The sequence below is a fragment of the Dama dama genome, chromosome 9, assembly GCF_033118175.1.
Source record: "Dama dama isolate Ldn47 chromosome 9, ASM3311817v1, whole genome shotgun sequence".
NCBI classification, from domain to species: Eukaryota; Metazoa; Chordata; class Mammalia; order Artiodactyla; family Cervidae; genus Dama; species Dama dama.
The window spans coordinates 24871381-24942162 of NC_083689.1; the positions used below are offsets into that span (position 1 = coordinate 24871381).

A 70782-nucleotide genomic window follows, 5' to 3' on the forward strand; every position below is an offset into this window, starting at 1 on the left:
TAGCACATGAGTTTACCCCAGACACCTCTTCTATGCAAAATATGGGATTGTGTTAGTTACTCTCAGGGGTCCTGGAGCCAACAGAGCGGTCTTACAAGCAGCTCTGGTTCCGGTGGATTCCAGCCTGGTGTGTGGCTTCCTTCCCCTAGAGGGCGTGCAGTCTCCATCGCACGGAGAGAGTGTCTTCAGGGAACTCCTGGTCACTTGGAAATAAATACCTTCTAATGAAGCCTGTGTTTCCTTACCCCTGGATTTTGCAAATGCACCACAGAGACTTCCAGGACCAGTTTAAAGTCTGGGGAGCTATTACCGTTATTTGGAACAGCCCCTAAAGTTGTCCTTGTCCTGGTCCTGGTACCTGTGAACATGTCACCTCAGTGGGCAGAGGAGACTTTGCAGGAGGTGTTAAGTATAGGCCCCTGAGACGCTGGATTCTTGGAGTCCCAGTGTCATCACAGGGTCCTTATAAGAGGGAGGGGGAGGGTGAGAGGCAGAGAGGAGATGCTGTGCTGCTGGCTGTGAGGATGGAGGGAGAGGCCGCGAGCCAGGGATAAGGCGCCTCTAGAACCTGGGAAAGGCAGAAACCGGTGCTCCCTGGAGCCTCCAGAGGGACCAACCCTGCCCACGCCTGGATTTAGCCCCTTGAGGCCCAAGTTGGACTTCGGACCTCCAGGACTTTAAGGAAATAAGTTAGTGTTATTTAAGCCAATGAGTTTGCTGACTTGTTAGGGCTGCCACGGGTAACTCATGCACCCTTTGGAAGGAAGTGTTTTGTACACCAAACTCCTGGGACCCGCTGACTTGGGCTGCCTGGAATGCAAAGATTAGCCCGGCTAGCTTCTGGGCAACCCTTCCCTCCACAGGCCTGGTAATCACTCATCCTAACAGGACGGTTCACCCCAAAACTTGTTCAACCAGGAGAGGTTGTGGGAGGTAGGAAGCAGTGTCTGGAAGTCTGGCCAGACAGGGCAGTGGCAAAAGGAACCAGCTGTGTTTCTTGGACAAAACCAGCTGGCCCTGTTCTCTCCTGGCCACCACTGAGGCATGACTGTGGAACTGAGTCATCACAATGGACATGACGAAGAAGGCAGAATAACCCAGAAAGGGTGTTCTTCCAGAAAGTGGAGAAGAAAGTGGGGTTACAGTAGGGCCATCTCGGAAGATCAGGAGCCCCCTTGCTACTGGAAACTTCCAAACTGGGGGAGGCATCGTCCTAGACTGGTGCTATTCAATATGGCAGCCACTCGCCGCAGGGGCTATTGAAATTCTAATTCAAGATCAGCTAAACAGAAAACATCCTCAGCTCTTTCATACTAGCCCTTGTCAGTGGTCTCCACGGCTGCCATTTTCTACTACGTTGGTTGTCGCTGCTTCTAGAAGTTGTTCCTGAGTCAGAACAAAGGTCAAGGTAGAGACAATTTTTTTTTAAGGTAGAGACAATTTGAATCCTTTTCCAGTTCATAAAGATTGACAGTGAAGTCTGGAATTTGATAAGTGGTTTGCATCTTGACCACCAAAAGGAGGGACCATGTGGGGTTGAAGAGGGCAAGAAGTAGCTCTGGAGACAGATGGAGGACTTGGAAAAGCCCAGACAGGGATTTCCCTGGCAGTCCACTGGTTAAGACATTGCCTTCCAATGTAGAGTGTACAGGTTCCATCCCTGGTTGGGGAGTTAAGATCCCACACACCTCTCGGCCAAAAAAAACAAAACATAAAACAGAAGAGGTATTGTAACAAATTCAGTAAAGACTTTAAGAATGGTACACATCAAAAAGAAAGAAAAGAAAAAGCCCAAATAGATTCATTCCTCTGTTGAGCATGCATTTATAGGTGCCTCCAAGTTAACAAAGCCCCTCTGGGTTGTTGCCACTATTTATGGCTACAATAATATTCCTCTAGTTGAATCTTTATAAACAGCCTCAGTTTTTTTTCAATTTTATGTATTTTTTTTTTTTTTTTTTTGGCCACGCCACACAGTATGTGGGATCTTGGTTTCCTGACCAGGGATGGAACCAGTGCCCCCTGCAATGGAAGCATGGCATCCTAACCATTGGATCATCCGGGAAATCCCTAGATGCTGTTTCATAGATGATGGTAATTGGCAAAATTAAGTTTGCTCTGTCAATATATATATTAACACATAATTATGTATTATGTGTTAATATATGATTGTGTATTAACAATATGATATATATTAATATAATAATATATGGTAATATATATTAACAGTGAACTTAATTTCACCAATTATCACGATATATATATATACATATACATATATATATGACTAACCACTAGTAAAATGTAAAATAATATGCATCCTTTGAAATTAACTGGAGGGGCAAAGACAGGAACAACAGCAGCTACAAAAGATAGAAAATACAATAAACAGCAAAGATGAATATTTTAAAGCATCACATGGGATTAGTTCATGGAAAACCAAGGCAGCAGTCATAGACCAGGCTTGGCTATATGGAGTCCCCACCTGGTTTTATAAATAAGGTTTTATTGGTACCTGACCCTGCACGTTCACCTGTATATCACCTATATAACACAAGGGGCAGTTGTCACACAGAAGTGGAAAACAGCCACTCTCGGGCCTTTATGGAAAAAGCTGGCTAACCCCTGAAATTGAGGTTGATTCTCCTAGTAAAACATGAGAATGTCACAGAAGTAAAACCATGATCTGAGCACTTTATTCTTTTCACACAGACCTAGACAGTTCTGTGTATGCTAACCCCTGGGCTGTATGCTTTCCTTGGGAGAATCTCATGTGACTTCTATCCCAATGAAGTTCTTATATAAGTGGCATGGCACAGTTCAGAGTAGATAAGGCCAAGTTAAATCTAAGCAAAGCCAACCATGAAAAAGCAGCGGTTGCAATATTAATACATTCAGGAAACAGTATGCTTATTTTGACCATGTTTCCTGATTAATATCACTATAGGGAAAATATATTAGTTAGAAAACTTTATGTATTGAAATACATTAAATGAAATAGAAATTCAAGGAAGACTTAGAAAATTATACAAGTGAACTTATTTACAAAACAGAAATAGACCCACAGGCATAGTAAACAAAGTTATGGTTACCAAAGGGGAAATGGGAAGAGGGATAAATTAGAAGTATGGGATTAACAGATACACACTACTATATATAAAATAGATAATCAGGGACTTCCCTGGTGGTCCACTGGCTAAGACTCAGTAATCCAAATGCAGGGGGCCTGGGTTTCATCCCTGGTCAGGGAATGAGATCCCACATGCTGAAATTGAGTCCACAACTAAAGATCCTCAGTGCCATAACTGAAGATTCATATGCTGCAACTAAGACTCAGTGCAGCCAAATAAGTAAATATATATTTTTTTTAATTAAAAAAAAAATCTCTATTGAATTTGTTACAATACTGTTTCTGTTTTATTTTTTGGCCCCAAAGAATGTGGGATCTTAGTTCTCCGACCAGGAATTGAACCCACATCCCCTGCATTGGAAGGCAAAGTCTTTAACCACTGGACTGCCAGGGAAGTCCCTATATTTTTTTAAATTAATGACAAGGACTTACTATACAGCAAAGGGAACTATACTTGGGAGTTCCCTGGTGGCCCAATGGTTAGGGCTGTTCACTTTCACTGCCAAGGGCGCAGGTTCAGTCCTTGGTCAGAGAATTAAGATCCTGCAAGACACGCAGCATGGCCAGGAAAGAAAAAAAAGGGAACTATACTCAACATTTTGTCATAAGCTTTAAGGAAAAAGAATCAGAACACACACACACACACACACACATAACTGAATCAATTTGCTATACACCTGAAATGAACACAACTTTGTAAATCAACTATAGTTCAATAAAAAGAAATTCAAGGAAAACATGGCAGAATGATTTATTAAACATTTACAGTTATTTCCCTTGCCAACTAAGAAAATGTATTAATTTAGTGATATATCAATATATCGCTCCTGTATTCTTGACTGGGAAATCCAATGGACAGAGGAGCCTGGCAGGCTACAGTCCAGGGGATCGGAAAAGAGCCAGGCACAGTTTTGCAACTAAACAACAACAACATATCAGTATATAAATTTATGGATAGGTTAACTATAAAATGATATATTGATTTCTTAACATATTACTTTGTATCCTATAATTCATTTACAAATTAATATATTAAATATTATTGAAAGTAAGATGTTTTATACAAATGTCATTTATTAAGGTTTATTTGCTATCAGTGTTTTAAATTTAAACTGGAGAACCTCTATTTTTGCCAGACTATCTTCAAAGCATTTGTAAAAACTGATTTTCTTTTTTCATTGATGATCTCTTTGACTATAGGAAAAATGTCAGGTTCCAAAAAAACATGAGACAATACCCCAAACTGTACAGGCTGTCACCTCTAATCAGAAGGTGATTGTTGTGTGTGGGTTTCAGCTTCTTGATAACCAGTGTTGTGGCTGGACCAGCCTCTGTGGGTCTTACTACGATTGCAGGACGACCTGCAATAACTATCAAGAAACTTTTAGGAAAAAAAAAAAAAGTTTATTACTTACAGGACCTGGGCCCACACAGCGAGGTCTCGGGTAGAGAGCGAGCTGGGGAGCCTGGTTCTGGTTTTATTGGGGTTGAGGGTGGGGGCCTAGGTTCCATGGGCTCACTCTTTTTTGGTGAATTCAAAACATAAGAGCAGGAGTTTAAAGTGTGAGAAGACAAAAAGCAAGCAGTCCAAATGGTCAGTTATGCAAACCAACCGAGATCTCTAACTCAGTGGGGGAGGTCACCTGTTTTTTAACTTTGACAGAGTAACAAGCCACATTGTTGGCTGCAAGGTGTTTATTCCAGATGCCATCTTTGAAGTGGGTACCTTGGCAATCGAAGCATGTAAGTCAGGCACTTGTGTTATGAAAAAAAGAAAAGAAAAAATCAACTGTCAGGGCTTACAGGACAGCAGTGAAACTAGAAATTAATAGCCCGAGGTTAAGTAACTCTCAGACAATAGAAATATACTAAACTTTCTCTAGAATGGATACCTCTACATGAGGGGGAAAGGCCCAGCTATTTTTTTATTAAAAAAAAGTTTTGACCCTATTGTGCAGGATGCAGAATTTTACTTCCCCGATCAGGAATCAAATCCACCCCCCCTTCAGTGGAAACTCAGAGTCTTAACCACTGGACCACCAGGAAAGCCCAAGAGCCCAGATTTTTTTTAATTAATTAATTTTTTATTGAAGGATAATTGCTTTACATAATTTTACTGTTTTCTGTCAAATCTCAACATGAATCAGTCATAGGTATACATATATCCCCTCCTTTCTGAAACTCCCTCCCATCTCCCTCCCCATCCCACCCCTCTAGGTAGATACAGAGCCCCTGTTTGAGTTTCCTAAGACATACAGCAAATTCTCATTGGCTATCTATTTTACATAGAGTAATGTAAGTTTCCATGTTACTCTTTCCATATGTCTCACCCTCTCCTCCCCTCTCCCCATGTCCATAAGTCTATTCTCTATGTCTATTTCTCCACTGTTGCCCTGTAAATAAATTCTTCGGTACCATTTTTCTAGATTCTGTATATATGTGTTAGAATACAGTATTTATCTTTCTCTGTCTGACTCACTTCACTCTGTATATTAGGTTCTAGGTTCATCCACCTCATTAGAACTGACCCAAAGGCATTCCTTTTTATGGCTGAGTAATATTCCATTGCGGATAGCTGCCACAACTTCTATATCCATTCATCTGTTGATGCACATCTAGGTTGCTTCCATGTTCTAGCTATTGTAAATAGTGCTGCAGTGAACATTGGGATACATGTGTCTCTTTCAATTTTGGTTTCCTCAGGGTATATGCCTAGGAGTGGGATTGCTGAGTCATATGGTGATTTTATTCCTAGTTTTTAAAGGAATCTCCATACCATCTTCCATAGTGGCTGTATCAATTTACATTCCCACCAACAGTGCAAGAGCATTCCCTTTTCTCCACACCCTCTGCAGCATTGATTGTTTGCAGACTTTTTAATGATGTCCATTCTGACTGGTGTGAGGTGATATCTCTTTGTAGTTTTATTTGCATTTTTCTAATAATGAGCTATTTTAAGCATCTTTTTATATGTTTGTTAGCCATCTATATGTCTCCTTTGGAGAAATGTCTGTTTAGGTCTTTTTCCCACTTTTTGATTGGGTTGTTTGTTTTTCTGGTACTGAGTTTTTTGAGCTGCCTATATATTTTGGAAATTAATCCTTTGTTAGTTGTTTCATTTGCAATTATTTTCTCCCATTCTGAGGGTTGTCTTTTCACCTTACTTATAGTTGCCTTTGCTGTGCAAAAACTTTTAGGTTTAATCAGGTCCCACTTGTTTACTTTTGTTTTTATTTCCCTTACTCTAGAAGGTGAGTCACAGAGGACCTTGCTTTGATTTATGTCATCGAGTGTTCTGCCTACGTTTTCCTCTAAGAATTTTATAGTTTCTGGTCTTACATTTAGATCTTTAATCCATTTTGAGTTTATCTTTGTGTATGGTGTTAGGAAGTGTTCTAATTTCATTCTTTTACATGTAGCTGTCCAGTTTTCCCAGCACCATTTATTGAAGAGGCTGTCTTCGCCCCATTGTATATTCTTGCCTTCTTTGTCAAAAATAAGGTACCCATAGGTGCATGGGTTTATTTAAGAGCCCAGATTTTAAGGGAAGTGTCCTGACTGTAGGGTCAGATAAACCAAACAAGAAATATAAGCTCTGTAAACATTAGCCTTCATGAGTAGAGATTGCATGTATTAATGAGTCTTTAAGAGAAGCCGTTAGTTAGTTAATAATAATGAAATCACTATATTAGTCAGCTAGTGCTATATAACAAAACACCACACACAGAACAACTTGAGATAGTGCACATTTGCAATCTCGCAGTTCCCGTGGGGCAGGAGTCCAGGCCCTGTCCAGCTGCATCCCCCTGACTGGGCTGCAGTTAAGGTGGCAGCGAGGCTCGGTTTAGAGGGGGCGTGTCTCACCCAGAAGCCCAACTATGGAGAGATCCTACTCTATTTGAAGCTCTCATGGTTGCTGGCAGAGTTCAGCTCCTGACAGTTGCAGTACTGAGGGCCTCAGTTTCTTACTGGCCATCAACCAGAGGCCACCCTCAGGCCCCTGCCACGCAGGCCACCCCAGCATGGCCACGTGCTTCATCAGAGCCAATAAGAGAGACAGTGAGCCAGACAGGCATTAAAACCCAATATAACTATTGCCCCACTCATTGGTGCTGCTCACACTTGGGAGGGAATGGCACCAGGGCATGACCATCAGGAAGTGGGAATGCAGTGGCCACCTGAGAGCCGTCCAACTTTTTTTCATTAAGTGGACGTGAGTCCCACCATTGAAATACTGGGTCACTCCATCACGTGACAGGAACACAGATGGTGGCTATTGGATGACATGAAGGCCATCAGTTATTCATCTCTAGAGAGGTCTTCCCAGGTGGATCTTCCTGGGTGGCCCAGATGGTAAAGAATTCACCTGCAGTGCAGGAGACCTGGGTTCAATCCCTGGGTTGGGAAGATCCTCTGGAGAGGGGAATGGACACCCACATGGTATTCTTGCCTGGAGAATTCCATGGACAGAGGAGTATGGTGGGCTATAGTCCATGGGGTTGAAAAGAGTCAGACACAACTGAGCAATTAACACTTTACATACAGAGACATTCCTGATGCTTCCTCCTGCTCCCTCCTGGGAAGGCTCTCTGGACCAGGTTGTCCCCCTTAGTGCTGCTGGCACTGGGGTTGATCATCCTCTGTGGGGGGCATCCTGGGTGCTGTGGGGTATGGAGCTGCCTCCCTGGCACCACCCCCTCGATATCAGGAGCCCCCCACCATCATCCCAGTGTCCCCTGGGGGCAGGACCCTCACATGTGTGAAGGCTCCAGGGCACGCTCCTGGCACAGGAAGTTGACACCTTTCTTGATCCACCGGGTAGCATCCGGGGGCGCTGCCGACCTCATGACCCCACCAGCACCACCTCTGAGCCATGTCCTCTCTCACATACACTGAACTTTCTTGCAAGAAAGAGCAGGTGTTTTCCCAATGGCTGTTCCCCAGCATGGATGTTTTTGGAAAGTGCAGTCTTCAGCACACAGCTCCTGACCTGCAGCGGATACTCGCTGGTTTCCTCCTCTTTGTCCACCCAGACCCTTTCCTTCCACACCCCGTCACAGCCAGGAAACATGAACTGTGTGGATGTTTACTTCACGTCCAACCTCAGTTAACAGGACAGCAGAGCTCTCTCCGTGCGCACCTGGCACTGTCACCACAGTCACCAGCCGCCACTAGGTCGTGCAACGTCTCTTGTTGACAAGCATCTCGGTGAGCCATCGCCAACACACTCTGCAGTCTGTCCGTTTACAGTGGACAGTTCTGGGCTTTCAGTCCACTCACAGGTCGTCCAGCTGTCACCTCTTTCCAGTGCCAAAACATTCTCACCCCTGTAAAAGTAGTCCCATGTCCACTAGCAGTCACCGCCCCTCTCCATTCCCCACTTTCTCTGTGGATTTGCTTGTTCTGGATGTTTCAAATACCAGCGACTCTGCTCTAGGCTCCCCTGCCTGCCCCCTACCCCTACTGAGGGCCTTGAATACCCCCTGCTCCAGGAAGGCCACCTGGGAAACAGATGAGGGGGAGAGGCCACTCCCTACACCCACCAGGCTTTCAGGGTCCCCCCACTGCCCACCTCTCACGGGTCTGTCTGAGCACCTAGCCCATGATGTCCCACGGGGACACTTGACCCTTTCAGCACTTTGCTGGAGAGTAGAACTGGAGTCAGGTGGTCCCCGCCAAGCCTCCCAGCCCAGGACCCCCAGCCCAAGTGACTGGAAACTTCTCCCTCTGGCCAAGTACTGGGCCCTAGTCCTGACCTCAGTGAGCAAGGCACCTGGTTGGCCATGAGTCAGGGAGGCGGCCTCGAGATGCCTGGCATGTGCTGGCCCCACCATCCTTCCACCACCATCTGGCCTGTTTCCTCACTTTGTGTGAGCCTATCTCCCTGCCTGTCCCTCTGGCTCCGCTCTGGGGCCTCCGCGAGTCCCCACAGGGCCTCTCTCAAGTGAATGTGCTCTTCCTTCAGTCCAGGCCCCCAGCACCAGTACAGGAGCAGCTTCAGTTTGTTAGAGCAGCAACAGCCAGTCAGCCCTGCATGTTCAACCCTTAGGCTGAGGTTGTTGGTTTCTCGTGACTGCTACGACAAATCATCAAAACTTGGAGGCTTAAAACCACACGTTTGGGACGTCCCCGGTGGTCCAGTGATTAGGATCAGTGCTTCCACTGCAGGAGGCATGGGTTCGATTCCTGGCCAAGGAACTAAGATCTTCCGAAAGATGCAAGATACAGCCAAAAAAAAAAAAACCACACACATTTGTCATCTCACTGTTCTGGAGGTCAGGAATCCCACATGGGTTCCACTGGGCTAAAATCCAGGAATGGGTAGGGCTAGTCTCTCTGGAGGCTCTGGGGAGCACTGGTCCTGCCTTTTCCAGCTTCTAGAGGCACCACCTCCCTGGCTTATGGCCCCTCCTTCCATTCTCAAAGCCAGCAGCACAGCATGCTAGCCCCCTGGAAACAGACAGCCCACCCCAGTGGTACCTTCGTAAACCTCAAAGAATCCTGAACATGTGATGAGCTTCCTGCTGGCTGGGGTGTCCCTGGAGAGTATGGACATCATAGACAGCCCACCAGAAGGGTCTCAGGGGGCTGGGTGCCAATGGTCCTCCCCGCTCTACAGACCAAAGCCAGCCCTCCAAGAACAGGGCCTGCTTGGAAGCAGGAAAGGTCCTTTCAGAACAGCTGGAGACCGTGGCTCTTCTGGAACATGTCCGGCTGCACATCTTGAAGGGCTGTGACACACCTGCAGGCATCTGTTATGGGTCAGTGGTGGGGGGCAGGCAGCAACAAAGTATTTAGAGATTACTTAACACTAGTGGTGTGCTTTCAGAGAAGGCAATGGCACCCCACTCCAGTACTCTTGCCTGGAAAATCCCATGGGCAGAGGAGCCTGGTAGGCTGCAGTCCATGGGGTCGCTAAGAGTTGGACATGACTGAGTGACTTCACTTTCATTTTTCACTTTCATGCATTGGAGAAGGAAATGGCAACCCACTCCAGTGTTCTTGCCTGGAGAATCCCAGGGACGGCGGAGCCTGGTGGGCTGCTGTCTATGGGGTTGCACAGAGTCGGACATGACTGAAGTGACTTAGCAGTAGCAGTGGTGTGCTTTATCATTTCTGCTTTGTGTTGAACTAGTTTCAGATTCACAGAAAAGTTGCAAAAATGGTACCACGAGATCCCAGATGCCTTCCACCCAGTTCCCACTAAAACTAACATCTCACAAGGCCAGAGGACAAAGACCAAAGCAGGACACCTCAGGTTAGTGGTTTTCTGGGGTGCTGGGGTGAGGGGTGATGGAGGGACAGGAAAGAGGACCACCAGGGGGAAGCTGGGTCCACATCTCAAAGCCTGACATGGACCAGGGACCCTAACCAGCTCTTTGTCCCTCTCCTCCCCAGATCTCTGGGCCCAGCCACCCCTCTCTATTTTTTGGGACCAGCCATGACAGAAGCCTGGGACTTGGGCATCTCTAGGCCCCATAGGCCACCCCTGGGGGCACTCCAGGTGTGGGACACAGAAGGTGCAAGTGAATGTGTTTTTTTCTGGGTGGAGGGGTCACTTCTGGCTGCTCTCTGCACCCAGGATCTGCCAATGTCACTTCTTACTCCTAATTTGTCTTTCATTGACACGGACCACCAGACAGCAGACAGGAGGGCCTGTCCAGAGTGAGGGGACGTTGCTCCCAGAGTCCACAGGAAACAGACCCACATCACCGACCCCCTTTGCTTTCCTCTGCGGGAACTGAGAAGGGAGTGGGGGGGATGGTGCGGGGGCATGAGACTTGGGCACAAAGGGGTCAACCTCCCGGACCTACGGGTGGAGACGGGGTCCTTGTGAGCGATGTTTCCTGGCCCTCAAGGAATAGGGATGGATGCAGGGACCCAGGCCTGGGGACAAATCTGATTCCCCAGCTGCAGCAGGGTCTTGGCGAGGGCAGGGGTGCGAGGGATTCGCCCTAAACCCCTGGGGCGTAACTGATCCTTCGGGCGGGTTTGGGCGGGGAGCGCAGCATGGTGAGCAGGGGGCACCTTCTGGGGAGCTGCGGGCTCCGTATGCACTGCCCCCCGCGCCCTTGCTATGCTCACCTGGGGAGCAGACCCCTAACCCCAAGCCACGTCGTGCTCCCTGAACTCCGAGGCAAACCCGACGCAGTGAGATTCGCGCGGTCCCTTTAAAGGGGCGTGGCCCTCCTAGCACGACCTAGACAACAGCAATCCTATTGGCCCGAGGCAGGCCTCGGTCACGCCCCTTGAGTTCAACCCCTGGAATTCTATTGGCCTAACGCCAGGGCCCCGCCTCCCAATCAAAGGGAGCTCCGGCTCAGAGCCAGGTTCGTTGACGCAAACGCGTTGCCCCGGCAACCGGTCCCGTTGCGGGGCCCAGGGACCCCGCGCCAGAGCCAACGCGCAGGCGTGGCCTTCCAGGCCCCCGGGGCACCTAGTCTTACAGTTCACGCCCGCCCCCCACTCCCCCCGCCATCGCCCCAGGCAGACCGCCACGTCAGGGCAGCTAGCGAGGGGCGCCCCAGGAGACCCCGTACGAGAATGAGGAGGAGGCGTCTGGGGAGGGCACGCCTGGTGCTGGTCATGGCGTGGGAACCGGCTGGCCGCTACTGGCGTCCCGCTGCAGATTGCGGGGAGGGTTCAGAGAGGCCGGGTCACACGCCAGGCAGCAGATCGGCCCGAGCATTTAGCAGTACAAGCAAATCCAACACCGGGGGAGGACATTCCTGGAACCTGGTCCCTGCGCCAGCCCTGGGGTCATGCAGAAGCCCCGCCTCCGGCCATAGCGGCTTCTGGGGCCTTTGGCGGGTCAGCAGACACTGGGCCCAGGTGTCCAGGTTGGAAGGGCCACTGAAGACATTGCCCCTGTCCCCAGTCCCTATTCCTGGCCGGGAAGCCAGATCGGTTGGCCTTCTCCAGGTCTGGCTGGACTTGCCTCATTTTGCTCATCTGCTAAATGGGGACTCTGGGGACTCTGGGATGCTGCCGGGGTTAGTGCCTGTATGAGCCTCCTAGGGCCGCTGTAATAAAACACCACAGATTTAGGGGCTCAAAACTGACAGAAATTTATTTTCTGACAGTTCTGAAGATCAGGAGTCTTCTGGTCTCATGAGGCTAAATCCAGGCATGGGCAGGGCCGGTCCCTCCAGAGACTCCAGGGGAGCACCGGCTCCTGCCTTTCCCATGTTCTAGAGGGGCCGCCTCCCTGGATCGGGGCCCCTCCCTCCATCCTAACAGCCAGCAAGGCAACATCTCCTGTCTCTCTCTGCCTCTGACCTCCCCCTCCCTCTTATAAGGACCCTGTGATGACACTGCCTGACCCCGTAATCCAGGATCATCCCCATCTCTTGGCCCTTGATCTCATCTGTAAAGTCCCTTCTGCCTTGTAAGGTTTCATATCCACAGGTTCCTGGGAAAGCCCCTCACCCTCCTTAAAACCAAGGGCTCCTGTAGGTGATGCCCAGATCACTGCTGGGGGGCAGGGGAGCTGAGAGTGGGAGACCTGACTCCCCTGAGAGCCACCAGGATGACACTGCCTGAGACCCAGAGAGAAAGTGGGACTACAAGCCAAAAGACCCATCTCAGTGGCAGAGTGTAGCCTTTGGCCAGCTGTTAGGGCAGCACTGCTCAGCCCCCAACCCCACCCCCGCACCCCCTAGGGAACTTTCAGTGCCTGACCCCTGAGAGGCCACACAACCACCGCAGCAGAGCAGGCTCCACAGCTGCAGAGACACCCACAGCCAGGCTGGCAAGCCAGCTTATGACTCCTGGCCACACCCGCCCCTGCTTTCCCTTTTCCCTGCCCTCTCCCCACCCCCACTGAGGACAGCGGGCCTGGCTCCCTCCCCAGGACTGCTGAGCCACTGGTATGGAGCGGGCTGTGAGTCAGCCAGCAGGAAGGGACACTTACAGCCACTTGCATCAGATGTTCCTGCCACCGGGCCTCACGTCCAGAGGCCCCAGTCCAGTGAGGGCCCAGTGATGACCCTAACCATGACCCTCACTTACCTGGGGATCTGGTAAGACCAGAGACTGGTGGTTCCTGTCCCTGGAGGTCCAGACAGGTGGGAACAAGAAGAGCAGGCGCCTGAGCTGAGGAGGGAGGGGCCCAGCACTCCACACAAAGGCAGGGGCTTATGAGGGTACTGCAGTGGTCCCAGCACCCCCATCCCCCACCAAGCACAGGCACCTACTGCTCTCTCGTGTGTATGCACCCTCTCCATCCACTTCCACCTGCGCACAGTCTGCCCCACACGGACGCAGGCTTAGTGCTTCTCTAAACGTGTACAGACACATGCACACCCTAGTCCAGTCACACTCGCACACACTCGCACCCAACGAGTTCTGCTTTTATTTTTTGGCCTCACTACGAGTGGCATGTGGGATCTTAGTTCCCTGACCAGGGATCAAACCTGTGCCCCATGCAGTGAGGCACTGGAAGCTCAGAGTCCTAACCACTGGACAACCAGGGAAGTCCGGGTGCTTCTTTTTAGCACTGGAAGACAAAAGTCTTTACCATTACCCCTTGGTAGGATTGCTGATTAAAATAGAGGATACGCATTTAAATTTGAATTTCAGGCAAACAATGAATAATTATTTTGGATATACTAATGCATGGGGTATACATGAGAATGATACTGAAAGGTTATTCATTATCTGAAATTCAAGTGGCAATCAAATTTAATCAAATCAAATTTAAAGTGGCATCCTGTATTTTTATTTGCTAAATCTGGGGGCTCTCCCTGCTGAGTCTGGAGGTCCTGAGCTGTCCTTGGGTCCCCTGGCTGCTGTCTGGGAGGTGATCTCTGCATGCACATGACTGAGGCCCCAGGATCCCAGGGCTCAGCTACCCTGCCAGGCCTAGGAGGAGGTGGTCAGAGTGGACCCCACCCAGCCAACCAGTCTGCCTCCTCAGGCCCACAGAGGGCAGGGGGAGCAGAGGCCCGGGGATTCAGGACCTGCCTGCTGTATCCTCTAGGCTTTGGGGGAGATGCCCACATACAACAGGGGTAGAGTCACCTTGTAGAATCTGCCTCTCAGAGAGCTGGTTCCCTGCACCTTTGGCCTGAGTCCTGCCAAGCCTCATCCATGACTGAGGTGGAAGATGGAGGCCAGACCCCTCTCCTCTTGGCCACCTAGGATGCCACAAAGGAAGCTGGGATGGATCTGCAGTTGGGGAGGGGAGGGAAAAGCTGTGTAGCCCTGGAACTGCTCCAATTGATGCAAGAGACTTGTCCTCCTTGATCAGACCAGAGCCTCCCGACTCCTGCTCCTCTGCGAGGGCAATCCTGAGACCCCTTCCCCAGCTGGCTGCCTCTCTGCCATCCTTTGGGTGGGGGGAGTATCCTTGTTCCAGAGTCTGTCTGTCCTGCCCACAGTTCTGTGTCATCCTTCCCCCTGCTGGACTGGCCCCTGACTAAGCCTCACTGCCCCAACCCCGACAGTGCCCCAAAGGGGGACATTGGCCGGCGGGAGGGGAGGGAGGCAGGGCCCAGGCTTTCTGCTTCACCTTCTTGGCAGGTGGCATCTCCTAGAGGCAGGCGAGTCTCCTTGGGTCCCAGGGTGAGGCGGGCAGGGTGGCCAGCTCCCCAGGTACCTCCCAGCCCCTGGGCACCTAGCACCTCTGGGAGTTTGGCCTGTAAACAGGGCTGTCCTCAAGGAAGATGGCAGCAATAGGCTGTCCAGAGCTGGCCACCAGTCTGTGGCAGGACAGGACTGAGGCCTCTGTGCCAGGAGCTCAGGCTCAGAGGTCCCTCTCCCTGCCTCATTCCCATTGCCAGCACCGGCCCTCCAGTGCAGACTGAGCTGGGGCTGGGCCTGGCTGTCTTGCCCTGGCCAGCACAACCCAGGCTCCCACAACAACCAGCACTCAGACCAATTCTGCTGCTCAGTCCTGGGACTCAAGTGTCCCATTCCAGGGGATCTGCAGTGGTTGTTTGCATATACCTGTATTTACCCGTGGATACGCACACACATGCATGGCCCCTACCCTTGTTGAATAGCCCATGTGTGCACCAGGACCCCCTCCCAGCACCCAACCAAGTGCTCGCTCCTCAAGCACAGGAGGGGGACTGCAGGATTCAGGGCACCCAGAGGGCATAAGCAGTCGGGGTGGGGGAGTGATCCTGCTCTCCAGGAGATGCCCGGAGGTGTCTGGTTGTCATGACTGGTAGGGGGTGAGGCTCCCGGCATTGAATGGGTAGGAGCCAGGGAGGCTGTTCAGCTGGGTTGAGGAGAGGAGATCTGGGTGGAAGGACCTCAAAGGCGGGGGCTATCTTCCCATCTCTGTTTCCTGCTTCCCAACCCGTGGTACTGGGCTCACCAAGGGACCACCTGTCCACACTGTGTGAGAGTATGAGAGCTCCTCTGAGCAGTGCCCAGTGCTGGACCTGGCTTCTGGTTTAAGGGAAAAACTCTGCCCCCACCAGCCGGACTCCCAAATCAGGCTGCACAGGACTGGAGCTCCACTGGACCTAGGAAGATAGCCCTGCAAGACCTTAGTTGATTTCTATTCCCTGAGGTCAGCGGCATGCAAGTTCTTTGTTGCGGCACGTGGAATTTCGTTCCCTGACAGGGATCAAACCTGGGCCCCTGCATTGGGAGCACAGTCTTAGCCACCAGACCAGCAGGGAAGTCTCCAGGTGTGATCAAATTAAAATAAGGTTGTACCAGACTAAGGTGGCCTTAATGCAATTACTGGTGTCCTTAGCAGAGAGAGGAAACACAGAGAGACAGAAAAGATGGTCACAGGAAGACAGACAGAGATCAGGTGATGTGGCTACCAGTCAAGGAGTACTGGGGATTGCCAACAACTACAAGAAGCTGGAAGAAGTAGGAAGGATCCTACCCTGGGGCCTTCGGAGAGGGTGTGGCCTTACTGATGACACCTGGAATTCAGACTTCTGGGCTCCAGAAGCAGCCTCTGGAAGCCCACATCTTATCCCACCTCTCTATGCATGCACATAGACATGCACGCATGCACGTATGCTTCAGTGGACAGGCTGAGGCCTGGAGGAGAGGGAGGACAGTCTACTCTGCAGACGTGAGACACCAAGTGTCCAGATATGGGCTCTGAGGATCATGCACGGCAGGGCTGCGGGGATGGAGAGAGCTGGCTCATTCTCTCAGAGCCTGGGTCAAGGGCTCCAGCCAAAATGGGGCTGTGTTTTGCCTCCTGTCCTGGTCACCCCTACCTCTTGGGTTTTTTCTCCATCAGTCAAGGGAAATGTTCCTTTCTGCAGGACTGAGAGATTGTTCTTCACAGATCTGTCGCTAACCGCTACTGCGTCCCCTTTCCCAGTCAACAATTGGATGAACTCTTGGGGAGCAACCTGGGGAAGCAGCTGGGCCTATAAGCCTATTGGGGTGCACCTGAACGACACAGCTAGTGCGCCTGCACGACAGCTGGGGCCAGGATCCGGGAGCTGAAAAAGAGAGCCACGGCAGATCCTAGAGCCGAGAGATCCAAGTGGGAGCTATAGCAGGTTCTAGAGCAGGCGTGTTGCCCATAGAAATCAGTACATCCTAGGCCCTGACCGGTAGACTAGGGCTGTTGCCAGAGGGCAGAGCCGGGCTCCAGCTCAGAATCAGGGTCCCGCGGGTCTCCCCGAGCCTCCGGCAGACTTGTCCGAGCAAGCCAAGATCCTTCCCAGGTCCCGCGCCCCGAGACCCGCGCCACGCACGGCGCAGGCGCGCAGACACGCCCCGTAGCCGGAGGGGCCTTCCAGCCCCGCCCCTGCCGTGTGCGCATGGGCGGAGCCCAGAGGGGTGGGGTCTGCGTCGGGGCGGGGCCGAGCCTGGTCTATAAAGGCGGCGGCGACGCGACGCGCCCGGCTCCTCTCGGCGGTGGCGGCCCAGGCCGAGGAGTCCGCGGTGGTGGCAGCGGCGGTGGCGGCGCTGTTCCCCGCGCGGTCCGCGCAGCGGGGTCCGGGCTGCGCGTCTCGGGCGGCGGCACTGCGGCCCCGGCCCGAGCCCGACCCCGGTGAGTGTGGCCCTGCGACTCCGGCCCGGCCCGGCTCCCCGGCCCGGGTGCGGGGATCGGGCCCCACGGAGCCTGGCCGCCCTGGCCCGGGCTCCTGGCGCAGGCGGCCGCGGCCACTCAACGCCCTCCTTTGTCTGCTCCCGCCTTCAGGGTCCCCTCCCCTGCCGCCCCCCTCCCACGGGCCGCCCCCCCGGGCCCCACGTCCCTTCCCCCGCTGGCGGGGCCCGGACAGAAGATGGTGCAGAAGAAAACAGCCGAACTTCAGGGCTTCCACCGTTCCTTCAAGGTGAGGGTCAGGTCGGTTTGGGGGCGCCCAGGGCTGGACCACCGGAAAGGCCGATGGTGGGACTCGGAGCCCGCCCCCAGGTCCCGCGGCTCATGCCAACCTCACCCTTTGCCTGGGGCTGCCCCAGCCTGGTATGCATTGGAGGGGAGGTGATCTTGGGCCACAGTCCAGTCTCAAGCACCCTGGGACCTATGAGGTCTTTCTTCCAGGAGCTCCCCAGTCTGTGGGGCCCCTACCCATGTGTACCCCTGAAGACCCCAGCCAGGCATGTGCTGGTATGGGGAGGGGTTCAGTAGGCCACAGTCAGTTCCATGTGCCCTGGGGCCTCTGGGGTCTTTACTCCAAGAACCCCAGGCAGAACTGGGGGGCCCCTGCCCATGAGGGCCCCTGGCTGTGTGTCCCCTGCAGACCCCAGCTGAGTGTGCACTGCTGGGGCAGTCAGCAGCCACAGTCCTGTCCCCAGCGTCATGGGAGGGTCTGGGAGGGTCTGTTAGGTCCTTCCTCCAGGAGCCCCAGACAGGGCTGCAGTCCCCAGGATACCCTCCTGGGTGGTCTACAGAATGGGGCAGTGGATTGAATGCCTTCCCAGCTCTGCACCTCCCAGACACCCCAGGCCCAAGTGCTATTTCCTGTCGGAGCAGGAAGTTTCTGCCGCGGCCCCATGGCTGTGGCAGCTGAGTTCTGGTCTCAGATGAGCGAGTCTGGGGGGGCGGGCAGGTGTTAGGCAGGGGCCCCAGAGGGCCTGGCCCTGGGGAGGCAGTGATGTCAATGGCCACCCCACCCCACTGACCGGGTTATGTAATGGCTTCCCTGGGCCTCCTTGGGCAAGGACCTGTTGCCCTGTAGAGAAGGCAGGACCTGGGTGTGTGTGTGTCTGTGTCTGTGTATGTGTATGCTTGAGCTCCAGTGCCTACAGGTGAACTGCAACCAGGGTAGGAGGAGCAAGCTGAGACTAGGTTAAAATTCCCAGCCCATCCAGGCAGCGTCCCAGGCCAGCGCCCCACCCCTGCCCACACGCCTGTCATCCTGGCTTCCCCCTGCCTCCCAGAGCAGCTCCAGCCTTGGCATATCCAAGTGTTTGGGGCTGGGGCGGGAGTAGGGTGGACGAGAGACGTCCCTGGTAGTGGTCTGTCCCCTCTGGGGGCTGGGCGGGAGCCAAGATGGGGTCAGCGTGTGGGGCCAGCACAGTGGCCAGAGCACACTTGAACTTTCTGGATGGTTCCAGCCACCTCCTGCCAAGGCCTGCTGACTGGAGGCCTGCAGCCAGCCCTGGGCCTGGTCTGGCCACACTGCCTGGTAGCACGGACTGGCCTCTGCAGGCCACACTACAGCCCTGCACTGAGGTGGGACTGTGGGAGCCCTAAGGGAGTTGGAGGGACCCTGGGCAGGGAGTCCTGGCTCTGAGGTGGCCCTCTTGGTGGCCAGGGCTGGCCACTCTCAGCGTCTCCTCCAGCTGCTCCCCTGGTCTGCCAGGTGTCTCTGATGTGTTTTCCCCATTTTAAGATGGGAAAGTGGAGGCTTGGAAGGCGTGGGCCTCCCCCCCAACTCCACCCCGCCAGCCCTCTGCACATGGTGACAAGGACACGGGAGCAGGCCTGCTGTCCCTTCATCTTGGTGGCTTGGCCATCTCGTCTCTCCAGGGTCCAGCTCTTTGCACTGGAGGCTAGGACGGGGCAGGGGGTTGGTCAGGACCCAGAGGTTCTCTCAGGTCCTTGCACCCTTCCGTAGTCCTACGATTCCCCACAGGTGCTCAGATCAGTAGGCCGGGGTGGGGTAGCTGGTGGGGATCCGCTGGCCCCGAGCTTCACGTCCACTCTCCCTCCTGATCACCCCCACGGTGCCACCCCTCCTCCCCTCCCCGGTGGAGGTGGTCACCCGGTGCCAACTTATCGGAGCAGTGATTGCCAGTGCTGGCACAGCTGTGTCCCTGACCCTATGGGTGCCAGAGCCCTGGGCGGGCAGGGCAGGGGCTGGTGGCTGAGCCCGCTCACACTGGCTGCAGTGCTCCCTCCCTCCCTCCCTCGCCCCCGCCCGCTGGGCCTCCTAGCAACTATCTGCAGGCGGGTGGGGAGTCCGGGCGAGCCCACGCCTGTTTTTCAGCCGCTCCCTCTGACCTCTGCCTGCCCCTCTGCTGCTGGACTGGCTTCCCGGCCTCCTGTCTGAAGGAACCTGGCCTGGCCTCTTCTGCCAGTGGACCCCTGGGTGTTCCTGGAGGGTCTCTTGGCATTTCTTCTCTGTCAGATGGCCCTCCTGCCAAAGCCCTGGGTCCAGTTGGTCCAAGGTCCAGAGAGGGGCAGCAACTTGACCCAAATCATCCAGCTTCAGGGCTCGCACCATGGCTGTGTGTGCAGGCGCCCCATACCCACCTGAAGCCCTGGCCACCTGGTCCACCCTGACTCGTGGAGTTCAATGAGAGCAAGCTCGTAGAGGAGCTGGTGGGCCTCAGCGTCCCAACCCTCATGCCTTGGCATGGCTGCCAGTCATCATGCTCAACCTGCTCTGCAGGAACATATTTATCCCAGTTGTCTTTTGTTGGGAGGAACCCCAGCCGCCTTTGTTCCCGGGTTAGGGTCCCTTGCAGAGGACCTGGAAGCTGTCGGGGGTGACCTTGAGCTGGCCCCTGCTTGCTACATGGGCTGTTTCCTTAGCTGGACACCGGGGCCTGTGAGGGGTTCCCTTCTGGCAGGTAGCAGCCAGTGCTCATGTGGAAGACCATAGGCACTTCTTCCTTGTGCCCTGCATGGGTCATGGTGGTGAGGATCTGAAAGCAGATGAGGACAGGGGTCAGAGCAGGAGAGGAGGCACAGAGCTGGGGGATGGGGGTACATCACAGGCAATGTGGTGGCAAGAAGGTGCAGCGGGGATGAGAGGACAGAGGGATGAGAGGACAGCAACTGTGCTGCCCCATTTCGCAGAGGGGAAAACTGAGGCCAGGAGGCCATGGGAAAGCAGGCAGGGCCACCTGGCTGGGAGCCCCACCCGGGGAAGCCAGTGACTCAGTCCTTCCCAGTGGCTGCCCCACGCCTTTGATCCCTGTGCCAGGTAGTGGTGCTGGCCCCATCCTGCAGGTGAACAGACCAAGGCTCATGACACAGCCTGGGCCCCACGGTAACTCAGGCCTGGCCTGGGAAGCAACACTCCCTCCCTACCTGCATCTGGCCTCTTCCCGGACCACATCCCCTCTGTATAGGCCCTGATGGCTGCAGGTGGGGGGTGAAGGGTCAATTTTCTGGTGGCCCAGCAAAGCCAGGCTTTGTGTCCCTCGGTGTATGAATAGGGAGCGGGCCTGAGCTCTGTCCTTTCCTCTCCTGCAGGGGCAGAATCCTTTCGAGCTGGCCTTCACCCTAGACCAGGCCCACCACGGGGAGCCTGACTTCAGCCCAGAGTGCCCGACCCGCCCTGGTGAGGGGCTGAGGGGAGGGCACGTCTCTGGTGGTGGAGCGGGGGGGCTGGGCTGCCTCCTGAACTGGGTGGGCCTCACCTCTGGCCCTCCCGGCACAGATATGCCCACGAGCCAGCCCATCGACATCCCTGATGCCAAGAAGAGAGGCAAAAAGAAGAAGAGATGCCGGGCCACTGACAGCTTTTCAGGCAAGTTTGAAGGTGAGTGGAGCGGGCCCGGGTGGGGGCTTTGGGAAGATGGGCTGGCCCAGGGAGGCTCTCACTCCCACCGCCGGGTCCACAGATGTCTACCAGCTGCAGGAGGACGTGCTTGGGGAGGGTGCCCATGCCCGTGTGCAGACCTGCATCAACCTCATCACCAACCAGGAGTATGCTGTCAAGGTGAGCCAGCCCACGGCACCAGAGCGCGCCCCTTGCCTCTCCCCAGCAGCGCCGGGGTCTGGCACCACCAGAGGTGGCAGAGGGAAGGGAGCTGGTATCTGAGCTGCCGGACTGGCAGCCAGGGAAAACCAGTGTCTAAAAATGGCCCCAAGGCTGGTGACTCAGGCCACCCCTGGGAATCTAGGTCAGCCCAGGCTGAGCCCCCAAGTCCAGGTGAGAAGTGACCAGGGGTGGCATGCTGGCACAGGTGGCCAAGGACCTGCTGCCGGGGGGTCGCCGAGACCTGGGGGTTCAGTCAGAGCCAGTGCTCACCTGCTGGGTCATTTGGGCCAGGCTCCTGTCCCAGGGCTAAGGAATGCTTCTGGGCATTGATACAGAGATCAAAACCCTGTTCTCTGAGTCTGGGGAGCTGGGCACCTGGGGAGACCAGGGCAGGCCTGTGAGAGCCTCCTGCCTGTCCTGTGCTGCCCTGACCCAGGGTGTGGCCATGCAGCCTGTGTGCCTGGCCAGGCATCAGACCCCACCTTCTGAGAAGCCTTCCAGGCTTCCCTCGTGACCCTCTGCATCTGGGCTGGGTGAGGTCATGAGAGGCTGGCTGCCCAGGAAGGAGGGCCAGGTACTCCAAGGCAAGCGGAACTGGCTGGAAACCTCAGGCCTTGGTGGAAGCCTGGTGACCTGGGTGGCTGTGGTCCCCGCCCCTTGGGAGTGCCTGGGTGAGGTGGATGATGGTGCCACAGGACTGGACACCTAGCATCAAGCACTTTCATAGTTGGGGGGTTCCTGAACCCTCCCTTCTACAGGCCCTGCTGGGAAGGCTGGCTCCTGTCACTCTGACGGACAGGGAGACCAAGGCAGGGAGCTGTTAGGCTAGGTGTCTGGGTGGGAACCCCAGAAGGCCATACCCCTCATGAGAGGGACTGCTGTTTCCTCCATAGAGTGGGGGCCGTAGCCACATTCCCAGGAGAAGGGATGAGGTTCAGTTAACTCCAGAAGGGCACGACTGGTGGCACTGTGTCAAGGAACCCCTGGAATCTGTGGGGCAGGGGTATCTGTCACTCGACAGGTGGGACAGCACTTTGGGTGGCAGCCCAGGCCCAGTGGCCAGTGGACATGGTGCCAGCTTGCTACTGGAGCCCGGCCAGCAGAACACACCATAGGCGTTCCCCTAGGCTGCTGGTGGGCTGGAGCCCCTAGCATGCTGGTGACCAAGCCTGCCCACCCACCCAGTGAGAGGGAGCCCAAGGTCCAGCCTAGGAAGAGGGTCCCAGCAGGTGCTGGGGGTGTCCCCCCAGATTAGCATGGGACTGGGAGACAAGATGTGGTGATGTGGTGCCCGGGCAAGGAGGAGAGCTTGGCAGGAGCCAGGTGCCCCAGGCATCTCTACTTCTCTGGGTGGGGTGTGAGTCAGCACAGTGGCCCCCAGTCTCCTGCTCCGGGCGGAGGGTGGGGGGTGCCTTGTCTAAAGAACCTGCTGCCCTGAACGTGTAAGTTGCAGGGACTCCAGGTCCAAATCAGCTTGGTCCAGTAGGAGAGCTCCAGCTCCTCTCTGCCTCCCCTGCCATGTTTACCCCTCCTGGGAGGCCTCTGGGGACACGCTGCCCCCAGTTTGTGCTGACACCACAGTTTGACTTCCGGTAAATTCTGGGCCCCCATGGGAGAGCTCTGCTTTCCAGAGCCTAAAAGTCTAAGCTCTGATGAGTTTCAGGCGTGACCCAGGGGAAGTTTCTGGTGGGCTGTGGAGGATCCAGCTGCTCCAGTTGTGTTTCTGTATGTTTATCTGTCCTCACCATCCCTATCCCCCCCACCCCCGGCTGTTTCAGATCATTGAGAAGCAGCCGGGCCACATTCGGAGCAGGGTTTTCAGGGAAGTGGAGATGCTGTATCAGTGCCAGGGACACAGGTAACGTGACCTAGCCTCATCACAGCACTGGGCCCCTAGCCACCTTTCAGCGGATGAATGGGCCTGAGAGCCTTCTCATCACCCACAGTGGCCACTTAGTGAGCACCCACTGTGTGCCTGGCCCTGTGTCGTGGGTGGGCCCAGTGGTGGGCAAGCCAGACAGTCCAAGGTGGGCAAGGTGGAAGCAGGCCCATGGCCCTGGGCCCATGCCTCCTGCCTGCAGGTGGAGGTGGAGGAGGTGCACCCCTCCTGGGCACGGCTGTGGCTGTGGCTGCCTGCGGGCCTGAGGAAGCCTCAACCTTTCCCCTGCCCCTCTGCCCTGCACCCCAGGAACGTCCTCGAGCTGATTGAGTTCTTCGAGGAGGAGGACCGTTTCTACCTGGTGTTTGAGAAGATGCGGGGTGGTACGTGGGGCCTGGCGCAATTTTTGTCTGGATCCCAATGGGCCTGGGGAGTCAGGGCCACCAGGGAGAAACTTCCAGGGGGCCTGCCCATCAGAGGGACCTTGGGGGGTCCAGGGTGGCGGCCCCAGCTCAGGTTGAAGGACTTTGGATTCAAAGAGACCAGAGTGGGAACTTCCCTGCCAGGGTGGGGTGGGTGCTGGGCGTTGGGCAGTGGAGGTGACACCTGTGTATTCTCCATGGTCTGGCCCAGGCTCCATTCTCAGCCACATACACAAGCGGCGGCACTTTAACGAGCTGGAGGCCAGCGTGGTGGTGCAGGACGTAGCCAGTGCCCTGGACTTCCTGCACAACAAAGGTGGGTGGCCGCGCCACCTGCCCCAGGGGTCCTAGGTGTCCACCCTTGCACCCCGTCCACCTGCCCAGGACTCCTGAAAAACGTGCCCACCCACCCCTGACCAGCCCTGGTGGTTCTTGGTTCTCCCGGCAGGCATCGCCCACAGGGACCTAAAGCCGGAAAACATCCTCTGTGAGCACCCCAACCAGGTGAGGGGCGCGTAAGGGGGCGGCCTTCTTTTCAGACCAGGCCCCCAGGACCCAGCCCTCACAACCTGTTCCAACCCCGCCCAGGTGTCCCCCGTGAAGATCTGCGACTTTGACCTGGGCAGTGGCATCAAACTCAACGGGGACTGCTCCCCCATCTCCACCCCAGAACTGCTCACCCCGGTGAGGGCCTGCGAGGAGGGGCAGTGCTGGCAGGGGCGGAGGGGGCGGGAATGGTCCCGAATCCGGTCCCAGACCGCAGTTACATAACCTCAAGGTGCGGATCCTGCTTGACTGCTGAGGCCTCAAAGTTTGAGCTTCCGCTTAGCAACAGCCGCTGATTGGCTGGGCAGGGCCGCAGTCGCGGGCTCCGTGAGCCTGGGCGTGCTCCCGGCACCTGTTGATTGGGTGGGGGTGAGGGTTGGGGGTGGGGCGGACTCCCTCGGTGGCTTCTGATTGGTCGGCAGAGCGAAGGCGGGGCTGTTTTCTTTATTAGCCTCTGATTGGTCGGGCACGGGCTTCAGGAAGTCCAGATCGGTGAGCCCCCTCCCGCCTCCTCGGGCCCTAACGCCCTGCCCCCGCCTGCAGTGCGGCTCCGCGGAGTACATGGCCCCGGAGGTAGTGGAGGCCTTCAGCGAGGAGGCCAGTATCTACGACAAGCGCTGCGACCTCTGGAGCCTGGGCGTCATCCTCTACATCCTGCTCAGCGGCTACCCGCCCTTCGTGGGCCACTGCGGCAGCGACTGCGGCTGGGACCGCGGGGAGGCCTGCCCCGCCTGCCAGGTGCGAGGGGCCGCCTGCTGTGCACCCCTCCCCCAGCACCCCGCCAGGCCTGCTTCGGCTTGCGCGCACACACACTCAAACACACAGGCTGTGCCCCTTCACCGCGGCCTGCCTGGTGCACCCCAAGGCCTGGTCTATGTACACACTTAGCCCCCACCCTGGGGACCGGCTCGTGCATCCCCCGGGGCTGCCCTGTGTGCACACAAACGCACATCCAACCGCAGGTTCTGTCGCGTGTACCCCTGAGCACCCCTTAGGGCTTCGCCTCCAACCGCTGGCCACATTAGCAGGCCACTGCCAGCCTGAACTTGCTGCCTTTCCAGAGGCTCTTTGGGAGCCTGAGGATAGGAATTTGAGGTAAGGCAAAGCCTATGGTTTGGTATGGTCAGGTTCTAGCCTTCTACAGACCACCTGAGGCTCAGGCGTCATGGCCCGATTTCCCCTTGATTCAGCTCACTCCAGCAGAGCCCAAGTGCCTCCCGGAAGCCACTCTCTGGCCCAGCCTCCCAGTGCCCCAGCTTTGCTAGCTGAGCTCAGAACACTTTCCCTAACTCTAAGCCCAGGCCAGGTCACACAGGATGTGGTGGAGGAGGGGTGCTGCTCCAGGTCTGGGCTTGCCCATCCAGGCATTGGGGACATGGCCTCAGCCCTTGCTGGCTGCAGCTGACCCCTCTCCCCGTGTCCCCTCCAGAACATGCTGTTTGAGAGCATCCAGGAGGGCAAGTACGAGTTTCCAGAGAAGGACTGGGCCCACATCTCCTTTGCTGCCAAAGACCTCATCTCCAAGCTCCTCGTCCGTGATGCCAAGCAGAGGCTGAGCGCTGCCCAAGTCCTGCAGCACCCCTGGGTGCAGGGGGTGAGTGGGGGCCCCAGGCGGCGTGGGAGTCCTCAGACCTTCATCCAGCCTCTGCTGATGGGCCGGGGTTACTCAGAGCAAGGGTCGAAGAGCCCCAGAGTGAGCTAGGGCGCAGTAGGGAAACCCCCACTGCCTGCTGGCCAAGTTCAAGCTGCACTGCAGGTGCTCCTCCTTGCCAAGCCCTGTGTCCAGGAGGTGCTGGGGCCACCTCTTCTCAAACAGCGTCAAGCTGAGGTCAGCCAGGTGGCAGTTGGGCAGCAAGCCAAGGTAGACTCATGGCCTGCCAATGGCCCAGGCTCTCTACCCACCAGTCTGGGGAAAGCGCGATGTCTTTGTCTTCTGCCCAGTGGTCATTCCAGGGGATAGGTGCTTAGGTTAAAGATCGGCACCATGGGGAGCAAAGACTCAAGGTGGAAGGGGCTCCCACCCTCTTCCAGGAGCTGGGAACCATCTGGAAGGGGCAGCTGTGGTGAGAGGCAGGCCCCGCTCCCAGCCTGGCGGGCTACCGGTGGTGAAGCTGTTCACCACCCCTGTGCTCTGGTGTTCTCGGAGTCAGCTGGGCGGCCCGCTGGGGGGAGGGGGTGGGTGGGCTCTGCTCTCCAACCTCGCCTCTCCTGTCTCCTTGCAGTGCGCCCCGGAAAACACCCTACCCACGCCCATGGTCCTGCAGAGGTGAGGCCCCAAGCGGGGAGCCCCAAGTCCAGGAGGGGCGCTAAATGTTAAGATGTAAAAAACCCTTTCAGTCCTGGGGCAGGGACTTGGGTGGCCTTATATCAGGTGCAGAGTTTTTGTGCCTACAGGGGGGCTCCAACCCACTGCCGCCCCAGCCCCACACCCACCCGTCGGAGACTGGGACCTCTTAGGCCTGCGGCCCCTCCTCTGGGGTACTGCACTGGCCCAGGGGTTGGGGGTGTGTGTGGAGGCGAGGCTACTTCTCCCTCTGATGACCCTCACCCCCGCCCGGTCCCCAGGAACAGCTGTGCCAAAGACCTCACTTCGTTCGCGGCCGAGGCCATTGCCATGAACCGGCAGCTGGCCCAGCGGGAGGAAGACGCGGCGGAGGAGGAGGCGGAGCAGGGCCAGCCCGTGGTCATCCGAGCTACCTCACGCTGCTTGCAGCTGTCCCCGCCCTCCCAGTCCAAGCTGGCCCAGCGGCGGCAGCGCGCCAGCCTGTCCGCGGCCCCCGTGGTCCTGGTGGGAGACCACGCGTGACGCCTTCCTTCCCTTTGTACATAGGCCTTCCCCATCCATCAGATCTAAAAAGATTTTTTAAGCTATTGCCTGCCCGCCCTGACCAGCGGGCTCCCCTACCCCCTCCCCTCCTTCCCTCTCCCGGCTGGATTCCGAGGCGCTCTGCTCAGCTCGGGGGTCTTTTTATATAAGGTTTTTGCTGTTGGTTGTTTTTTTTTTTTTTCTTTTTTTCTGTTTCTCTCCCCCCACCCCCCCTTCAAACGGTGTTAAAAGCAAGGCAGGCTGGGGGGAGGAGAGCTGAGGGCGCGCGGCCGGGTGGGCCCTCTGCCGCCCCGCCCGGGACGCCTCGGCCACTGTGAAGGCCCCTCCCTCCGCCCGCGGGACTCAGGAGAGGAGGGCGTGGCGTCTCCCGCCCCGCCGCCCTCTCCGGCCCTCGCGGTGTTTTCAGGGACCGGTCCACCCCCACTTCCCCTGGATAAGACTGTAGCTCCTTCCCTCCTCACAGACACCCTGGTGGGCGGCGGGGCCGGGGGCTTGTCAGGTCTCCGCAGTCGCGGGAGCGGAGCCTGGGGCGGGGAGGGCGGAGTGACACCGCCCGCTGGACACCCCCACCCCCTCCCGCCGACTGACAATCGGGGCTCCCTCGAACCTTGACCTTAAGCTGCAGCTGATGGGCCCTCCTCTGGCCCCTCCACTGGGGACTGCCCACCCGAGAGGGGGGCGCCAGGGCAAGCGGGAGGGGCTGGACAGGCGCCCGTCAGCCGACGTGGGGGTCCCGCGGACCCCAGACCCGGGCACCCGAGTGCCCCTTCTCAGGGCTCAGTCTGACCACGGCCACGTCCTGCCCGGCCGCCCCTCGGGTCCGGCGTGGATGCCCCGTCAGCCCCCCCTCCCCTGCCCCGGGCGGCGTCTCTGCCCCGCCCATCTTCAGGAAAAGGCCGCAGCTGCTGCCCCGTCCGCCCGCGCCCGAGTCAGACGTTGTCGCGTGACCCGCCGGTCTGGGGAGTCTGGGCCCTCCCCGATCTGACGCCTGGGCCCTCGGGTAGGAGACACTATGCAATACACAGGCTTCCTTTTCTACGTGCACACGGGCTTCTGCCGGGGCGAGGGGGTGGGGGGGCGCCGGCAGGCGGTCCCCGGGGTCCCGGCCGGCCTCTGCGGGTACCCCGATCCGGCTTCTAGTCGTTCGTTCTGTTTCGTTAGTTTTCTAAAACAAAAGTTGACTTCCCTTCCCTGTTCTTGAAGAATACTTGAATGTGGGGGGAGGGGTTCGAGACGTGGGGAGCTCGGGCGCTGTTTCTGCGGTCCCCCCACGTCTGGAGGTTGTCGCAGTCCTAGGTGGCTGGTGGGGGCCGCCGCCCCTCCCCGCCCCCGCCCGCCGGATCTGTGGACTGGCCTTTCCAAAGACTCCGGGGGTGGGGAGGCCAACCCCCACCATCATTTCTGTCCCATTTGTGATTCCATGTTTTGCAACCGAGAATTCTGCCTTTTTGTAAAAAAAAAACAAACGGACTCTCGCCCGCTGCGAGGCGCCATGGCCATTTTACTCGGGAAAGCTGAGCTGTGAGCCGCTTTTTTTTTTTTTTTAAATCCAAAGGTGGGACATCCACTTCCTCCCCGCTGTCTCGAACAGTGAGGCCCGGAGGACTGGTCAGAACCGTTACTGTGAATGAGCCTGGCTCTCAGGCTGCTCTGGCGCTGGGGGAAGGGGGTACAGCAGTGTTTCAATGTTAAGATGTGTTAAAAAAAAAAAAAAAAAAAGATTTTTTTAAAGTGGGGGAAAAACATCCAAGCACTTTAACTCCACTCTACCAGGTGAGCTGATACAGCTCAGAAGTTTTCCTTTACACCAACTGTCAATGCCGGAATTTTGTATTCTGTTTTGTAAGGATTTAATAAAAGTCAAAAAAACCCGTTTGCATCCTCACATCGTGGCTTTCCGTTGTCCTGCAACAAACTGCCCCAAACCTAGTGTCCCAAAGCCGTTTTGTTATTCCTGGTGGTGCTATGAGTCAGGGATGCAGATGGGGCTTGAGAGACTCAGTTTGTCCTTGTGCTAGGACACCTGGGTCCTCCACTGGGAAGGGTCATCATTCACAGGTGTGGGCTGGGCTCAGGCTGAGGCTAGAACCTAGGCCAGGTGCCCACAGGGGGTCTCCTGTGCGACTTGGGCTTCCTCCTGTGGCTGGTGGATCTGAGCAGCTTGGCTTCAGAAGGCATGCTGCATGGCCTTCCCAAGTCCAAGGTCAGGTGGAGTTCAGCAAGCAGCTGTCCCGGGTCCAAAGGGAGGGAGGAAAACAGCTTTGAGATGGGGCGGGGCACCTCTGGACAATGCAACCTAATTCAACAAAACCCAGTAATTCAGACCTCCCCCTCATGGCTGGCTCTCCTCCCTCTCTAGACTCCTTTCTCTCAACCATGATTATATTCTTGCCATATGCAGGTCTTTGCTGGACAGCCCAGGGCTGACTTCAGATCCTGGGGGGAAGAGGGGGAAGCAGTGTGTCAGGGAGGACTTCCTGGAGGCAGAAGACAAAGTGTAGGGGGCGGTGAAGTCCAGTGGTTAAGGACAGCAGACAGGCTAGAACCCCAGTCCCTTTCAGACTGCTGTTCTTACCAGTTTCCTTATCTGACAGCAGGGGTCTTGAGAAAAAGCCAGGTGAAACCAGCAGGTAGCACAGCAAGAAGGCAAGAAGAAAGCAGATGAGGGACTTCCCAGAGGTCCAGGGTTAAGACGACGCGGTGCCAGTGCAGGGGACATAGATTTGACCCCTGGTTGGGGAACTAACATCATACCATGTGGTGCCACCAAAGGGGTAGAGGGGGGACATCCTCTGCAGGGCCTGGAACGGGCTGGTCTGGGATCAGCCCCTGGAGCCTTCTGTGTCTGGCTTCTGTCTCCAGACATCGCGTCCTCAGGAGTCACATGTGTTGCAGTGTGTGTTGGTGCCTCACCCCTCTTCACACCCGAGTAATAGCCCTACTGTCTGGGCCGCACTGTGTTTATCTGCTACCCACCGATGGACACTGAGGTGTCCTGCTTTCTGGAGTAGCCAGTTGTGCTGCTGTGAACATGTAGCATACGTTTGTCTGGATGTTGTTTCATTGCCCCTGGGTGGACACCCACAGAAGGAATTGAGCAGGGCACAGACCCCATTGGATGTCATTTCAGAAGGACTGATCTTGTCACCATGTGGAGTGTGGGCTAGGGGCCAAAGGACCCCATGGGGCACCACTGTCTCCCTTGTAGCCAGCCCAGTGAGGGCTGACAGGCCTACAAGGGTGGAGCCCACAGAGCAGATGGGTGCTTTGTAGGGAGTGGTATCTAGCAGCACCTAGGGACAGCCTGCGTGTTGTGAATTGGGGCTCAAAGGGGGTTCTCCCCGCTTCTCGAAAGGCTTCCTGGAAAGGTGTAGGCACTGGGATTCCCTCTCCTGCCTAGGACCCCAGGTTTGGCAAGTGGTACCTCCTCCCTGACCTGGCCCTACCTGAGGCATCTTCAGGGATGCCTTGGAGCCTGGCCCCGCTCCTGCATTTGTTCAGCCACCCTCTGGAGCCCTCCTCTCAAACCCCACAGCTACCCTGCCCCAGCCAGGACCATGGCCCCCTGCCTAGTTCCCCCAAAGCCCGACCTCAATGCTGTCCCTTACCCGGCCTGGCATATGTGGGGGAAATGGGGTGGGTGCCACATGCTAAACCACCACCCTCCCAGGTGGCATGGGGCCCTGCCCAGCCCTGCCAGGCCGCGCCACTGACCTCTGCCTGCCCCCTGCCGCCTGCCAAGAGCGGGCCACCAGGCACAGCTTGTTCTCTGAGCTGCAGCCCTAAGTTTGATGTTTGCGGTTTCCTCTCGGCCGGCCCCACCCCTCCCAGGCCGACCCCGCCCCTTTCACGGCCTGCCCCGGCCCTTCCACGTCCTCTGGAGGAGTGGCAGGAAAATCCTGGAGACCCAGGAGCTGAAGGCTTTCCCAGGCTGGCGGCGGGGCCTCCTGTACGCGCCGCGGGAAATGCGGCTCAAGGCAGGCAGCTGGTCCAGGGCGTCTGCAAACTGGGTCTGTTACTCCAAGATTACGAGGAATCATGCTTGATTCTGGAGCTGCCCTCCCCCACCCTTCAGACAGCCACACACACTGATGTACAGTGCTAAGGGTAGGGGAAACAGGGCGAGTATTATCTTCCCAGCTTGTAAAGCACACACGCCCCCCTGCATTGGAAGCCTGGAGTCTTAGCTGCTAGACTGCCGGGAAGTCCCTTAAAACTTTTTTTTTAAATCTTTTTTTTTTTTTTTTTTAGTTCTACCACTTTATTGCTACCAACCCATTTCCCTCCACCCTCGTGCACACATGCTCAGTCATGTAATCCCATGGACTTCAGCCCTCCAGACTCCTCCGTCCATGGACTTTTCCAGGCAAGAATACTGGAGTGGGTTGCCATTTCCTTCTCCATTTTTTTAATCTTTATTTATTTATTTGAAAAGACCCTGATGTTGGCGAAGATTGAAGGCAGGAGGAGAAGGGGACGACAGAGGATGAGATGGTTAGATGGCATCACTGACTCAAGGACATGAGTTTGGGTAAACTCCAGGAGTTGGTGATGGACAGGGAGGCCTGGCATGCTGCGGTTCATGAGGTCACAGAGTTGGACATGACTGAGTGACTGTACTGAACTGAACTGATTTATTTATTAGGCTGCACTAGGTCCTGTATAGTTCTTCTGTGTATTCTTGCCACTTCTTAATCTCTTCTGCTTGTGTTAAGTCCTTACCATTTCTGTCCATTATCATGCCCACCCTTGTATGAAATGTTCCCTTGGTATCTCTGATTTTCTTGGACAGATTTCTAGTCTTTCCTATTATATTGTTTCTCTCTATTTCTTTGCATTGTTCATTTAAGAAGGCCTTCTTATCTCTACGTGCTATTCTCTGGAACTGTGCATTCAGTTGGGTATGTCTTTCCCTTTCTCCTTTGCCCTTCACTTTTCTTTTTTCCTCAGTTATTTGTAAAGACTCCTCAGACAACCACTTAGCCTTCTTGAATTTCTTTCTCTTTGGGATAGGTTTGGTCACTGCCTCTCGTACAATGTTACAAACCTCCACCCATAGTTCTTTAGGCACTGTCTACCAGATCTAATCCCTTGAATCTACTTGTCACCTCCACTGTATAATCATAAGGAATTTGATTTAGGTCATACCTGAATGGTCTAGTAGTTTCCCCTACTTTCTTCAACTTAAGCCTGAATTTTGCAATAAGGAGTTCATGATCTGAGCCACAGTCAGCTCCTGGTCTTGTTCTTGCTGACTTAGTTGTAGCATGCGGGATGTTTAGTTGCAGTTTGCGGGATCTAGTTCCCTGACCAGGGATTGAACCCAGGCCTTCTGCATGGGGAGCATGGAGTCTTAGCCACTGGGTCACCAGGGAAGTCCCTCAAAACTGTTTTTTTAAAAAGATATTTTATTAAAAAAATAAAATGAAATAAGCCAGATACAAAAGGTCACATAATGTGTGATCGCACTTATGTGAAACGTCCACAACAAGCAAATCCATGAAGACAGAGAGTGAATTCCTGGTTGTCAGGGGCTGAGGATGACAGCCGGTGGCACTGCATTTCTTGTGGGGTGATGGAATGTTCCGGAACTACAAGTGATGGTTACACAGCCCTGTGACTATACTAAATGCCACTAAACTCTTCATTTTATTTTATTTGGTTGTGCCATGGAGTAGGTGGGATCTTGGCTTCCCCACCAGGGTTTGAACCCGTGCCCCTTGCAATGGAAGCCTGTAGTCTTAACCACTGGACCACCAGGGAATCCCCCTAAAGTGTTCATTTTAAATGGATGAATTTCATATTCTGTGAATTTCCCTGCAATAAGCATGAAAAAGATGACAGGACCGAGTCTGTACTGAGTCTGGGACACAGTAAGTGCTCACTCAGTGTATGGAAAAGTGATTTACCACCAGCACAGGCGTCTCCACCCCTAGAGTTTAGGGATTTGTTGCAGGTTTTGTTCCCAATGCTGTCTCTAGTCCGCACACCCAGCCCTCCTGGTGGTTCATCCTCACAGCTTCTTTCATCGTCCCGTCCCAGGAAACTGCAGCCTGTCCTGGTCTTTGACTCACCCAGAAAGTAGACAAACTGGTTTAAAGTGAAGCGTGATGAAATTCAGTCGGACGTGAGGAAGGACTTACCTCGTTGGTCGAAGCCTGGATGGGGTGAGCTGGCAAAGGAAGGAGGAAGGGAGGGCTGGGTTCTTGGGGCGGGGCCCATGAACGAGCCAGGTACTCCCAGCCCAACTCGCCTCTGGGATTTGGACAAGTGTCTGGAGCCCGGTGGCTCTGGGTTCATCACGTGCCGTGAACCCTCTCTGGTCCTGACACTGGGCTATATTCATCTCTTCCATCTGCTGGGACTTGTGCTCCCCTTCACACAGGGTTTGGGGTTTGTGGGCAACTTCAGGAAGATGCTGTGGGGTTTCCATGACATCTACCAGTTCCAGCTCTCCCCTGCCTTGGTTTCCATTTGATGACCTCTTGAGAGGATGCCAGCCAGAAGGGGTCTGCCCAGTGCTACATCTTTGGCTCAGGGACCAAGGAGGCCTCCAGGATCTGGGCCCTGGGATGGTGATGTGGAAGGCCCTTGGGGAGAGTATCTGGTGGCAAATCCCCAGCACAGACTGGGGGACAAACAGGGATGCGGCCCTGTTGCCAGCATTTTTGTTTTGTTTTGGTCATGCCACATAGCATGTGGGACTTTAATTCCCTAACCAGGGATCAAACCTGTGCTCTCGCAGTGGGAGCGCAGAGCCTTAACCACTGGGCCGCAAGGGAAGCCCTGTGTTCAAAGGGACATCCACTCCATAGGTACAGGAGCCACATGAAGGCTGTGGGTTGGCGCCCTGGTGCCTCCCCAGCCAAGGTTATCAGCCCAGTGGGTCACTGTTGTCCAGTCTCTGGTCCCATCATGGTCCTCACTTCCTGGACCGCTTCTTGCTTCACTGGGGGACTGATGCCAGGCACACCATGGTGAGAAAGCTGCTCGTCACCACTCCAAACCTGAGCCAGGACCCTCACCTGGGCCTAAAATTTAAGGGGGCACCAACTGCCTGCAATGCAGGAAACTTGGGTTTGACCCTTGGGTCAGAAAGATCCCCTGGAGTGGGAAATGGCTACCCAATCCAGTATTCTAGCCTGGGAAATCCTGTGGACAGAGGAGCCTGGTGGGCTACAGTCCATGGGGTTGCAAAAAAAGTCGGACACAACTGAGCAACTGGGCACACACACACACAAATTTGTTCATGGAGGTAATGTTTGTGCTGAGAATGTTTGCTGGAACACCAGTGAATTCCCAGCAGTTGTAAGAACTAACATTTCCCCTAGTGGTAACATTTTGCAAAAGTCTATTACAATGTCACAAGCAGGAGCCCAACATGCTACAATCTTACTCGCAAGTAACCACTTTCTCTCTTACTCAACGGTGTGTTTGCAGATCCTCCTCCCTTTGGTCTCAAAGTAAAACAAAACTCCACTTATTTCTTGTGCTCACTTGAAAATATTGGGTTGCCCAAAAATTTGTTTGGGTTTTTCTCTAAGATGTCATGGAAAAACCTGAACAGACTTCTGGGCCAACCGAGGAGAAGGTATCGGATGGGACCGTGGAAGCAGGTGCCTTCCGGTAGGACCTCCTGGAGCAATGAACCTGTTCTCCATCTTTGCAGCTACCAGCCACACATGGCTACTGAGCAGGTGCAACGTGGCCAGTGCAGTTGAGTTCCCTTTCATTTATTTATTAATACATTTCTTTGGTCTAGGGGGGCTACTGTCATCCCTACCCCTTTGGAGAACGCATGTCACAAGGCCCGATATCTGTGTTTCACCCCCAGTCCTTGGCTGAGCCTCAGCCTGTTTGCCCTGAGCCCCAGCCATATAGTTGGTGCTCAATAAATGTGGTGGGACAGGCTGAGTGAGTGAGGGCTCTGGATGGGTGGTCTCTCCTGGCCTTCTAATCACCTCCATATGGTTCTGGCCCGGGCATGTGAGACTGGGTTTGTACTCAATATGCCCATCTGGTCAGGGCACTGGAGTACCAGGAGAATGACGTCCCCCATCCTTTACACCTTCACCCCTTGCTGGTGCAGATCCTTGGGTCTCCCGCCCCCTGATGGCCACATAAGGGAATACACCCCCATCTGCAGAGGCGTGCCCCTGGTGGCTCAGATGATGAAGAATCTGTCTGCAATGCAGAAAACCCAGGTTCGACCCCTGGGTCAGGAAGATCCTCCGGACAAGGGAATGCAGCCCACTCCAGTATCCTTGCCTGCAGAATCTCATGGGCAGAGGAGCCTGGTGGGCTACAGTTCATGGGTCGCAAAGAGTCGGACACGACTGAGCGGCTAACACACACACCCACACACACCACCAGGATGCACACCACAGAACAAGAGATGGAAGCAGGGCGCAGGGACCCAGTGGGAGCAGGAGCACCCTAAGCCCTGCCTTTGGGGCTGGGGGCACTCTGGGTGTCCCCACAGGGAGGAGGCGTCTCAATGGGGACCTGGAGGAGGTGCAGCTGTGGGAGTCACCCGTCCGCAGGCATGGAGCTGATGTGTCCTTAGTTGGATCACGGCCTCCCTCGCTCTCTCCTCTCCACCTGTCTTTCTGTCATAAAGGAAGTTACGTGTTCGTTGTAACACATCCAGAACCACTTTACATCCCAGAATAAACATATATAAAATATATTTGCACCGTGGGCTAAAAAGAAACCCCAAGGGGATAAATGCTTTAATTTGCAGTGGCCATGGTTTTCCTGATAGCCAGGGGTGGGGGGTGGGCCCTGCCCACAGAGTAACCATCCCCCCACTGCTGCGGGACCCGGGGGGATCTTCATGCCTGGGTGTGTCGGTCACATCACCTGCAGGCCTACCTCTTTGGAGTGCTTGTCTGGTCTTATTTGTTTTGCCTCCTTGACTGGGCATGTTTGGTATCAGTGGCCTCCCCTGGCTTGGGGAGGAGCCAGAGAGGGGGAACTTCACCTTGTGAAGAATTTAGGGGCCCAGAACCTTCTGTGAGATGAGGACTTGGAGGCAAGGAATCAGCAGAGGTTGAGGGAGCTCAGGAGACCCAGCCCCAGACCTCCTACTGCTCCAGAGGTGTAAGAGCTCTCTCGATCACTTGTTCACTCCCTCTCTCTTTCTTCTTTCTTTTTATTTTTGGTTGTACCTTGAGGCATGTGGGATCTTAATTCCCTGACCAGAGATCAAACCTGGGCCCCCTGCACTGGGAAGCATGGAGTCCTAATCACTGGACCACTAGGGAAGCCCCAGGAGGTAGAAGATTTATTTTAAAACCCTGTGTTGAGTACCATTCGAGTGGAACTGCCAGTCTTGGTTGCCTTTCATGTTCATTCCCTTCTGTTTATTTATTTATTGAATTAAAAAATGTTGTTTGTTATTGAATTATAAGTTGATTTACAACATGGTGTTAATTTCTGCTGTCCAGCAAAGTGATTCAGTCATACACATATATACAGTTTTTTTTTTTTTTTTAAGTCACCACTTTTTATTAATTAATTTGGCTGCCTCGGGTCTTTAGTTTCGACATGTGGGGCTAGTTGCTCTGAGGCATGTGGGATCTTAGTTCCCTGACCAGGGATGGAACCTGAGTCCCCTGCATTGAAAGGTGGATTCTTAACCATTGGATCACCAGGAAAATCCCCACATTCTTTTATTTTTTTGTATTCTTTTCCATTGTGGTTTATCCCAGGATATAAGAGTTTCTTGTGCTATGCAGTAGGACCTTGTTGTCCATCCTATACGTAATAGTTTGCATCTGCTAACCTCAAACTCCCAACCCTTCCCTCTCCTACCCGCTTCCCGCTTGGCAACCATAAGTCTCTTCTCTATGTCTGGGAGTCTGTTTCTGTTTCACAGATAAGTTCATTTGTTCTGTATTTTATTTATTTTGTATTTTGGGTTGTGCTGTGTCTTCCTTGCTGCATGGGCTTTTCTCTGGTTGCGGCAAGGGGCTGCTGTTCTTCGTTGCAGTGTGCAGTCTGCTCGTTGTGGTGGCCTCTCTTGTTGCAGAGCACAGGCTCTAGGGCGTGAGGGCTTCAGTAGTTGCGGCACATGAGCTCAGCAGTCATGGTCCCCGGGCTCCAGAGCTCAGGCTTGGTAGTTATGGCACACGGGCTCAGTTGCTCTGTGGCATGTGGGATCCTCCTAGATCAGGGAGTGAACCCATGTCTCCTGCATTGACAGGTGGATTCTTTACCATTGAGCCTCCAGGGAAGCCCTGTGCCATATTTTAGATTCTGCAGATAAGTGATATCATAGGGTATTTGTCTTTTTCTGACTTACTTCACTTAGTATGGTCATTTATAGTTGCATCCATGTTGCTGCAAATGGCATTACTTTATTTATTTATTTTTTTTTTATGACTGAGTGTTTCACTGTGTATATGTACCACTGCTTATTTATCCATTCATCTGTCGATTGGAGTTTAGGTTGCTTCCATGTCTTGGTTATTGTCAATGGTGCTGCCATGAACATAGGGTGGCATGTATCTTTCCAATTATAGTTTTACCTGGGTATATGCCCAGAAGTGGCATTGCTGGATGATATGGTAAGTCTAACTTTCATTTTCCATTCCCCAAACTCCTGAGATGAGCTTCCAGTATGTAGAGTGGCTTGATTTTTCCCTTTCATGATTCACCTGGTTATCTCAACGCCACCAATCATCACTGCTGTGACCAAGAATTTCACGAAAAGCTTCAAACAACTGGCTGGACTCGATTGAAGCTGTCTTCTTCTTCCTTTCCCCAAATCCAGTCACATCCTCAGTTTATGACCTAGTGAGTGTTGTGCTGTCTCTTGGGTGAATCTTCTACTCTACGGTCTAGCAAACTCCACAGTCTGATGGGGTGTGAGAACTTAAATGGCCCCAAAACTAAATCCAGACAGAGCAACTGGCCTGGGCTGGGTCCCATCTGTTTGGGGTCACTGTCCCCCTTTGTAAGTGGTCCCTTTAGGACTTCAAGGAGAGGCTGGGGGTTGGCTTCTCAGAAGTGTTTTCACCTTGGACCCTGGTTGATTTTAGGAAAGTAGAAATGAGAAACAACAGCTAACAGCTGATCTCATGGTATGGGCAAGGAAAATGTTTTCCTCTACCTTCTTTGTTTTTTTAAATAAAGACTTTTAAAACAGAAAGAATTATTTATTTATTTGCCTGGGCCAGGTCTTAGTTGTGGCATGTGAGATCTAGTCCCCTGACCTGGGATTGGACCTGAGCGCTTTGCATTGGGAGCGTGGAATTCTTAGCCACTGGACCACCAGGGGAGTCCCTTCTCTACACTCTCGTATTTATGAGGGATGGCCTGAGAATTAAACTGACAAAAGATATTTTAACAAGAGGCAAAATGTACCAGTGTATTAATTTTTATTTTTTCTTTGTAATGGTTTTGGCTGTGCTGGGTCTTTGTTGCTGCTCATGGGCTGTTCTCTAGTCAAGGTGAGCAGGGGCTACTCTTTGTCATGGTGTGTGGGCCTCTCCTTGTGGTGGCCTCTCTTGTTGTGGAACATGGGCTCTAGGGTGTGCGGGCTTCAGTAGTTGCAGTTCCTGGGCTTCAGAGCGCAGGATTGGTAGTTGTGGCATGCGGGCTTAGTTGCTCCTCGGCATGTGGGATCCTTCCAGACCAGGGAGTGAACCAGTGGAGTCCTGCCCCAAGGCCAAGGTGCAAGGCTTGCACCAAGGCCACAGAAGTGGAGCCCAGAGCCAAGGTCATTTTCAAAGCTGACTGAGTCACTTTTATAAACATTGCTCAAAGACCCCCCCAATTTGATTGTTACCCAGAGATCAAATTGCCAATATCCGTTGGTCATTGAAAAAGCAAGAGAGTTACAGAAAAACATCTGTTTTATTGACTACGCAAAAGCCTTTGGCTGTGTGGATCACAACAAACTATGGAAAATTCTTCAAGAGATGGGAATCCCAGACCACCTGACCTGCCTCCTGAGAAGTCTCTATGCAGGTCACGAAGCAACAGTTAGAACCAGACACAGAACAACAGACTGGTTCCAAATTGGGAAAGGAGTACTTCAAGGCTGTATGTTGTCACCCTGCTTATTTAACTACTATGCAGAGTACATCATGCAAAATGCTGTGCTGGATGAAGCACAAGCTGGAATCATGATTGTCTGGAGAAAAATCAACCCAAGATATGCAGACCCAAGACCACCTTTATGGCAAAAAGCAAAGAAGAACTAAAGAGCCTCTTGATGAGCGTGAAAGAGGAGAGTGAAAAAATTGGCTTAAAACTCAACTTTCAGAAAACTAAGATCATGACATCTGGTCCCATCACTTCATGGCAAATAGATGGGGAAACAATGGAAACAGTTCAGTTCAGTTCAGTCACTCAGCCGTGTCCAACGCTTTATGACCCCATGGACTGCAGCATGCCAGGCTTTCCTGTCCATCACCAACTCCCGGAGTTTACTCAATCTCATGTCCATTGAGTCGGTGATGCCATCCAACCATCTCATCCTCTGTCTTCCCCTGGAAATAGTGAGTGACTTCATTTTGGGGGGCTCCAAAATCACTGCAGATGGTGACTGCAGCCATGAAATTAAAAGACACTTGCTCCTTGGAAGAAAAGCTATGACCAACCTAGACAGCATATTAAAAAGCAGAGACATTACTTGGCCGACAAAGGTCCATCTGGTCAAAGCAATGGTTTTTCCAGTAGTCATGTATAGATGTGAGAGTTGGACTATAAAGAAAGCTGAGCTCCAAAGAATTGATGCTTTTGAACAATAGTGTTGGTGAAGACTCTTGAGAGTTCCTTGGACGGCAAGGAGATCCAACCAGTCCATCCTACAGGAAATCAGTCCTGAATATTCACTGGAAGGACTGATGCTGAAATTGAAGCTCCAATACTTTGGCCACCTAATGCAAAGAACCAACTCATTAGAAAAGACTCTGATGCTGGGAAAGATTGAAAGCAGGAGGAGAAGTGGACAACAGAGGATGAGATGGCTGGATGGCATCACCGACTTGATGGACATGAGTTTGAGCAGGCTCCGGCAGTTGGTGATGGACAGGGAAGCCTGGCGTGCTGCATTCCATGCAGTTGCAAAGAGTCGGACACAACTGAGCGACTGAACCCCCCCCCCCCACCCGATCATCGCCAGCAGACTTCCAGACCACAAATGAGGCAAAGATGCCCACTCCAGTGCTCATTCTGTAGCACCCTAACCAATCATCTAACAGCAATCTTCCAGCAGGAATTTTCTTTGTCTTAAGGATATAAACATTGGCTACGAACCCATGAAAAGCATTGACTCTCCCTGATCTGTCATGAAGTTAACCCATTGCTCTTGCAGAGCCCTCATCATCTCTGCTGTTTGTTCTTAATAAACTCACTCCTTTCTGAAATGCTTTGTGTCTGGAAATTCTTTTCCAACCCATGTTTGAACTGCCGCCATAGAACTCAAGTCCCCTGCATTGGCAGGTACATTCTTATCCACCAGACCACCAGAGAAGTCCCTCCTCTACCCTCTTACATGTATGAGTGGGGGCCTGCAGATTAACCTGACAAAGAATATTTTTTAACAGTAGACAGAGTGTATAACTGTACTGATTTTTTTTTAACTGTACTGATTTTTAATTTTACATGCTTGGGGCATCAAAGAGGTGAATCCCCAAAGGAACAGTGAGATTTGAGAGCTCATAGAATCTCATATGGGCTTCCCTGATGGCTCAGATGGTAAAGAATCTGCCTGCAATGCAAGAGACCTGGGTTTGATTCCTGGATTGGGAAGATGCCCTGCAGAAAGGAATGGCAACCAACTCCTGGTGTTCTTGCCTGGAGAAGTCCATGGACAGAGGAGCCTGGCAGGCTGTAGTTCATGGGGTCACAAAGAGTTAGACACAACTGAGATGCTAACAGTTTGGACACAACTGAATGACTAACACTTTCACTTTCAGACCATCATATTAGAGAGGTGGGGGATAGAGGCCACTGATGGGAGAGCAGACGAACTTTAGGGAAGATAAATGGGCCTTTGAAGAGTAATTGAGACACATGACACTTTGTGACAAACTCTGTCTGGGAGCCCACTTGTCCTCTCCCAGAAGAGAAAATTAGAGTTGACTCTAGGCAGAGATTTATGACAATACAAAGCTCTGTGTTTAGGCAGAGAAGAAATTTCAGGAACTCAGAAGGTTTCAGCTCAGAGTCATTCTTATGCCAGAGTGGTATATTTTTGGATGGCAAAGCCTGATCTCCAGTTTTTATTGTTGTTGTTCAGACACTAAGTTGTGTCTGACTTTTTGCCACCCCATGGACTGCAGCACATCAGGCTCCTCTGTCTTTCACTATCTCTCAGAGTTTGCTCAAACTCACGTCCATTGAGTCAGTGATGCTCTCCAAACATCTCATCCTCTGCCACCCTCTTCTCCTTTTGTTTTCAATCTTTGCCAGCATCAGGGTCTTTATCAATGCATTGGCTCTTCACATCAGGTGACCAAAGTATTGGAGCTTCAGCAGTCCTTCCAATGAATATTCAGGGTTGATTCCCTTTAGGATTGACTGGTTTGATTTCCTTGCTGTCCAAGGGACTCTCAAGAGTCTACTCAAGCACCACAGTTTGAAAGCACCAGTTCTTCTGTGCTTAGCCTTCTTTATGGGCCAACTCTCACATCCCTACATGACTACTGGAAAAATCACAGCTTTGACTATGTGGACCTTTGTCAGCAAAGGGATGTCTGTGTTTTAATACTCTGTCTAGGTTTGTCATAGCCCCAGCTGTCTCCTCCCAAGTTTTTTTCACCACCTCTCCAAATTTTTCTTCAATATCAGGCATTTTTGGTGTGAGTGATATCCCTGTGGACAGCCCCAGTGTCCTAGAGCCAGCCAGGCAGGATAGGAAATGATCTCTCACCTTTCTTGCCTATGATGTTTTCCTAAAAATTGCTGAACCCCCAGAATGAATGAAAACTCCTGGGATTGGCTATGTAAACCGCGCCCTCTAAAGGCCACCACCAGCTTAGACAAGGGCTGGGGGTAGTTCAGTGACCATAAGTGTTTAACTCAAACACCCTCCAGGAATGACTGAGGGTCGCTGGATAAACAGACAGGAAACAAGTCAAGGAGGTGAGGCAAAAAGATTGTCGACCTTCCCTTGTTACTCCCGCGTCCCAGTGGGCTGAACTTTCTGCCTTCACAGCTAATCTCTCTGCCTTTGAAAAGACTCTAGACATGAAGCTATGTTGGTGGCTCAGTCGTGTCCAACTCTGTGTGACTCAATAACTGTAGCTCACCAGGCTCCTCTGTCCATGGGGTTTTCCAGGACAGAACCCTGGAGTAGGTTGCTATTCCCTTGTCCAGGGGATCTTCCTCACCCAGGGATCTAACCTGGGTCTCCTGCATTGCAAGCGGATTCTTTACCATCTGAGCTACCAGGGAACTTCAGTTCAGTTCAGTCACTCAGTCCTGTCTGAATCTTTGAGTATCCATGGACTACAGCACACTAGACTTCCCTGTCCATCACCAACTGCCGGAGCCTGCTCAGACTCATGTCCATTGAGTTGGTGATGCCATCTAGCCATCTCATCCTCTGTTGTTCCCTTCTCCTCCTGCCTTCAATCTTGCCCAACATCAGGATCTTTTCCAGTGAGTCAGTTCTTTGCATCAGGTGGCCAAAGTATTGGAACTTCAACTTCAGCATCAGTCCTTCCAATGAATATTCAGGACTGATTTCCTTTAGGGTTGACTGGTTTGATCTCCTTGCAGTCCAAGGGACTCTCAAGAGTATTCTCCAACACCACAGTTCAAAAGCATCAGTTTTTGGTGCTCAACTTTCTTTATGGTCCAACTCTCACACCCATACGTACTGGAAAAACCATTGCTTTGACCAGATGGACCTTTGTTGGCAAAGTAATGTCTCTGCTTTTTAATATGCTGTCCAGGTTGGTCATGACTTTTCTCCCAAGGAGCAAGTGTCTTTTAATTTCATGGCCGCAGTCACCATCTGCAGTGATTTTTGAGCTCAAGAAAATAAAATCTGTCACTGTTTCCATTGTTGCCCCATCTATTTGCCATGAAGTGATGGGACCAGATGCCATGATCTTAGTTTTTTGAATGTTGAGGTTTAAGCCAGCTTTTTCACTTTCCTCTTTCACTTTCATCAAGAAGCTCTTCAGTTCTTCTTCGTTTTCTGCCATAAGGGTGGTGTCGTCTGCATATCTGAGGTTATTGATACTTTTCCCGGCAACCTTGACTCCAGCTTGTGCTTCATCCAGCCTAGCATTTCTCATGATGTACTCTGCATAGAACTTAAATAAGCAGGGTGACAATATACAGCCTTGAAGTACTCCTTTCCCAATTTGGAACCAGTCTGTTGTTCTGTGTCCGGTTCTAACTGTTGCTTCTTGACCTGCATAGAGACTTCTCAGGAGGCAGGTCGGGTGGTCTGGGATTCACATCTCTTGAAGAGTTTTCCACAGTTTGTTGTGATCCACACAATCAAAGGCTTTGGTGTAGTCAATAAAGCAGAGGTAGATGTTTTTCTGGAATTCTCTAGCTTTTTCTATGATCCAGCAGATGTTAGCAATTTAATCTCTGGTTCCTCTGCCTTTTCTAAATCCAGCTTGAACATCTGGAAGTTCTTGGTTCACATACTGTTGAAGCCTTGCTTGGAGTATTTTGAGCATTACTTTGCTAGTGTGTGAGATGAGTGTATTTGTGCAGTAGTTTGAACATTCTTTGGCATTGCCTTTCTTTGGGATTGGAATGAAAACTGACCTTTTCCAGTCCTGTGGCCACTGCTGAGTTTTCCAAATTTGCTGGCATGTTGAGAGCAGCACTTTCACAGCACCATCTTTTAGGTAATGCCAAAGGATGTCATAGTGATCCGCAATTGCAGCCCTCAAGTGTGAGCCAGTGAGCCCTCGGAACTCAGGAACGAGAAGAATATCTGCTCTCTAGCAGCCATCAGACTGCAGCCACTCCCTAAGGTGAGCCCCGAGGAAAGGAAGCTCAGGACGCTGGCCCCAGATAGGTGAGGTGCATATGAAAGGAATGACTTCAGTGAGCCTGACTCTTGCATCTTCCTGTACATAAAAAATTGCTAAATTCCTTGACTTAGGATATCTGGTTTTCTTTAACAATAATCTTTCGACATTTGGACTACCTGCCCTTTGTTACAAAGTTCTGTGTAACCTGGCTCTTCCCCTCACCTCCTTGGGGCGGTTCTCTCAGGGTTACTTGAGATGGTGTCTCCTGGGCTTAAAGTCCCAAAAATTCCCACCAAATACAACATAATTATCAACTTTCAGGTTGTGAATATTTTTTAATCCCACAGGAATATTGCAATTTTGTTCCCATTTTCATTGTTTAAAGAACCTGCACACTGTCTCAGTGGGCTTCCCAGGTGGTGCTAGTGGCAAAGAACCTGCCTTCCAATGCAGGAAACATAAGAGATGCAGGTTCGATCCCTGAGTGGGGAAGCTCCCCTGGAGGAGGGCATGGGAACTCACTCCAGTATTCTTGACTGGAGAAGCCCATGGACAGAGAAGTTTGGCAGGTACAGTCCACAGGGTCAAAAAGAGTTGGATGTGACTGAAGTGACTTAGCATGCATGCACACTGTCTCCATAGAGGCTGTTTCCAATTGACATTCCAGCATCGATGGAGGAGGGTTCTCATTTCTCCATTACCCTCTCCAGTTTTGGTTTTTTGTAGGGTATTTGACAATGGCTATTCTGACTGGTGTGAGGTGATATCTCATTGTAGTTTTGATTTGGATCTCTCTAATATTTAGCAATGTTGACATCATTTCCTGTGATTTCTTTTAAAGGGTATGAGTGAAACATCTTGCAATTGACTCTTTTTTTTTTTTTTTTTTTGCAGTTGACTCTTGAACATTTGCCCTGTGCTTTAATGAACACTCCTAGAACATTCCTTGAAGTCAGGTGTTTTTTTTTTTTTTTTGAAGGCAGGTGTTGTTTACTTGCAACCTCAGGAGTCTTATGAATGCTAAGTGCCCATCAGTGCAGCTTTCGATATTGTTGGTATGGCAAATGGCCACAAGGCGGCAGCATTTTTTTATGCTCCCTTTTTCTTTTTCTTTCTGTGCAACTTCATTTTTTTTTTTTTTTTTTCCAACATCTTACAGTTTTTATTTTTTGGCTGTACTGCACAGCATGCAAGATCTTAGTTCCCTGACCAGGAATTGAACCTGCATCCCCCGCATTGGAAGTGTGAAATCTTCACCACTGGACTTCCAGGGAAATCCCAACGCCCTACAAATCTTGCCTCATACTTCCCTTCCCCTTCCTCTGACCTTCACTCCATTCTAGTTCACTCCAGTCACAATGACCAAATTCTAATTTTATTTTTTCTGATATCCTATGCTTTACTTCCTCACTTCAATGTATTCAAATATCATCGACCAAGTGAACTCTTCTTTCACCACTCTGCTTTACACTATACAGCCCCTCCCCAACCCAGAACTTCCTTTATCTCTTCTGTTTCTTTTTTTCTTTTTTCTTTTTTTTTTTTTTAATTTTTTTATTAGTTGGAGGCTAATTACTTCACAACATTTCAGTGGGTTTTGTCATACATTGATATGAATCAGCCATGGATTTACACGTCTTCCCCATCCCAATCCCCGCTCCCACCTCCCTCTCCACCCGATTCCTCTCGAAACATCCCACCCTTGCCTTCTCCCACAGAGTTCAAAAGTCTGTTCTGTATTTCTGTGTCTCTTTTTCTGTTTTGCATATAGGGTTATCGTTACCATCTTTCTAAATTCCATATATATGTGTTAGTATGCTGTAATGTTCTTTATCTTTCTGGCTTACTTCACTCTGTATAAGGGGCTCCAGCTTCATCCATCTCATTAGGACTGGTTCAAATGAATTCTTTTTAATGGCTGAGTAATATTCCATGGTGTATATGTACCACAGCTTCCTTATCCATTCATCTGCTGATGGGCATCTAGGTTGCTTTGTGCAACTTCATTTTGATCTTATATTGGAATAGAATTGATTTCCAATGTTGTGTTTGTATAAAGCATACAGGAACTTAATTCAGCCATGCCTAAATGCATATCTATTCTTTTTCAGGTTCTTCCTATATACAGAAGATCCTAAAATGTACTGAGAAGCAAGAATCAGAGAAGAGAATAAAAATGCGGCAAGAGGTGGTGGAGGTGTTGGAAACAAATGCAAAATCCAAGAAATGTAATCTTGTAGAAGCAGGGCTCTACAAATTTAAATCACAGAAACTGGATTCCGTGTCTGGCTAATGTCACTGAGCATAATGCCCTCAGGCTTCATCCACCTGTAGCCTGTGTCAGAACTGCCCTCCTTTCAGACTGGACAACATTCATTGTGTGGATGGACCACGGTCTTCTTGTCCATTCTTCTGTTGAGGGACACATGAAATATCTACATTCATCACTCGTGTCTTGTAATATATGTGGAATAACTTCAGAAAGTCCCATGATCCAAAAGTCATTCACCATTAACTACTTTATAAACTTTTTGTTTTGAAATCCATCAAAGCTCAGAAGGGAAGAACGCATGTGAGCTTCACCTGTGTTTAGGAATGAACGCTTTAGGGTGTTCATTTTATTCCCATGTGTGTGCAGTGTGTGTGCGTGCACCTGTTTGCAGACATGTGCTATTCACGTGCACAGTGTGTGTAGGTGCACAGCATATGTGTGTGTGTGGGGAGTGGGGGGGGAGGGCTGGTAGTGGGTCATGGGCTGGGAGCTTGGGGCCAGAGGTGGGCGCAGGTGGGAGCTCCCCGTGGCTTCTCTGCTCTGATGGCATCTATGCCCCACCTCTGCCCACATTCCCCCTTGGATGCAGCACGGTGCCCAGACCCGGAGCCTAGGAGGCGTCAGCCCACCCTCCCCCCTACCTTGCGAGGAAGCAGGACCTGCGCGCGCTCCACCCATAACTTAACTATCCGGATGGACGGACCCGCTCTCCCCGCCGACCCTGCAGGACTGTACTTCCTGGGCGTCTGGGGCAGCGCCTCCTGCTGGAAGCCTGGGACGCTGCAGCCGGGCCACTGCCGGTCTGTCCTTGCGGAACACCGAGCTGCGCTCCCCGAGGTTCCTGGCTCTGCCCTGGGCCCTGACCAGCATGTGGCCACAGAGCCTGGTCACGGTTTTGCTTTGCCCGTTGAAATGTTTAGTGACACAGCCTTTATTCCGTTTGCTGATGTGGGTGAAGTGTGGAGCCCAGAGGTGATTTCTTCTTCAAGAAAGGTTCAGGTGGGTGAGCCCCCTGTGCAAAGATGAGACACCCCAGGTGTGTGACCTGTGCCTCCTGGGAGCGCAGCCCTCAGCTACTTTGAATCTACATGGTAGATTCAGATCTGTCTAAGTCCTGTCTACACGGATTATGTTTAGATGAGACTGTATGCTTCTACAATGAGAACATTTACACCTGACCGGGTTTTCTGTGCAGTAGGACATGGAGCCCTGGGTAGAGACCCGGCCTGGCCTCTGTCCTGGAAAACTCCATGCCTGTGTCAGAATGTCAGTGCTCAGATGTCTGGGGTCTGGAGCTGAGGTGGATTTCTCTGGGTAATCGTGCTGTTCTCTGAGTGGGGTTCCATGGCCCTCCCAGGGGTCAGTGTGGAGGTAGGGCTTTTAGTCTTTCCCTCCAACAAATTCACCTTCCCTGGGGTTCATCGAGACACCTCAGGCTACCTGGTTGTTCGGTCTCTGAGTCATGTCTAACTCTTTGTGATCCCATGGACTGCAGCACACCAGGCTTCCCTGGCCTCCATTATCTCCTGGTGTTTGCTCAAACTCATGGCTGTTGCATTGGTGATGCCATCCAGCCATCTCATTCTCTGTTGTCCCCTTCTCCGCCTGCCTTCAATGTTCCCCAGCATCAGGGTCTTTTCTAATGAGTCAGCTTTTCCCATCAGGTGGCCAAAGTATTGGAGCTTCAGCTTCAGCATCAGTCCTTCCAGTGAATATTCACAGTTGATTTCCTTTAGGATTGACTTGTTTAATCTCCTTGCTATCCAAAGTCACTCAAAAGTCTTCTCCAGCACCACAGTTTGAAAGCATCTGTTCTTTGGTGCTCAGACTTCTTTATGGTCCAACTCTCACATACAGGTCCAACTCTCCATACAGGACTACTGGAAAAACCACAGCTTATTATATGGACCTGGCTTGTTTACACATTGAGGGCCTGCCAACCACAGCCATGGTGTCCTGACCAAGGGAATATATGACCCCAGGTTGGGGTGGTGGGTATCTGGGGTCTGTGCCTCACTGCATCTGCAAGGGTCAAAATCACGTGCAGAGGGAGACCATACACACAAAACTAAGAAAAAGGGAAGAATACATGTGAAGCTCACATGTATTTAGGACAAGCTCACAAACTCACTTGTGTTTAGGAATTAATGCTTTTCAGTATCACTTTATACAGGCCTGTGCCTATTCCCTCTTTACTCCTGTGAGGTTCCCCATCCCTGGGGCTCCTGGAGACTCCTCAGGTGAGCTACCTGGTAATTATTCCAATTCACCAGCACAAGCATGACAAGAAGAGAGCAGGTTTTCCTGGGCAGTTGATTGCAGGGCACGTGGATCAGGCGAAAAGCAATGGCAGCAGGTGAGGTGCTCCTGCGCTGTCCCTGCAGGAGACCGTCCGTCCTCAGCAGAGGCCGGGCCTGCCCCTCGTCTTCCAGCCAGCGTCTGGTGTGTTTTCACAGCCCCTCCGTGGGACAACAAAAGGCCAAGACTGCCAGCACCAAGGTAGTGTGCTCAACAGTATCGTGGCAGCTGTAAAAACAATCACCACTACAGAGAACTGAAGGGAAAAGGGGAGGACTTCCCTGGGACAAGTGTGGGGGAAGGAGACTGACCCAGCTCTTCCATCTACCGAGCCAGGAGGTCACAGGAGCTCACTCATTTCCACCATAGCGGCCCAACCAACAGAGGCCTGGGGTCCTAACCAAGGGTCTTGCCACCCCAGGTGCAGGGTCTGGGGAGGTGGGGTCACCCTGGAGACTGTGGGCTTGTGACCCCAGGTACAAGTCTGGGAGGTGGGGTCACCCCAGAGACTGTGGACATATGACCTCAGGTGTAGGGTCTGGGAGGTGAGTCACCCCGGAGACTGTGGACATGTGACCCCAGGTGAAGGATCTGGGAGGTGAGTCACCCTGAAGACTGAATGTGTGACCAAAGCTACAGGGTCTGGGGAAGTCACCCTGGAGACTGGGACATATTGACCCCCAGGTGCAGGGTCTGGGGGGGGTCACCCTGGAGACTGTGGATGTGTGACCCCAGCTACAGGGTCTGGGGGGGTGTCACCCTGGAGACTGGATGTGTGACCCCAGGTGCAGGGTCTTGGAGGTGGGGTCACCCTGGAGACTGTGGACATGTGACCCCAGGTGCAGGGTCTGGGGGGGGCGTCACCCTGGAGACTGGATGTGTGACCCCAGGTGCAGGGTCTGGGGGGGCATCACCCCAGAGACTGGATGTGTGACCCCAGGTGCAGGGTCTGGGGATTGTGTGGGTCTCACCCCATCCACATGGGTCTGGACCCTGTACCCAGAGCACCCCTATGTGCTCTTTACCTGTGTGTCTTGTCCTCTCTGAGATTTCCAGCATCTGAGTTGCGGGTGTTGCCCTGAGTAACCAGCGGTCCTTTTCCTTCTCTTCATGTAGTTGCATTCACATGAGGTCAGGCACCTTTGAGTGAGTTGCTGCTCTGTGTTCTGCTGAGTGAAAGAAAACCTTTGGTGGTGTCGTATTAATATCATAGCATGTCATTATCTAATTCATAGGGTCACCACTGTCTGATTTCCTCTAGACCGAGTTCATGTAATTTAATTTGTAATTTATTGTTATTTTATATTGGGGTAGAGTTGATTTCCAATGTTTTGTTTGTTTTAGGTGTACATGAACTTGATTCAATTATACACAGATGTATATTTTTTCTTTGTTCAGTAGAGTCCCCAGTTCTATTCAGTAGGTCCTTTTTCATTATCAGCTTGATATATATTAGTGTGTATATTTTCATCCCAAACTCTTAATTTATCTGTCCCTTCTAATTTTCCTTTGATAATCATAATTTGATTTTCTCAGTCTGTGAGTCTTTTTCTATTTTGTAAATTAGTTCATTGACGTGAACTTATAGATTCCACCTGAACATGATATCTTAGGATATTTGTCCTTTTCTCTCTGAAAAGTATTTGTCAAATGATAATTTCTTGGTATATCAAAGCTGCTGCCAGTATCATTATTTCATTGTCTTTTATGGCTGAGTAGCATTCCAGTGTATAGATGTACCACGTAGTCTTCATTTTTCTGTCAATGGACATTTTGGTGGATTCTGTGTTGCCGCGGTCCAGCCCCGGCAGGACCAGGAATACCCAGGGGATGAGTGGTGTCGGCGAGGAAGAAGACAGACAGACAGACACACACAGAAGGTTGCGTGGAAGAGGTAGCTTTTTTTTACTTTTAGGATAGCTCAGTTTTTATAGAATGAACGTTACCTCCCCCTTAAGTCACCACATAGAACATCAGATATTGGTTTCGTGCTTTCTCTCATTATTTTTTTTCCATGTTTTTCCCCTATGCATTCATCTAGAATGTTTCCGATTACAGGGTTTATTCTTAAATGTCCCGTACATAGTCTTCTTGCCTCAATGGCCTAACATTTTCACTCTAACAAAAACAATGTCCTACAAATCTCAGGTACAGTGTAAATTCTTTGGACAATAAAACAATACATGGGAAGGGTCACAGTAACATGTTTGACATTTCTGAGAATAGTACCATGAGAAAAACCTGGTATTTTTCTTTACCTGAAACCACAAAATCTCAATTTACAATGATTAACTATTAAACAGCAAAAACACCTCTAAAGCAGCAAAACACCTCTATTAATAGTGAGATAATGGCACTGAAGCTGGTTAATATAAATCTTCTATTGAAATCCTATGTACCCCATTTTCTAACTCTACAAAAATACCCATAATCTTCCATGTTGTTTAAAGAAAGGGAAACAATGAACAAATAGCAGCAAGGAAATAGCAATAATGAAAACCCTCTCAAACAAGGAGCAAGTAAACTGAAGCAGCATATCTACTTCTAAATCTAAATGCGTCTACTCTTTTCTTTTCTAGAACATTATAATCTTTTAAGCAAGCAGCCAAACTATACCTGTGGCCTTTTCTTTTCTGACTTGATGTTTATAGTCGTGTCCTGAGCCAGAGCAATCATGAGCATCTCCAAAAAGGCTTGGACTTTTCCAGGGAGGCCTTATTACTATATATTATATTTCCAAAAATTAATAGAAAGCCCAACAACAGTAAGACAGAAAGAAGAAAGGGACATACCGGGCCCCCGGGACAACCTCGAGGGGAAGAGCTGCCTTGCAGATTCCTTTCTGGTCCAGGCGGCTCCCAAGGGGACATATTGGGCCCCCGGGGCAGCCCCGTGTGAGGAAGAGCTGCCTTGCAGGTTCCTCTCTTGTCCCGTGACCTAGTCATGGTTTGGGCGCACCCCGGTGGCTCCCGACACTGTGTCTTGGCTATTATAACAGTGCTGCCCTGAAAATCAAGGTGCACGTGTCATTTTGAATGGTGATTTTTTCTGGACCTAAACCAAGGAATGGGATTGCAGGATCATACGATACCTCTACATTTAGTGTTTCAAGGAACCTCCGTGCTGTTTTCCATCGTGGCTTCACCATTTACATTCCCATCATGACTGTGGAAGGATTTTATTCTCTCTACTTTCTCTGCAGTAATTATTCTTTGTAGATCTTTTCGATGATGACCACTGTGGCCAGTGAGATGGTACCTCATAGTTTTGTTTTGTATTGACTTAATAATTACTGATGTGGACTATGTTTCCTTGTGCCTTTATTATTGTTTTTATTATTACTCTTACATCTTGTGAGAACAGTTGATCTCTTGTCTGGCTTCTTGAAAGTTGACCCTGTTTGGAATTTTTTCCCGATGATTTACCCCAGGACATTTCTTGAAGGCAGGTGTCATTTACAGCCCTCTTGGACTTGTGACTATTATGAGCCCTTTAGCATTTGTTTTAAGGTGATCTGAACCAGCTAATTACTCCCTGCCCCTCCACCTTTCTTTTTTGGTAACCATGAGTTTCTGTTAAGGAGTACGTCAAGGCTGTTTATTGTCACCCTGCTTATTTAACTTATATGCTGTGAGTACATCATGAGAAATGCTGGGCTGGAGGAAGCACAAGCTGGAATCAAGATTTCTGATAGAAGTATCAATAACCTCAGATATGTAGATGACACCACCCTTATGGCAAAAACTGAAGAAGAACTAAAGAGCCTCTTGATGAAAGTGAAAGAGGAGAGTGAAAAAGTTGGCTTAAAGCTCACCATTCAGAAAACTAAGATCATGACATCCGGTCCCATCACTTTATGGCAAATAGATGGGGAAACAGTGGAAACAGTGACTGACTTTATTTTTCTGGGCTCCAAAATCAGTACAGATGGTGATTGCAGCCATGAAATTAAAAAGACGCTTGCTCCTTGGAAGGAAAGTTATGACCAACCTAGACAGCATATTAAAAAGCAGAGACATTACTTTGTCAACAAAGGTCTGTCTAGTCAGGCTATGGTTTTTCCAGTGGTCATGTATGGATGTGAGAGTTGGACTATAAAGAAAGCTGAGTGCTGAAGAATTGATGGTTTTGAACTGTGGTGCTGGAGATGACTCTTGAGTCCCTTGGACTGCAAGGAGATCCAACCAGTCCATCCTAATGGAGATCAGTCCTGGGTGTTCATTGGTAGAACTGATTTTGAAGCTGAAACTCCAATATTTTGGCCACCTGATGCGAAGGACTGACTCATTGGAGAAGACCCTGATGCTGGGAAAGATTGAAGGCAGGAGGAGAAGGGGACGACAGAGGATGAGATGGTTGGATGGCATCACTGACTTGATGGACATGGATTTGGGTGAACTCCGGGAGTTGGTGATGGACAGGGAGGCCTGGCGTGCTGCAGTTCATGGGGTTGCAAAGAGTCGGACATGACTGAGTGACTGAACTGCACTGAACCGAGTTTCTATTCTAAGTCTATGAGACTATTTCTCTTTTGTAAAGAAGTTTATTTGTATCCCTGTTTAGATTCCACAAGAAGTAATATCCTATACTTGTCTTTCTCTATCTCACTACACTTAGTATGATTATCTTTAGTTTCTTTCTGGTAACTGGAAGTGGGATTATTTCATCCTTCTTTATGTATGAATAATCTTGCATTGTGTCCATGTACCCCATTTTCTGTCTTCATTCATCTGTCCTTGTATGTTTAAGTTGCTTCCGTGTCTTGGTTATTGTACCTAGTGCTGCCATGATTGTTGGGTGCAGGTGTCTTTAAATTTTGGTTTCCTCTGGATCTTTGCCTAGGTATGGGATTGCTGGGTCACTGGGTACATCTGTGTTTAGGTTTTTAAGAACCTCCATAATGTTGTCCCTAGTGGGTGTACTGACTTACATTCCCCACACAGTGTAGGAGGGTTCCCTTTTCTCCACACCCTCTGCAGACTTTATTGTTGTAGGGCTTTCGATGTGGCCATTCTGATCAATGTGAGGTGATACACCATTGTACATTTGATTTGCCTTTCTCTAAGAACTAGTGATGCTGAGCATCGTTTCATGTGCTTTATGGCCATCTCTATGACTTCTTTGGAGAAATGCGCATTTATTCTTTGGCTGATTTTTTATTGGGTTGTTTGTTTTTTTTTTGATATTGAGCTGTACTAGTGGACTGTATGTGTTGAAGAGAAATTCCCTATAGGTATCTTTGCAAGAATTTTTTTCCATTCCAAGGGTTGTCTTCTTCTTTCACTGATGGTTTCCTTTGCTGTGCTAATGCTTCTAATGTTTATTAGGTCCTGTTTGTTTATTTTTGTTTTATTTTCATGATTCTATAAGATGGATCAAAAAAGAGCTTGCATTTTAACTCAAGGCGTGTGCTCTTTTCCTTAAGAGTTTCATAGTATCTGTCCTTTTATTTAGATCTTTAATCTGTTTGGAGTTTATTTTTGTGTATGGTGTTAGGGAGCATTCTGATTTCATTCTCATTTTCATGAGAGGCTAAGGAACCTGCCCGGTCCTCCACAGTGGCTGCTCCCAATTTCCATTCCCAGCATCTGTATAGGAGGGTTCCCTTTGCTCTACACCCTCTCCAGCAATTATTGTTTGTAGAATTTCCATTTATGGCCATTCTGGCTGGTGTGAGGTGATACCTCCTTGAAGTTTTGATTTGCATTTCTCTCATATTTAGCGATGTTGACATCTTTACATGTGATTTTTTAAAACAGTGTGAGTTAAACTTACTTATTCAAATTGGCTTCTTGAATGCCTGCTCTGTTTTTAATATTTTTCTGTTGTCCTCCCCTAGGACATTTCTTGAAGGCAGGTGTTTTTTACTTACAGCCCTCAAACCTAGTGAAATATTAAGTACCCATGAGCAAAGGTTTCAAAGTTGTTGTTATGGGAAATGGCCACAAGGTGGCAGTGTGTCTTTATGCCCCTCTCCGGTTACTGGGGGAACCAGAGCCTTAGGGAAAGTCCTGTTCCTGGACTGTCAATTAGAGTGGAATGTGCTAGAAGAAACACCCAAGGCTTGTGTCCCATTCCTTCTTCCTTCCTTCCCCCTGTGCCCTGGACACATCCCAGCTCCTGCAGCACAACTCTATGGAGGAGGCTCTCATCATAGGTGGGGTGACCCTTAGGAAGGAAGCTGAAGGTGGGAACCCCATCACCTGGAGACATGAAGCCCAGGGGGTTTTTCAAAGCACTTAGAGCCCAGAAGCTCCACATCCTTTGGGTGAAGTAGGAAACTTCAGTGAAACTGCCAGGATCTGGAGGTAGTGGGCTGGTGCAGAGGGGAACAGACACACCAGTCCATGGGGCAGGGTTCATTGACTGGCACATCCTCCCAACCTCTCTCAGCCCCAAGACAGTTCATCCAAGAGACTCAAGCCTGCCCAGGCTTCAGGGATGTGGCAGCAGCCCAGGTCACGAAGGCCTGAAGGGAACAGGGTCAGCATTCTCTTTTTGTAGTTTGTGTTTTGTGTTGGTGTCGATGTGACTTACAGTGTTGTAGAGTGTGTGTGTTTTTTTGTTTCAGGTGTAGAGCAACATGATTCACTCATGCATAGCCATGTACATGTTCTTTTATTTTTAAATGTATTTCTTTACTTTAATTGGAGGCTCATTACTTCACAATATTGTAGTGGTTTTTGCCATACATTGACATGACTCCGCCATGGGTGTACATGTGTCCCCATCCTGAACCTCCCTCCTACCTCCCTCCCCATCCCATCCCCCTGTGTTGACCCAGTGCACCGGCTTTGAGTGCCCTGTTTCATGCATTGAACTTGGACGGGTGATCTGTTTCACATATGGTAATATACGTGTTTCAATGCTGTTCTCTCAAATCATCCCACCTTTGCCTTCTCCCACAGAGTCCAAAAGTCTGTTCTTTATATCTGTGTCTCTTTTGTTGTCTTCATTTAGGGTCGTCGTTACCATCTTTCTAAATTCCATATATATGCATTAATATACTGTATTTGTGTTTTTTCTTTCTGACTTCAGTCTGTATAATAGGCTCATTAGAACTGATTCAAATACATTCTTTTAAATAACTGAGTAATATTGCATTGTGTATACGTGTACATGTTCTTTTTTGGGTTCTCCTCCCATATAGTGTTTTATGCAGTGTTGAGTAGGGGTCCTTGTCCTACTGTGGGTTCTTGTTGATTACAAAGAATCATGTGTATATGTTCATCTCCAACTTCTCATTTCCTTTGCCCACCACCTTTCCCTTTTGGTAACCATAAGGCAGTTTGCTATGTTGCGAGGCTGTTTCTGTTTGGTAAAGAAGTTAATTTGTATCCATTTTTAGACTCCACCTCCAAGAGATATCATATGACACTTGTCTTCCTTTGTCTTCCTTACATCACTTAGTGTGATCATCTCTGCCTCCTTCCTTGTTGCTGGCCGTGGTGTGATGTCACCCTCTTTGTGGCTGAGTGACACTGCTCTGTGTGTGTTCCCCACCTGTTACCCATTCGTCTGTCCTCACTCACTCAGGCTTCATCCGTGTCCTGGCTCTTGGACATAGTGCTGCCGTGAAATTGCAGTGCACTTGTCTTTTAAAATTTTGGTTTTCTGTGGATCTGTACCCAGGAATGGGATTGCTGGGTCCTATGGTACTTCTCTGTTTAAGTTTTTCCATGACCCTTTGTCCTGTTCTCCTTTGTGGATTTACTGACTTTCATTCCCACCAACAAGGAGGAGGGTTCTTTTCCTCTATTACCTCTCCAGCATTTATTGTTGTAGATTTTCTATGCTGACCATTCTGACGTGTGTGAGGTGATGCCACTTCTGATGCATAGTTCTCTAATATTTATAGATGCTGAGTATCTTTTCATGTGCTTCATGGCTATCTATGTCTTCTTTGGAGAAAGGTCCATTTAAATCTCATGCTCCTAGTTGGCTGGGTTGTTTCTTTGATATCGAGGTGAATAAGCTGTTTGTATGTTTAGGAGAGAAATTTCTCGTGCATGTCTTTGCACATATTAGTTCCATTATGAGGTTTGTCTTTTTGTTATGTTTATGGTTTCCTCTGATGTGCCAGCGCTTTTAAGGGGAGTTAGGTCTGATTTATTTATTTTTGTTCTATTTTTCAGGATTCTAAGAGACGGGTCAAAGAAAAACTTGCTGCATTTTATGTCAAAGTGTGTTCTACTTTTTCCCTTAAAAGTTTCATATTATCTGTGCTTTTATTTAGATCTTTAATCTATTTGGGGTTTATTTTTGTGCATGCTGTTAGGCATGATTCTAATTTCATTCTCATGACCATTTCTTAAAAACCCTGCACACTGTTCTTCATAGTTCAGTTCAGTTCAGTCGCTCAGTTGTGTCCGACTCTTTGCGACCCAATGGACCAAAGCACGCCAGGCCTCCCTGTCCGTCGCCAACTCCTGAAGTTTACCCAAACTCATGTCCATTGAGTCAGTGATGCCATCCAACTATCTCATCCTCTGTTGTCCCCTTATTCTCCTGCCTTCAATCTTTCCCAGTTTCAGGGTCATTTCAAATGAGTCAGCTCTTCGAATGAGGTGGTCAAAGTATTGGAGTTTCAGCTTCAGCATCCGTCCTTCCAATGAACACCCAGGACTGATCTCCTTTAGGATGGACTGGTTGGATCTCTCCTTGCAGTCCAAGGGACTCTCAAGAGTCTTCTACAACACCACAGTTCAAAAGCATCAATTCTTCCACGCTCAGTTTTCTTTATAGTCCAACTCTCATATCCATTCATGACTACTGAAAAAACCATAGCCTTGACTAGACGGACCTCCGTTGGCAAAGTAATGTCTCTGCTTTATAACATGCTGTCTAGGTTGGTCATAACTTTCCTTCCAAGGGGTAAGCGTCTTTTAATTTCATGGCTGCAGTTACCATCCGTAGTGATTTTCACCTTTTCACTAACAGTGTGGGAGGGTTCCCTTTTCTTCATAGTTTCTCCAGCATTTATTGTTTGTCAACTTTTGGATAAGAGTCATTGTGAACCATGTGAGGAAATACATCATTGTAGTTTTAATTTGCAAGTCTAATATTTAGTGATGTTGACATCTTTTCATGTGGTTCTTTTAAAGGGTATGAGTTAAACTTACCTCTTGAAATTGGCCACTTGAACATCTGCCCTGTTTTGAATTATTTTTTCAGTGGCACCTAGGCTGTTTCTTGAAGTCAGGTATTTTTTACTTACAGCCCCTTGATCCTTGTGCGTATTAAATACCTAGCAGCACTGCTTTTCATGGTGTTGTTAAAAAAAAAGGCCACAAGGGAGCAGCATTGCTTCATGTCCCACTCCCTTTTCCCCCCTGTAATTTTCTTGTTATTGTATGTTGGAATATTGTTGATTTCTGATGTGTCTGTTTCAGTCGTGCAGATACACGATTCAGTTATGCGTAGACGTTTATTTATTTTCTTTGTGCTCATTTTCCCAGATGGGTGAATATGGTGTGTTCATCAGCTTTCTTATGCTATTCAGTAGTTACTTTTTAATCATCTATTTGATGTATATTACTGTGTATATATTAATTCCAAACTCTTAATTTCTCCCACTTGTTTCTGAAGGTTGAGGTCTCTGCAGAGGGCAAGAGACACTCCAGGTCCATTGTGGAGGAATACTTCCTGCACATGCTCCCAGTTCCCTCAGCCCCAGGACACTCAGGCCTTGGTACCCAAGCCAGTCAGGCTCCAGGGATGAGACACCAGCCCAGGTCACTATGGCCTAAGGGGAATAGAATCAGCATTTCTTTTTCCATATTTTTCTGTTTTTACCCTATGATTTGAACTGGAGTATATAGGTGAATTACAATATTGTGTGTTTTTTTTTTTTTCCTTTTCAGTCTAATGAGGATTGATTTTCTTGGTGACCAGAAGTGTCTTTTCTAAATCTGTTAGGCTGTGTTTCTTTGGGAAAGAACTTAATTTGTACCCATTTTTATATTATACCTAGAGGTGAAATCATATGATACTTGTCTCTCCCTTACTTCACTTGGAATGATCATCGCTACTTTATTTCCTGTGGCCGGACTTCGCATTATTTCCTACTTCCTTATCGTTGAGAAATATTGCATTGTGTACATGTGCCCCATCTTCTGTTTCCATTCATCTGTAATTTCTACATTTAGCTTGCTTCCCAGACTTGACTATTGTACCTTGTTGGGCTGAGGTTGCCGGGGTTCCCATGTCTTTAAATTTTTTATTTTCTCTGGGTTTATGCCCATGTGTCGGACTGCTGGGTCCTAAGGTACTTGTGTTGCAGTGAAAAGAGAAAAAAGAGGAATTTGTTGCAGTAAAAAAAAAAGAAAGAAAGAAAGAAATGAGTTTTTCTTTTTCTGCTTCCTGAGAGCAAAGAAGATAAAGGGAACAGTGAGCAGACCTGAACATTCCTAGTTGTTTTTTTTACTTTAGCCACTCCTAATTCTGCATGTCTATAATTAAGTTTGCTTTCCTGCTCCCTAACTCTAAAGGAGCTAAACTTTGCACCTATTTAAAGTCTCCTCTATACTGGGAACAATTAAATCATAATAAGAATAATCAGTCTAATAACACTAGAAAGCTAGGCTGGGTGCCTTATGGACAATGCCAGTATATAGTTTCCCTAAAAAATAAGGTTTGGTATGGAACAAACTAAGTCAGATGACTTAGGTATATACTGGGCTACACATAATGGAAGTTCTTGACTTCAGTTCTTACTGATGACCTTATTATTGCTACCTATATTGCCTGTTTCAAAAGTGTTGTCCCAAGCCTATTATACAGAGTGAAGTAAGTCAGAAAGAGAAACACCGATACAGTATATTAATGCATGTGTATTAAATTTAGAAAGATGGTAACGATGACCCTATATGCAAGCAGCAAAAGAGACACAGATGTAAAAACAGACTTTTGGACTCCACTGGAGAAGGCAAGGGTGGGATGATTTGAGAGAATAGCATTGAAACCTGTATATTACCAAATGTGAAATAGATGACCAGTGCAAGTTCAGTGCATGAAGCAGGGCACTCAAAGCTGGTGCTCTGGGACAGTCAGAGGGATGGGGGGAGGGGGGTCAGGATGGGGGAACACGTGCACACCCATGGCTGATTCATGTTGATGTATGCTAAAAACTACCACAGTATTGTAAAGTAATTACACTCCAGTTAAAATAAATAAATTTTTAAAAATAAAAAATAAAAGTTTTGTCCCTTATATTACCAAGTGTGTGACAAAATGGTTATGTAATGCCCCCATCTGTGGTCAGATTCATGACCCTGAAGGGGCTCTGCCATCTACCTCTATAAAGATTAAATCATGGTGACTGAAGCTGCTGACCTTTAATACCCCCGAAAGGAGTTCAGGGCGGAAATTAGGAATGAGGCACTCTGTGCTTCATCCGGCATGGCATTTCGCATGATGTATTCTGCGTAGATGTTAAATAAACAGGGTGACAATATACAGCTTTGACATACTCCTTTCCCAATTTGAAACCAGTCTGTTGTTCCATGTTCAGTTCTAACTGTTGCTTCCTGACCTGCATAGAGATTTCTCAGGAGGCAGGTCAGGTGGTCTGGTATTCACAGCTCGTTAAGAATTTTCCAGTTTGTTGTGATCCACACAGTCAAAGCCTTTTGTGTAGTCAATAAAGCAGAAGAAGATGTTTTTCTGGAACTCTTGCTTTTTTGATGATCCAGCGGATGTTGGCCATTTGATCTCTGGTTCCTCTGCCTTTTCTAAATCCAGCTTGAACATCTGGAAATGCACGGTTCAGTACTACTGAAGCCTGGCTCAGAGAATTTTGAGAATTACTTTGCTAGCGTGTGAGATGAGTGCAATTGTGCAGTAATTGAACATTCTTTGGCATTGCCTTTCTTTGGGATTGGAATGAAAACTGACCTTTTCCAGTCCTGTAGCCATTGCTGAGTTTTCCAAATTTGCTGGCATATTGAATGCAACACTTCACAGCATCATCTTTTAGGATCTGAAATAACTCAACTGGAATTCCATCACCTCCACTAGCTTTGTTGGTAGTGATGCTTCCTAAGGCCCACTTGACTTCTCATTCCAGAATGTCTGGCTCTAGATGGGTGATCATACCATCATGGTTATCTGGGTCATGAAGATCTTTTTTGTATAGTTCTGTGTATTCTTGCCACCTCTTTTAATATTGTCTGCTTCTGTTAGGCCCATACCATTTCTGTCCTTTATTGTGCTCATCTTTGCATGAAATGTTCCCTTGTATCTCTAATTTCCTTGAAGAGATTTCTAGTCTTTCCCATTCTATTGTTTTCCTCTATTTCTTTGCATTGATCACTGAGGAAGGCTTTCTTATCTTGCTGTGCTATTCTTTGGAACTCTGTGTTCAAATGGGATGCATTTGAATCTTTACTTTTCTCCTTTGCCTTTAGCTTCTCTTCTTTTCTCAGCTATTTGTAAGGCCTCCTCAGATGGCCATTTTGCCTTTTTGCATTTCTTTTTCTTGGGGATGGTCTTGATCACTGCCTCCTGTATAGTGTCATGAACCTTCATCCATAGTTACAGGGACTCTGTCTATTAGATCTAACTCCTTGAGTCTATTTTTCACATCCACTGTATAATCATAAGGAATTTGATTTAGGTCATATATGAATGGTCTAGTGGTTTCCCCTACTTTCTTCAATTTAAGTCTGAATTTTGCAAGAAGAAGTTCATGATCTGAGCCACAGTCAGCTCCCAGTCTTGTTTTTGCTGACTTTATAGAGCTTCTCCATCTTTGGCTGCAAAGAATACAATCAATCTGATTTCAGTATTGACCATCTGGTGATGTATGGTGACCATCTGTATCACCATACTCAGTGATGGCTTCAGTCTAATGCCTTTGCAAAATGTTTCCTCTTCAAGATTTATGAAAAGGACTTTAAGTTGCTAATTTTCAGAACATAATACTGAACTGAGTAAAAAAAATTTGAAGCATTATATTGAGAAACCTGAGGACTTCATGAAGCTGTTAACAAAAAGGATTAGTTACATAGAACTTAGTAAACTGGTAAGCATGGTTGTAATATTATGGTTTCTATCTGAACAGAATTATTAGTTTAAATCTGTGTTTTCCAGGTGTAAGAAAAACTTCTTCAATTCATTATGACTTGCAATAAATAGTTTGGTAGATTATGTCTTTTGGAACATTTATCTTTTTCTCTCTACTTGGTTGATCCTGCCAGTAACATATGCTTGTTTCAAAGATTAAGCTGTGAGTAAGTGTGTATGGCAGTTGCAGTACAATGAAATTGCAGATACGTCATTAAGTCAATTATAGCTCCTTGGGCACTCTATTATTATAAATGGATTATAGCTAGTTATACTAATCATTAGTTAAATTTGCTCTTTGTTTTCAGATCATGCTTTGTGTCTATGCTGCTCTATGCCGTTGTCTGCATTACTTATATCCTGTCTAATTTGTAAGACTGTCTCTTACAATAACCAGTGTGTAAATCAGGCCTCCAACAAAATTTCCATGACTAAACATTTTAGAAGAAATAATTGTAATCGTGTGGTTCTTGGTATGGGAAGAAGCAATGGGGGAACATGTCTCCTGGATTATAATTAGACAGAATCCAGACAATTTTAATTATTGATGGAAGCTGGTCCAAAACTTAACACCTGAAGTGAAAAAATCAAGAACTTTTTGAGTGAACTGGAATGAAGCTCCCAGTGCCTTGGGACAAACTTTGATCATGAAATGTTTCCCAGTAATGGTCATTCATGAGCTAGAGGGGAAGCCCTGAGAAATGGAATCAGCAGTTGCAGCCCTTCAGTGGAGCCAGTGTGCCCTGAGGAAGGGGAATGCCACCCACCTGGCAGTCCTTAGACGGCAGCCACTCCAGACACTCCCTGTGGTGAAGCTTCAGGAGACTGAGAAAGCAGGATGACAGGCCCCAGGTAGCTAAGATATGTTAACTAGACTCAATGAGCCCTGACTCTGACGTCTTCCCATGCACAGAAAAGTGCTAAATTTCTTAACTTGAAATGCTGCCTCTTATGTTTAAAGTTAAGTATTTCTAAGTCTACAGATGTAAAGTAGGCACTTTTCCAAGAGGAACAAAGAAAGACAAGTCTCAGCATTTAAAAACACCGGCACCAATGGCAGGAACTTCCAGGAAGATCCATCTGACAAGCAAAACAGGCCCCCTTCTCCCACAAGATTGTGGGATGGACACTGTGGGGCTTGTTACAAGGAAGGGTTAATTTTAATTTTACACTGGATCTGCTTCTGTGACTTGAATCCTTTTTTGTTGTTACAAATATATATATAAAGGCCTTCTTTAGGGAAAGAACCTAAGCTGCCCACCTGTGAAGGACTCTAAGGAAGTGAAACTAACACATTCCCCTGCCTGAGGCTTGCCATTCTAGGGGACATTTGCAAGGATTGAATAGTCTTTTTTCTTTATTTCCTCACCTCCCCCACTCATCTCTGATCCATAAAAGAACCTGGCAACCAAACCCTGACAAGATGGTTATCAAGGCGCTAGCCTGCCATCTTTTTGGCCAGCGGTCTCCTCTATTAAAGTCTCTTCCTTGCCACAAGCCCTCGTCTCTCAAATTCATTGGCCTGTCTTGCGGTAGCAGAGCGAGCCAGGACTCCATAATAGAAATAGTGCTCCCGTCTACGTCGGATGCATGCGCCTTTTGATGGATGGTTTTCTCGGGATATAGGCCATGGTGTGAGGCTGTCAGATCCTAGTTTTAATCTTTCTGAGAGGGTTTTTTCAGGCCTTCAAAGACTGTCCATTATGCTGACTGTTGCCAGTGTATATTCCCAGAGACCGTTTAGGGGCACTCTTTCTCCTCCAGGCTCCCGCCTGCCTTTATTATCTGTAGATTTGTGATGATGGTGGTTGTGACTGGTGGGATTTATTTCCTGTTGTCGTTTTGATTGGCATTCTGGCAGGAATTCGGGATCCTTAGCATCTTGTCCTGTTGTGGAGGTTTATTTTGTCTTTTTTTTTTTCCTAACGGTGTCAGGACACTTTAACTTTGACAGTTGGGTTCCTGAAAGTCAGATGTGTTTGGAATTTATTTCTCCAGTACACACCCCAGGACACTTCCTGAGGGCATTTGTCATTAACAGAATCCCAGCCCTTGTGAACTGAAGTGCCCATGAACACCAGAGATAAAGTTTTAGTTATGGAAAGTGTCCACGAGGTGGCAGCAAGCAGTGTTAAGTCCTACCTTTAGTTCTTGGGATAAGCAGAGCCTTCGACATATCTGGGAAGATCTTGCCTTATACATTGTGAATATATATATATATATTTACACCATTCACATTATACTTTTGATGCAGAAAAAAGAGAAAGAACTGCAACTCTGGGTTAGGACACCTCGGTCTTAAGTAAGGTTGGGTACCTTCTCATCCCACTTCCTTCCTAGGGCTGCGAGTGCCCCATTTTGGTTGTGGCTGGGGCCATGAGAGCCTCCCTTGTGGCTCAGCTGATAAAGAATCTGCTTGCAATGTGGGGAACCTGGGTTCAATCCCTGGGTTGGGAAGATCCCCTGGAGAAGGGAAAGGCTACCCACTCCAGTATTCTGGCTTAGAGAATTCCATGAACTGTATAGTCCATGGGGTTGCAAAGAGTTGGACACAACTGAGTGACTTTAGGGAAAGTTGTGGCAGAAATCGAAGAGGAGCTAAAGAGCCTCTTGATGAAAGTGAAAGAGAGTGAAAAAGCTGACTTAAAACTCAGCATTCAAAAAACTAAGATCATAGCATCTGGTCCCATCACTTCATGGCAAATAGATGGGAAAACAGTGGAAACCCTGTCAGCCTTTATTTTCTTGGTCGTTTCCTTCACCTCCTGCATTCAGTCTTTCCCAGCATCAGGGTCTTTTCCAATGAGTTGGCTCTTTGCATCAGGTGGCCAAAGTATTGGAGCTTCAGCTTCAGCATCAGTCCTTCCAATGAATATTCAGGGCTGATTTCCTTTAGGATTGACAGGTTTGATCTTGCAGTCCAAGGGACTCTCAAGAGTCTTTTCCAACACCACAGTTTGAAAGCATCAGTTCTTTGGCGCTCAGCCTTCTTTATGGTCCGACTCTCACATCTGCACATGACTACTGGAAAATCATTCTTTAATTATTAAATTTTTGGCTGTGCTGAGTCTTTGTTGCTGTGAAGTCTTTCTCTAGTTGTGATGCGAGGGCTTCTCATTGTAGTATCTTCTCTTGTTGCAGAGCAAAGGCTCTAGAGCAAGCCCACTTCAGTAGTTGTGGCGAATGGGCTCCATAGTTGCAGCTCCCAGGCTCTAGAGTCCAGGCTCAGTAGTCGTGATGCGCGGGCTCAGTTGCTTCACAGCACATGGATTCTTCCCAGACCAGGGATTGAACCCATGTCCCCTGCTTGTCAGGCAGATTCTTAACCACTGGACCACCAGGGAAGTCCTTTGGAAACTTCCTCCTAACTTGTTTTCCAGAAAAGTTACACCAGGAAATTCCTTTGTCTCTCCCTCACTGACGTTGAGTAGTATTTTTTAGTATGTCATTTTGAAAGGCAAAAAAAAAAGCATCTCGTTCTAATTTCCATTTATTACTAATGAAGTTAAACTTTTCACCTCTTATTTGTTCTCTTTGATTTGTTCTTTTGTGATTTTGTTGCTTTTTTCCCCTTTACTCACATTTTCTTGTTGATATGTAGTTTTAACCCTTTACTATATATGTTGTAAATATTTTCCTACTTTGTCATTTGTCCTTTAATTTTGTTTTCTGATGGCACTTTCATTTTTAGACAACTAGTCTTTAATTGCAAATGTTGTATCCTTTGAACTCAAGAATATAAGTGAAAAATAAGAAGGTACATCTCCCTTGTAAAGGAAAACTTTTAGCATCAATTTACTCTATAGCAACAAGCAGTCTACAACAGAATGACAACAATGCCCTTGGGAAAAGTCCTTATGTTTTTAACCCAGAAATTATAACCATAATCTGCTATCAGTTCTCTGTGAGCATTACCCCTTCTTTAAACCCAGCTCAAGTCCTACTCTGTCAAGTCTTTTGCAACTGCCCAGGTGTATCATTCCTCTTCACTCTTCTTTAACTTATTTCGGTGAACATCTATTGGCTATCTTTGAGTGCAAGGCGGTGAGCCGGGTGGGAAGAAGACACAACCTGCCTTTGAAGAGCTTACTGCTTAGTGGAGAGAAAAACACAAGTTTGTTACATGTCCAAATGAAATGAATGCTCTATGTGATTTCTAACAGGTAGATTCTAGGAGAGGCACCTGGGAAAATCTTCACAAGGCAGGCTGTGAGAACAGGATAGGAAAGGGCTTGGAAGTTGGACTGTGAAGATTGAATCTGGGGTGAAGAATGCCTAGTGTGTTTTTTAGTTAGGATATGTGTCAGAGACACAGAAGATAATATTCAAAAAGTAATCTGGGGCAATGGATGGAAGAATTTATATGCTAGTTTGGACTTTATCCTCTGCGGTAGGATGCCATTAAAAACTTTCTTCTTTTTAAAAAGTAGCTTATGGAGAAGGAAATGGCAACCCACTCCAGTATTCTTGCCTGGAAAAGTCCATGGACAGAGAAGCCTGGCGGGCTGCAGTCCATGGGGTTACATGACTGAGCACGTGTGCTCGAGGGTGGAGGGAGATGGGTTGGTAGCAATAAAGTGGTAGAACTAAAAAAAATTAAAAATAAAACAATAAAAAGTAGCTTAAATTATTTCATGATTATGAAGTTAATAGTGATGTTTTCCGAATTCTCAGTAGTTTCCCACATATGTGAAGAACAGAATATATGTTAAAGAACCACTCCTAATATTTTTTGGTTTATTTTGTGAGGTTTTCTTTTTACATCCATAGATATATATGCCATATATATAGCCATATATACCATTCTACTCAGATAGAATTAGTCCACTAGCTGTCCCATAACCGCTTCTCCCTTACTGCCTGTTGTAACTGGTGCTGACATGGTGAGTGGGTGGAGGAGGAGGCCCTAGAGAGGTTATGACAGGGCCTTTGTGAGAGATGGTGAGAGTCATCCAGCTAGGGCAGAAAGACAAGGATGGATGACAAAGATGTTTCAGGAGGAGAACTTGTATTATATTGCTGGTTTTCATTTTTAAAACCACATTTCCTTTGTTGCAATTTTCATTTCAATATCTACTTTTTCTATTTTATTTTCTTAGCTTTTGCAGAACAAATGCTGGGTCCCTTGAAAAAATCATTTCCATGATCTCATAGGTAGTAGAGCCTCAATCAACTTGGAATTTTGTTACTGCCCCTCTCTGCAAGGAGAGGAGGGAGGAGCTTCCCCTGTTAAAGATTGTTATTGATTGATGTGGTTTGAATTCATGCTATGATTGGTAAGAATAGACAGGAATTAAATACTTTGCTTGTACTGAATTGCTGGTACAAGCAAAGTTTATTGACAATGCTTAACAGGCTTCAGGCTCTGAGCTATACAAAGAAATGTGCCCAAGGTCACAGTTAATAATTCGCTGAGCCCAAACTCATACCCCAGGCTGTCTGATTCCAAAGCTCATGCTCATTTACCATGCAAAATTGGATCAGCAGTGCTTGAAATTGATGTTCTTTATGTTTACTAAATAGACCAGGGAAGAAGTCATCAAATAAAAATCTAGCTTATATAATTTATAGCTGTGCATCTGAACGTACTCTGCTTTATTATATTAAGTGATTGGTTTACAGTTTGAGGACACATTAGGATGAGAATGCCAATGACATCCAGGTCCCCAGGCTGCTTTTAAATTTTGGTGCCCTGCTGCCAGTGAGGCCATTGAATCATTTCTTCTAGTGACCCAGCAGTTTCCCAGTAAACATTTCCCAGGAAAATCAAATATATAATGTTTATTTATAGCAAGGATAAAAGTCTATAGTGTTTTGATCATGAGAGAAAGCAATAAGAAGGACATTTGGTTCCTATCTCAGTATCTTAAATTTGGAGGAGGTCAGGGCAGACAGCTCTTTGCATTTTTAAAGTCATATTATTAAATCAATATAAAATTAAAATCCTTCATAACTGTATTATATTATGTAGGACCATAAAGAAAACTGAGTGCTGAAGAATTGATGCTTTTGAATTGTGGTGTTGGTGAAGACTCTTGAGAGTCCCTTGGACTGCAAGGAGGTCAAACCCATCAATCCTAAAGGAAATCAGTCCTGAATATTCATTGAAAGAACTGATGCTGAAGCTGAAGCTCCAATACTTTGGGCATCTGATGTGAAGAACTGACTCACTGAAAAAGACCCTGATGGTGGGAAAGGTTGAGGGAAGGAGGAGAAGGGGATGACAGAGGATGAGATGGTTGGGTGGCATCACCAGCTTGATGGACATGAGTTTGAGCAAGCTCCGAGATTTGGTGATGGACAGGGAAGCCTGGCATGCTGCAGTCCGTGGGGTTGCAAAGAGTTGGACATGACTGAGCGATTGAAGTGAACTGATGCTACATTGTTATGTTACATACCTATTCCAAACCACACTATGCTCTGAGCCCTATAGAGAGCTGTAGCAGAGGCTTTATGTTTGCAACTATCTTATCTTGGCTTCAATAGGCACCTTCCATTAGGCTTAGTCCACCACAGCCTGTCTCCTCTGTCATCTGCAGTCTCATCAGTGCGTTGTTATCTTTTAGGAAAAGGAGTGTCTGGGGCCCCAGTAGGCAGGAACCCCAGGGACATGAGGGGGATGGGCCACCCAGAATGGCTGTAAAGGCACTTTGTCCAGATATCAGGCTTTTGTAGTCCTAACTCCAGGAACAAATCATGTTCTGTTCTTGCTTACCAGCCCAGGGGAAGCAAGAGGGGCCTCTTTTTTCTCATGCCTATGACTTGTTGAGGCCATCCTCTCTGAGGTTCAAATGAACTTTATTTCTAAATCTTAGTGACAAATGTCAGATCCTTCACCTCTGAGTTTTCATATCTGCAATTCATTTTTCAGGCTTCTTTTCTAACTCCTCAGACTGTTACCTGGTTGCTCAGTAGGAAACAGGAGACTTGGCCTGTGAGATCTAGAAAGCTGTGTCCTGGCCAAGCGTAGCATGAGAGGATGCCTTTTGCTGGCTTTGGTCATCCCTTCTTGGGCTATTTTATTCTCATAGGCAAGTTTTTCTTAAGCCCCTGGAGAGACATTTAGGGGCTTTCACCTGGGTTAGTGTCTACATTAGGAGGGCTTAGTTTGCAAAGCCTGCAAAATGCTGTTTTAACCATTTTCTTAATTGTAAATTAGAGTCCCTGCTTAGGTCAGGGTGGACAGATCAGCAACCCAGAGGCCAGCCTTCCATTCCATTATGGTTACCCCTTCAGATGGGCTTGCAGAAGAAAGCACCAGACATTTGGAAATGTGAAATCTACCCTTAGCATCTGGCCTTAGAGACAGACAGGCAGAAATAGCTCAATCCTTCCCTACACTTTTATTGTACAAGCACACCATGTTTTTCTTGCCTTCCATGTGACAACATGGGTAAAGGTGGAAAGAATCCTTAGAGATCAACTTATCTAGCTTCCTAGTCACTGTTTCTTACAGTTCATGAACAGAGAGCTGAAAATACAATAATTTGAAGTAAATTATAAGAAAAGACTGAAAGTTATATGTTGACCGAGGCCCTCCCTTCTAGAGGGAATGTGTTGGGGTGTAGCCGAGGCCTGCGTAACAGAAGGAGCAGCAAGGGGTGGGGGGGTGGGGTGGGCAGGCAGCCGAAGGGCTAGTTCTGGGTCCTCAGGAGATCTGCATGTTTGCCACTTTGAGACCATCAGCTAAGAAAATATTGAACAAATTTATTAACAGCCTTCAGAGTAATAATTGGTGATACTGAACAACAAACAAGAAGCAGGAAGATGAACTGTACTTCTGAGGCTGTGTGGTCTGGGAAGAGGTCGTTAACAGTGCTGGTTTTACTTATCTAAGCATTAATAAAATACCAGCAGTACTAACTGAAAACGAGGATGATATATGTCTCCTTTCTTCAACCTATGCCCACAATCTATCTCCTGGGAGCAAGATGTCGCGTCCTTATCAGTTCAGATATGGCTCTATATTCAGTTAATATTGATAGTGATAAAATGGCAGCAGTTTGTCACACAATAGTGACTTTCATTGCTTTGATTTTTCCATGATCAGAATGGAATTTTTCCATTCCCATTATCAGCTCCATTATCAGAATGGAGCTAGAGGCCACTGTCTACAGCAATTGTTCAGTAGTTATTCAATATGTTCAATAACTATTGATAATGAAAAAACAGTAACAGTTCGTCATAGGGTAGTGACTCTCACCCCTTTGGTTGTTTCTTTTCGAAAGTGGAGTCAGAGGTGACTGTCTATATCCCTGACTCTCAGTAAACAACTTGAATATGTTACAGCAGGTTATCATGACTCACTAGCCGCATGATTTCAGAACCCATGGAGAGGGTTGCCTTCCTGGGCTTATGTAAATGTAAACTGGTTACCTTCCCAGATGGTGATCAAATGGAGGTGAGCACAGCATAGTAAACAATGCAAACATCTATGCTGACCTTGTAAAACTTCCATTTCAGATAAGAATGGCTGCAGCAAGAGCAAGGAACAAAAATGCAGAGGAATTTGGGGTGCTCTTCTAGAGGAGGGGTTCTGCTTTTGCACACAGTCTCTGAAACACAAACTATTGAGGGTTTCTCTCTCAGTGGAAAAAGGCTGGAGTCTGCAATTTGGCTCTTCATGCGTGTGCTGTGTTCCTTCCTCTCTTCTTCCTCCTCCATCTTCTCTTCTTTGGCAGTGATGATAGAATTTCCTGGGCAAAATAATCCTTTCTTTTTTAACTGGAAAAATCTGGCATAATGTCACAGTGTTCTAATGTCCTCAGAGCTCAACATACTGGGCCTTAGAAAGTTTCCAGGGGAGAGACAATAAGACCACAGTCTGCACAGAGCCTTCTGTGTGGCTGTGACCGTAAAGACAAAAACAATCATGTTAATGTTGTTGTTTAGGATTGGGCTTGTTTGCTGCCGCTTCTTTGTGGTAGTTTTTCACTATTCAGTCTAAGTGTTTAAAGGACATTGTGTATGTCTCCATTAAGACAAATTGTTTACATCTCAGAGTTACCAAATTCTGTATCCTCTTTGTTATATTCTATTCAGAAGATGTAGGAGGTTGAATAGTGGACACCCCCCCTACCCCCAAAGATATACCTACATCCCAGAACTTGTGAATATGACCATATTTGGAAAAAGCATCTTTGTGAATGTTATTAAGGATCCCAAGATGAGAAATCCTGGATTATCCAGTTGGGTGCTAAATCCAACGAAAAGTGTCGTTATAAGAGACAGAAGTCACAGAAGAGAAGGCTATGTGAAGACTGAGGCAGAGATGGAAGTGATACAGT

General features: G+C 49.2%; 1 protein-coding gene and 1 long non-coding RNA gene across 2 annotated transcripts; one reads left to right on the forward strand and one right to left on the reverse strand.

Annotated features, from left to right (window-relative positions):
* The first annotated feature begins 17264 nt into the window (after positions 1–17264).
* On the forward strand, positions 17265–28784 carry MKNK2 (MAPK interacting serine/threonine kinase 2). The gene is made up of 13 exons (XM_061150778.1): positions 17265–17400; positions 20715–20802; positions 20902–21003; positions 21086–21183; positions 23004–23083; positions 23414–23487; positions 23738–23842; positions 23975–24030; positions 24115–24210; positions 24616–24810; positions 25502–25666; positions 26295–26338; positions 26638–28784. The coding sequence occupies exons 1-13, from the start codon at positions 17350–17352 to the stop codon at positions 26876–26878; spliced, it is 1395 nt and encodes a 464-aa protein (XP_061006761.1). The 5' UTR covers positions 17265–17349; the 3' UTR covers positions 26879–28784.
* Positions 28596–30714, reverse strand: LOC133062165 (uncharacterized). The gene is made up of 2 exons (XR_009694114.1): positions 30614–30714; positions 28596–29125 (listed from the first exon to the last, which is right to left on the reverse strand). It is a non-coding gene; the product is annotated as an uncharacterized LOC133062165 (long non-coding RNA).
* Positions 30715–70782: the final 40068 nt, after the last annotated feature.

Bases quoted from the DNA above. Each gene is read 5' to 3' on its own strand.
- MKNK2 (XM_061150778.1), top strand. From the start codon at position 17,350: ATGGTGCAGAAGAAAACAGCCGAACTTCAGGGCTTCCACCGTTCCTTC. The intron at 20,803-20,901 runs GTGAGGGGCTGA...CTCCCGGCACAG, and splicing joins AGAGTGCCCGACCCGCCCTG to ATATGCCCACGAGCCAGCCC. The intron at 26,339-26,637 runs GTGAGGCCCCAA...CCCGGTCCCCAG, and splicing joins ACGCCCATGGTCCTGCAGAG to GAACAGCTGTGCCAAAGACC.